The sequence below is a fragment of the Phasianus colchicus genome, chromosome Z (genome assembly GCF_987193195.1).
Source record: "Phasianus colchicus chromosome Z, bPhaCol1.hap1.1, whole genome shotgun sequence".
Lineage (NCBI taxonomy): Eukaryota > Metazoa > Chordata > Aves > Galliformes > Phasianidae > Phasianus > Phasianus colchicus.
Window position 1 is genome coordinate 16,765,755 of NC_143476.1, and position 72,089 is coordinate 16,837,843.

General features: G+C 39.6%; 2 protein-coding genes and 1 long non-coding RNA gene across 4 annotated transcripts; 2 read left to right on the forward strand and 1 right to left on the reverse strand.

Annotated features, from left to right (window-relative positions):
* Positions 1-16,863: 16,863 nt before the first annotated feature.
* Positions 16,864-19,088, forward strand: LOC116237691 (uncharacterized). 2 transcript variants are annotated; one of them, XM_090132077.1, is made up of 4 exons: positions 16,864-17,480; positions 17,581-18,408; positions 18,504-18,569; positions 18,668-19,088. In XM_090132077.1, exons 1-4 carry the CDS (start codon positions 17,474-17,476, stop codon positions 18,844-18,846), a joined length of 1,080 nt encoding a protein of 359 aa, XP_089988203.1. In that variant the 5' UTR covers positions 16,864-17,473; the 3' UTR covers positions 18,847-19,088. The 2 variants fall into 2 exon arrangements, with proteins under 2 accessions (XP_089988203.1, XP_089988202.1); XM_090132076.1 differs by having other exon boundaries at positions 18,501-18,569; positions 18,668-19,086.
* A 2,858-nt stretch (positions 19,089-21,946) lies between these two features.
* LOC149912667 (uncharacterized) lies at positions 21,947-24,687 on the forward strand. The gene is made up of 3 exons (XR_016462098.1): positions 21,947-22,823; positions 23,031-23,153; positions 23,962-24,687. It is a non-coding gene; the product is annotated as an uncharacterized LOC149912667 (long non-coding RNA).
* Positions 24,688-36,128: 11,441 nt separating this feature from the next.
* On the reverse strand, positions 36,129-50,217 carry SLC25A46 (solute carrier family 25 member 46). The gene is made up of 8 exons (XM_031607032.2): positions 49,848-50,217; positions 48,236-48,278; positions 45,131-45,188; positions 44,549-44,626; positions 43,799-43,899; positions 42,078-42,134; positions 41,568-41,625; positions 36,129-38,178 (listed from the first exon to the last, which is right to left on the reverse strand). The coding sequence occupies exons 1-8, from the start codon at positions 50,098-50,100 to the stop codon at positions 37,600-37,602; spliced, it is 1,227 nt and encodes a 408-aa protein (XP_031462892.1). The 5' UTR covers positions 50,101-50,217; the 3' UTR covers positions 36,129-37,599.
* Positions 50,218-72,089: the final 21,872 nt, after the last annotated feature.

Genomic DNA, 72,089 nt, shown 5'->3' on the forward strand with positions numbered 1-72,089 from the left:
CCTTGAACCAAAGAGCAACATTCCAACCCAAGCAAAACTCAGTGCAAACAAATGCAATGGAAGAGCTGCACACTCTAAATTATATTCGGAGAAAACCATAGACATGTATTTTGCTCAAAACCTGTCTGACTGTATGAAAACATTTTAATACACTGTGAAAACTTTTTGCTGTTTGTCACACTGATGAGCTACTGTTTCATAGTATAAACGTGAGATGTAGCTGTGTGATTTATTTTTTTTTCTCTTAGATCATGGGTCAGTCAGAGGGAGAGATAGACAAACCATGAAGACCAAAGGGAAAAACATACTGTGTGCAAATCTCTGAAATGCAGACACCAGCAAACATCATTAATGTGCACTAATCTTCAAACAGGAAATCCCCAGACATGAGAGTAGAGCATTTGCCACAACACAGATGTGTAGTTTGTTTGACTTGTGATCTCTTGAATGAGAACACTTAAGCTGCTTTTTCTAGAAAACAACCAAGGTTTTTGTTTGTTTGTTTGTTTGTTTTGTTGCAGAACAAGCATTCTCCACTCTTGACTGTTTTATCTTAGAATGTTAAGAAGGAAGGACTTCACGGTTTTTCCCTTCCTGAAGGAACTGCTGCAACAAATTATGCCCAGCATTACCCCTGTAAATCCCTCTGAGAAACAGTAGCAGAAGAGTCTACTAAAAATTTAATTATCCATGTTGCTGAAGATGTGAGTGCTAGAAGACTCTGTAAGAAAAAACGCTGGGGCTGGCTGTATTAGATAGACTAGAGAACAAAATCTTGTCTGATTAAATCAGCCAACAAGAAAATAAAATATAAGTGTGGTAGCGTTTGCATAATATTGCTGTAATGAAGAGTCACTAAGCAAATTGAAGCTATTGTTCCTGTGTTAACAGCTCTGTAAGAAAGTATTAATGGCTAATAGGGACAAAAATTATCTATCTAAAAGTTGGTAATAATGAACAAGGAAATAAGGTTTTACAGATGTTTCTAGATGATGTTTCAATCACCTTACTTACTCAAAATTACTCTAAGCAATAGAAATTTGTATAGGGCACTGGATACATTTCAACTGTGGCAGAATATTAAACTCCTGTGGATCATTTTCCATGAATACACATGCATATCCTGCAGGTCTTCTGTAGACTGTTTCCGTCATAAAAAAAACTACTAACCAGTTCAGTATCTCCAAATGGCACCACATCACAACCAGTTAGGCTGAAGGCCACTTCTTAAAGTGTATGTAAGAGAGAATTGGCATTATGGAATACAGATTGGCTGCTGGCAAAGAAAACCATAGCATAGCCATTGTACTAAGTGTCATATAAAACACCACCGATGTCTCCAACTGTGAGAAACAGGTATTGTGGAGAACTTCAGTAGGTAATGTGAGTGAATTTAAGGTGATGGTTGGTCATCCACAAGAAGCCACTGAAGAAACACTACAAAAATTTAGATGGATCAGGAGGGAACAGGGAGAAGAAAGTCAATTTGTGATTTGTTGGTACAGAGGTAGGAACTGAGTTGAAAGGGAGAGTGCAATCAGATAAAATTCTTTAAGGAGAAAAGATGTCATCTTCCAAGGGAAAATTTCATGTTACTTACTGCGGCCAAGCTGATATCCTTTGATACCAGCTCCACAGCATAAAGGGAAGTATCCTTGTGTCTCACTGTGTTTTCTAAGGAGATACTACTGCCTGGAAATGCAAATACGAGTAAAAAACAGAGGCATATACGCACCATTTACAGGAAAACAATCTTTGCAATTCTGTACATGCGTCATATTTGCGCACGTAGTTTTGAATGTTCTGACTCATATTTGGCTAGAATAAAATATCTTTAGTGCTCAGAAAAGTTGTCTCTTTTCCATAATTTAGACTCCTAAGGGAATATCTTTCTGAATAATCTAGTTAATCTGATTTGATGATATTTTCTTGCACACCAAGTATCTTGGATGTGATTCTCCTGTCAGAATGATAGAAGTGAATATCTTTTTTTTTTCCTTCTTAGATTGTTTTCTCTTGAATTCTCCTGAGATTAAGACTTTTTAATACTATCTAGGTGTTTTCAGGAAGCCAGACACTTCTGAGTGGTGTCCACTCAAAGGACAAAGGTAATGGACCCAAACAACAACATAACTCACCTCCCCACACACACCAAAAAAAAACCAAAACAAAAAACAAAACCAAAAACACTTTTTTTTTTTTTTTTCAAAGTTTTAAGGAAAATTGGGTTCCATGAAAAACTAGAAGCACCGAACAACTGTCAGTGTTTGTTTTGTCACAGAAGAAGACAGCTATGACTGGTAGCTCCTGCCAGGTTCCCGTTGCTTAGCCCACATACAAAGGGAAGCCTTCTAGCACTTACATGCAGTCATCTTTTGCTTGAAGCACATCTTTATGGGAGCTCCTCGAGCGCTCCTTTTACAGAGAATCATGCAGTGGGTTGGTATCTCGGGTTAGTGTGATTCAAGATTCCTTTCAGTGGAAACCCAGTTGAATTCTTGATGTTTTTTGTTAAGCGAGAAGCCCCAAGGCCCACATACAGCAAGTTGAATTACTAACTGTGAGTTTTAGGTATGATAGGATTGACACGAGGGGAGATCTCATCACAGAATAATAGAGATCTGCAATTCAGTTGAAGAGAAAGAAAATGGAAATTCCCACCAAGCATGTTCAGAAAGATCTCTGCCTCTCACAGACCTCCTGGTTTGAAGGACTTTCACCAAGGACTGCAGATCTTAGCACTGCTGCTCAGCTCTTGCCTCTCCTGGGGATACTCACTCTCTGTCAAACATCCACAAATATGTCTTTCTCATAATATTTGTATGAGAACTGTTAGGTCACAGCCTGAATCAGTGATTCAGAACCTTCGAAGGGAGGTTGCCAACACTGGGATTTGAAGTGTAAGCAATTCATTTTTGCAACCTTATTTAAGGGTTGGCTGCTGCAAGGGAAGAAACTCTACTTAGAGACATCCTTTAGAATGTTTGATGAGCCTTGATTCCCAGAATGTGGTAAGAGATTCCTTTTTTATTTCTGGATTGTGCCCTGCCCTGTACCTTTCTTGGATAATCCAAAACTGGTTTAAAGCAACTGTAAATGCTGTGAAATATCTTTACACTTGGTGAGCCAGGCAGGAGGAACTACCATAGGCAATAAAAATTCTGAGATGGCTTTGTTTAAGGGTGTAGCAAATTGGTTTGTGTTGGGGAAATCCATTTCACTGGAAAAGTGGCATCCTGGGGCATCCTGAGTTTCCTAGGCTATCTATGGCATGGGCTGACTTCTACAGTAAAAATATGGGACTCATTAAGGGATGGAGGGGAACATTGCCAGCTCCCCAAACCAAATGATAGCATAACTTGAGGGCCCTAGGAACTGATATATTTCTAAACACAGAAAGGCTACTTGAAGCTTCCACTACAGCCTGGCCACTGTTAATGGTCTTAAATAATTTAAATCTCTTGGAATAACATCTTGAGGTTGAAAATCAACTATTACACAATTGAATTAAACAGCTAGAATGTAAGATTACTGTATCAATGGGTAAAATTACTGAAATTAATACAATACAACTAGTCAGGGCCTTGTCTCTCATGAATGAAGGGGACCCTAAGCAATTGGACCCCTATGGCCCTGACAGTATTTGAAAAGAAAATGCTAAAAAATCTGAACTAGAGCCTCTGGTGGAACTGGATTCTCTAGAAATCCAGCCAGTAGTCACTAAAAAAAACCAAGAAAATTTAAGAGAGACATTAGAGAATACCACCTGAAGACTGGCTTCCTTCCCAAGCTATGATACATGTTACTGCACACCTGTATATGGACACTGAATTGATGGACTTAGTCCAACAATTCCAGCAAGGGCTGAGAGAAAGTATCCAGTCTGCATGTTGAGGCTATGGGATGCGGCAGAGGAAAGTGTTGTGGTAAATGGCTCAGAAATTTTCAAACTGGCCTCTATCATGATAAAGTCAGCACTGAGGCAAAGGGTATATGCTAATGTCACACACAGTAAGGAAAATCATTCCTTAACTCAATGGATTATGGCAGCCAGTCAACTGACATGGCTTAATAAACCAGTTATATCCATCCATAGCGGTTTATGGAATACTACAGAAGAGCTCCAGAATTATATCTGGGAGCTAGGTATGAGAGAAGCCATCTATGAGAACACTTTGGAGAGTCCTGTCTTGGTCAAATTTACTGTGGGAATGACAGACTTAATTCCACAGGAAGCTCCTTCCCACCACTGTGGGACACTTACAGTGATCTTTTATCATTTGGTGGCTTCTGAGGCCATAATTCAACAGAATTATCAGTTAGTGGCTAACCTTGGAGAAACCAAGTTCCTAAGTGCACAATATTCAAGCGCTACAGAAAAAGTAATACTGATCTCAGGAAATCAAAGCCTGAAGACACCCTCCTAAGGATTCCACAGTCAAGGCCTGTGAGAGTTTCTCGCAGGTAAATATGGAATCACCTTATATGGACTGGGGTACAACTTAATAAGATTGAAAAACAACCTATATCCTCCTAAACCTGTGAAGGTAATTAAAAGAAGAACAAAGCTTTACAACTTCCACTAGAACAGAAGGTATCAGGACTACAGATAAGATCCCTTCACAGGTTTGGAGGCTAGATGTCTTAATACCACCTAAGAAATGTTAGCCACCTCAGGGAGCTCAGGCAACCACAGCCTCCAGAAGAACAAGACCTAGGGACCTTCTCATGGCTTCAAGTTGGGGAGCAAGGTCCCTCGAAGATTAGGGCCCACAAAGGGGCCTGGAGGTCCTATGTCGAGTTGACAGTACACTAGTCCTGGAAAAAATATACCAAGAGTAATGTAACTGGTAGATACAGGAGCTGAGACACCTATATGTTGCGGTGACCCCCAAAGTTTCCTGGTACTTGAGCCATTATATAGGGGAAAAATTATCCCAGTAATGCAGACCTCGTTAAAATTGGTTGTTGGACACCTGCCTCCTCAGGAGCACAGAGTATCTACTGCACTACTACAGGAATATATATTGGGCAAAGATACACTGTGGGGATTGACTTTCCATACTAATATTGAAAAGACTGTATTATAATTTAAAGTTTGTTCTATGGGGCTATGCAAACAAAAGCCCATTCAGGTGCCCCACCTGTGCTGGATTACTAATATGAGATAGTATAAATTCTCAGGAGGTCAGGAAGAAATCATGCGAACAGTAGAAGGAAAAGGTATGGATCGTAAGTCCAGCACATTTCCCCTGTAATTCTATCCTATATGGCTGGTCCAGGAAACAGATGAGACTTGACAGATGGCAGTTGATTATAGAGGATTAAACAAGGTCATTCCACCAATTCATGTGGCTGTACCTACTATCATCACCTTCCTGGACAAACTGAGTAGGGAATTAGAAACATACCATTGTGTCCTAGACTTGCATTCTTTAGCATTCCCGTTGCTGAAGAATCATAACATATTTACATTCATATGGAAGTGAGAGATTTTTCGCAAGGGTACATACATTCACCAACTTATTGCCATAATTTGGTAGCCCGTGAATTCGTGGGGTGGGATAAACCAGATAATGTCAAATTGTATCATGATACTGATGACTTAATGCTGATTTCTGCCTCTTTGGAAACTCTTAAAAAAACAGTAGGTTCCTTATTGAAATATCTACAAGAAAAGGGATGGGCTATTAACCCATAAAAGGTTCAAGGACCTGGATTGTTGGTGAAATTTTCAGGAGTCATCTGGTCAGGGAAGACTAATGTCTTACCCGATGCCATTACTGATAAAATTCAGGCATTTTCAATACCAACTACAGCAAAAGAGCTACAAGAATTTTGGACATCTGGACTGTTGGACAACTTTTATACTCCAGCTTGCACAGGTCCTTAGGCCTCTGTGTACACTAAGAAAGGCCAGTCACAGGAATGTGGATGGTTGGAACAAGATGCTTTCCAGCAAGTCAAATTAGCTGTCAAACAAGCACAGGAACTTAGAATATTTGATCCCACCCTACCTGCTGAATTAGATGTACATGTAAACCAAGAAAGGTTTATGTGGGTTTTGGGGCAGCATCAGATTCTGTCTGCACACCAGTTGGTTTCTGATCTCAGCTCTGATGTGAAGTAGAAGGAAGGTATAGCTTGATTGAAAAACATTTTCTGGCCACCTACTCTGCCTTGCAGGCAGTGGAACCAGTAACACAAATGGCAGAGGTGGGAGTAAAAACAACACTACCTATTCAAAGATGGGCAAAAGATCTATGACATATTCCCAAGACATGGGTGGCCCAAACACAAAGAGCCACCCTCCTGGGATATTGAAGTCACTTGTATTCCTCACCATTAAAAGAAGAGATATAAAAGATACTAGGCCCAGTGATAGTGATGATGACCACCATAGTGACACTCCTGAAAAGACCACTATTGCTCCACCAGAGAGGAGTGCTGTACAAGAGGGAAAATATCCTATCCCAGAAGATTCAAGGTACACAAATCTGTCCAGCAAAGGAAATCCTACAAAATGGTAAGCAATTGTGTACCATCCCTCAACTCAGACCATTTGGCTCAAAAAAGGGAACGGACAGAATAGCCAGTGGATGAACTAAGAGCAGTATGGATGGTTGCAACTCAGAAACTGGGTGATGGTGCACTGTACATCTGCATGGATACCTGGGTGATCTACTAAGGACTTATGCTTTGGACTGCTCAAGATTGGAATATCCATGCCTGCCCAACCTGGAGCAGAGAGATGTGGCTGGATATATGGAACGTGATTAGGCATGGAACAGGATAGGCTTACCATGTATCCAGACACCAGCGCACGTAGTCACTGATGAAGCCAACACACTAGCATGGATAAGATGGCTAGAAGATTTGCCAGCAGATAACATTGCCCAATGACTACGTAAGAAGTTATGACAACAGAAGTCAAGGTGGATAGCAGTAAAAGCAAGGGGGATGGGTAGCCATGTTGTCTGCCCAGTCCTGTGGCCCAGACTCCTATCCCAACCTACAAGAGGCTAAAGCGCAACTTGCTGTCCAAAGGCAGCTGCTCTGTGCCAGTTCACAGGATGTGGAAACTGAGAGGAAGCACACAGTGATCCCAGTGGATTTGAGCCTGTTTGTGGTAGGTTTTTCCCAGTGGGGAAAATCATTCTTAGGGAAGACAAGTTCAAAAGGGCTGCTGCTGTGCAGTGCCTTTGTACTTGTGCAAATGTATCTCCAGTTGTGCTGTTAGCAGCTAGGCCCAACTCATCTGGCTGAAAGTTGCAACTACTTGTTGCTTTTTTAATGTGACTGAATCAACGGACAAAGGTCTACCCACTAATGTCATGTTTATCAACTTCAGGAAGGTGTTTAATTTAGTCCCCTTCAACATTCTTGACTCCAAATTTGAAATATATGGATTTGATGGATGAACTGTTTGAGGGTCAAGAAACCCAGACAGAACGTACTCAGAGAATGGTGATCAATGGCTCAGTGTCTGGACGGAGATCAGTGACAAGTGAATAGTCTTGCACTTAGGTTGTGGCAATCCCCACTGTTAATACAAGTTGGGTTATGAAAACATAGTCCTGCTGAAAAGGGCATAGTGATATTGGTGGATGGCAAGCCAGACATGAGTCAGTAATGTGCCCTTGCAGCCTAGAAAGTCAAGCAAATCCTGGGCTGCATCAATAGAATAGGGCTAGCAGGTCAAGGGAAGTGATCTTGCCCATCTACTCTGAGCTGGTGATACCTCACCTGGAAGACTGTGTCCAGATGTGGGGTCCTCGGTGCGGCAGAGACATGGACCTGTTGGAGTGCCTGCAGGGGTGAGCCACAAAAATGATCCAAGGGAAGGAGCACCACCCTACAAAGACAGGCTGAGAGTGCTGGGGCTGTTCAGCCTTGGGAAGAGAAGGCTCTGAGGACAGCTGATAGCAGCCTTTCAGTATCTAAAGGGGGCTATAAGAAAGAAGGGGACAGACTCTTTTAGCAGGCTGTTTTGATAGGACACAGAGAAATGGTTTCAAACTAAAAGAGGGGAAATCTAGGTTGGATACATGGAAGAAGTTTTTTACAGTAGGTTTAATGAAGCACTGGAACAGGATGTCCAGAGAGGTGGTAGATGACCCATCCCTGGGTATGTTCAAGGTCAGACTGGATGTATTTCTATGCGATCTGATCTAGCTGTAGATGTCCCTGTTTATTACAGGTGAACTGGACCAGATGACTTTAAAAGGATCCTTCCAGCTCTAAGGATTCTATGATTCCGTGATTCTATAACACCTAAACTGTTCTACAGTACAAGCACTGAGCAACAACCCCTTTTTCCCATGTGAGAAACACTATATAGAAAAACAGATGGTCATTTGTGGTAAACCTAAGATGTCTGGAAGAATGAAAAGTGAGAATTAGAAAGATCTGTTTCTTTCAGAGCTGTAGTAGCTTGAGACACTCTGTGAGCCACTGTCAGTCAGCTCTGCTGACTCTCTGTCAGCAAAACTGATAAGGGAGGTTTAAAATTCAGCAGCATTTGTATATCTGAATTCATCAGATAAAAAAATGTTAGCATTGTATGCTCCCTCACTATCCTAATCTCTTTGTGAAATTTAATTCTGTGGTAATCCAGTATCAGTATGAATATAGTCATGTACTGACTCACTTCTATTCATCACCAGAATTATAAAAACACAGTGTGTCATTCGTGTTTTAGGATAAACAAAAATAAATCACAGGATTTAGTGTTAGCATTAAGTTTAATAGTAGACTTGTTTGTTATTTTCAGTTTCATAAAAGCATGGCTTTTCCTCTCAGCTTTGCATCTGAGCTTTGTTCAGAGACCTCAAAAGTGAAAGTCTTTCAACAGATGTTTGTACACACGTACTTTCAACTTTGATTCTCAGTTCTTTAACATTACCATTTTGCTTAAACTACCAAATTTATCTTTTTGTTTTGATATTTATGAAAAGGTTAATGAACCACTAAACAGGTAAAGGGATTTTATGATCTTTTGAAGAGAACTGGATAATGAGGCAATTTCCTCAGAAAAGACCTATGACACATTTATATTTATTTTCAGTGAATCATGTTGTAGAGCAAAAATCACTGTCCGCAGTACTGGATAGGAGTGCTCCAGTAAATGTCTAAATATGAAAAAAAGTTCAATATACTCAGTCATGACAACATGGCTGGCTGATGACATTTGTGGGAAGGGTTCAGGCAGATAGTTTGCCGGAATAGCAGCTGGCCAGCTAAGTACACATCTGGACACTGTAAGCCACCAGTTAAATCCAAGCAGATTTTAGCAGATAAGAAAAGGGCGTTACTAGACACAGGCAGGCCAGGGCCTGACGTGAAGGATTTGTTGTGTTTCACAATAGTCTACTGTGGAGACTAGGTAAAAAATCAAACAACTACAATATGTTCAAATTAACTCATAATGAATGAAGGAAAGGAAATGCACTTGCCAGGGAGAGGATATTTCTACAACCAAAGCACAGTATTTCTGAAGAGAAAACTGCAAGAAATATTCATAAAAGGAAACTGAAAACTAAAATTTGTAACCTTAACAAAATTAATATGCTTTACTTTCTTTTTTTTTTTTTTTTTGGTCACATGAAGTTTTTGATTCACTGGTATAAACATTCAAGGTGCAGATGTCCACTTAATCTAATTCCTGTTTTAGCCCCAGGTGCTGTATTCCTCCCACAGATTTATGCTTGTGTACTATAATTCCAAGTCCTGATGTATTTACTTAGAAAAGCAGAGTGCCAGTCTTGTAATAACTACAGCTTGATCATGTATTAAAGCATGACTTCAATAAAACAAAAAACTCAAAAGCTCAAAAAAAAAAAAAAAAAAAAGAGAGAGAGAGAGAGAGAGAGAGAAGGAAGGAGAAACACTTGAGATATTGAAAATTATGGAGAATATTGTTAGCAATGATAAAAAGTAGATCTATCATCATTTGGATAATGCTTCTGACAAAATAATCTAACACAGGGAGATATTCTAAAAGTACTCCACAATAGAGCTCTGTTCAAGGGTAAGAACTGCTGAAAGTTACCTTGACAGGTGTCTGCTGGACAAAAGCAAAGTTAAAATCAGAAATTTTCTAAATGAAATAAATACAGAAAACTGTCTTAGTACTGTACCGTAAGCAATTCATATTTTTAGTTCCCGCACATGCATAATACTTTTAACCTTGTATATAAGCTACAGAAGTAAGTACTGCTGTCATTTTGGTGTGGACAAAGTTACCCATTCCTCATCTTGGGCTACTGAGCATCTCAGGTGCAGATTTGACAGTGCAGTTTCTTCAGTACAGTTGCTAGCTAAACAGGATAGCTTTTGTGAGTCTTGAAAATCATTAAATTGGCTTGTACTTTGATCTCAAGTCTTTCAGATGTTCGCAGTTTAATAAGTTAGCAGACTTAGCAACGGTAAAGTATTTTGTTTTTTTTAACTGACACCACTTGAGCTTTTCCATGACCTTTGAATTCAGCACTGAAGATGGCCAGTATTCTGCTTTTAGTAGAACCAGTTTGATTGTAGTCTTGGGAAACTAGCCAGTCTTTTGAGCCTCGAGGAGGCCACAGCCTCAGAAGAACCACTGTAAACACTTCTGCTTGTTTGTAGGTGGATCTTTTCCTAGAGTATCAGTTCCAGAGTCTTAGAGGAGAAATAAAAAGTATTTAGAGACTTCTTTAAAGAAAAGCTCTGGAAATCTATAAAAAGCTCTTATAATTTGAAGCTTTTTCTTATGTACTAATAATCCAACTTTCCCCATTCCCACCACGATTTTAGGCGCTATAAGTAATAAATGCACTATTGAGAAGTCATGTAATGACCTGAGGCTATCAATGCAATTTTCTTTTCCTCAGGTACTTAGCAGGATGAATTGATTGGTTGTTGTTTGAGGGACAGACTCATTCTCACTCAAGACCAAAACTTCTTTTTTTTTTTAACGTTCTTTAACTGTCTTAAGAATATGTAGAATATAAAGCAATGTACCAAGTTTCTTTTACTTGTACTTCATTGTAACACTTTTATTTTCTATTATAGATGGAAATAAAGTACGAGTGTTGCTTTTCCCTGACATTTTGTGTCTCACAGTAAATTTGATTATGGATTTTTCTGTTCTGAGATGTACTCAGACAGAATACAATCTCATAAAATATATATATATATTGAGTTTGTGGTATTAATACCCCTAAGCTGATTCACTCTTCTTCCTATTGGTTAGCTTCACTTTGGTCTGGCATTGGTGGTAATTATTACCTGAAGTGCTTGGCAGATATGAGGGCCTGGGTTCTCTAAATTTTGATTAACTTTCTTTGACTGAGAGCCTGGAACTGATGTGTGTGTCAGTCTGCTAGCCCTAGCTATTGCAAGTACAAGAACCTTTGTCATTGCTGAAAAAAGCAGTAAATCGGCCTTATGCTTTTCCTCTGCTTTGTAAAAGTCTGTTTTCTCCTTAAACTTAACTTTAAAGGAATGAGAGAACAGCATTTAGCTGTGAGTTATAAGGAAAATCTTTTTTACCTAGGATGGATTCCAAAGGAAAACTCACATTTGTATTGATTTAGCAGTATATCTTAAAACTCCAGTTTATAGAGGCCACAGGCATTATTTTTTCTTTATTTCATTTTTTATGTGAGTTTTTAAATTTATGCCCCATTGATTAAGTATGGTAAGCTACTCTAGTTTTAATCAAAGAAAGATTTTCCTATATCTTACAGAGTTGATAATCGCAACTTCACTAAAATATCACATAAAATGATTTCCAGTGTATTTATCAATCAAAATTTAGTGTACTTTAGCTGCAGAATGAATATTGATGATTATGTGTGATGGCAATTGGATTTAAATATTGAACATTTTTTTAAAAATGCTTTTTAATCTCTGATTTTCCAGTTAGGCTAGTGAAATAAGACATATTTTCCAACACCTGTGTTCCCCTTATCTAGTCTACAGCTTAACCCAGTCAAATTGCAAATACTACTTAATGGAAAAAAAACCCATCACGGAACAGTGATACTCAAAGTTAACTTCAAACATATTAAAATTAATTTATAATCCTCTTTTTAAATGAGACTTACCTAGACATTACTAAGCAAAGACCATATCTGTTGTTCATAGAGACTTCTAGCAGGAGAAACAAAAAAAAATGTAATCCATTTTATCTACAGAATATCTTTAAATAGGCTCGATTTTAAGTTAACCTAAATCCTGAAAAAATATTCAATATTCAAATTCATTTAGGAGTTCTCAGTTTGGGAAACAATATCGTGTTTTGTGTTTTTCTTTCTTTCTTTTTTTTTTTTTTTTCAGATATTCTCCTCTTGTTTTGCAGTGACAACATTCTAATTTATAGATTCAGTTTAAATAATTGATTGTATTTGTAACTGATAACAGAATTTATCTGTGCCTGGTTTCTCCCTCTATTTCATGCCTTAGAAATAAGAAATCATTTTTACAGTTTGTGAGATAGTGGCCTTTCTAACTTCTTTTCTTTACATAACACAATAATCATGTTCTTTCGTAGGCTTTTGATTGTGGCAATATAGAACTAATAGTAAGCAAATTTTCTTTTTTTTTCTTTCTTTTTCTTTTTTTTTTTCTGTGCTAAGAGAAAAAGATTTTCGGTATAATCTTAATGAATATTCTCCTTAAGGCACTGTTTAAACTGAGTGTTTACTTTTTTATTTTTTCAAAAGGACTGAAAGGATCTAACATTTTCAGGTAATTACCTTGTTTATGATTATTTTAAAACTTTGGAGTTTGAATTTATACTTAATAAACATAATTTATCGTTTCTATAAAACGTTCTAAAAATACCAATAAGCAAAATTTTGCTTATAATAATTCATTTTAAATAGGCAAGAACAGATATGCAAATGTTACCTTGGTTGTAACAGGGTTTAATTGGTCCATCTTTAAAAGCTGCATTCGCTATTTCATTTATGTTGGGAAAAAGTTCTTTTGAATTTGCTGCACTTCTGAACACATGGAAAAGTGAACAATGAGTGTTAAGAGTCAGCATGGATTTAACAAGAGTTAGCATGCTTTGCTAAGCTGATAGCCTTCTAGAATGACAATACTGAATTTGTGGAAGAGAAGGCAGTAGGAAAAGGGCTCTTGATACTCTCTCCCATGGTATTGCTGTAGGATGTTGTTGTCTGCATGGGTGGACAGCTGGATAAGTTAAAAATTAGTGCATGGTCAGTCTTTGAGGTTGACAATGGTGGTTAAAGAGACACGATGCATCCAGAAGATGATAGCAATGCCCATACTATGGGAATGTGGGGAATGTGTCCTAGGATCTGGGCTGTTTAACACGAGCATCAATGACCTGGAGGCTCAAAAGGTTCATCTTTTCTAGCTTTAAAATACTTTCCCTTTTTCAGTCTTTTAAATGCAGTCTTTTAAATGTCCAAAAAGAGGTTTTTTTTGACAGACCAATAATATTCTTGAAAATACTCTTTGATACGTTTCAGTGACTGGAAGATAAGGCAGGACAGAACATATAGCTAGAATACACGTGTGAAAGCTAACTCTTCCTATTAGTGAAATCTCTTTTTACTTAGCTCTGTTGAGATACGGTGCTTTCGCATAAGTAGAGAAGTTAGTACTAATGGTGAAGGGAACTTTAAGTTTTGGGAAAAAGTAAAGCAGTACTGCCTGCATATATAGGATAACAATCCATACAAAGTTAGTAGTTATTTTGATTTCACTGAGGAAAATGCACTGCTGTGTCACAAAACAGAATAGTAATGTGATGCATCTGACATCTTATAGGCTTCTGTGAGGGGTTGACACTTGGTTAAGAAAATCCAGTACGAGCAATGTTTAGCAGTTTATATAAAGCAACTGCTCTAAGACTAGCAACAGATTGCTTCTAGAGTTTAAATACAAAATATATTCAGAGCATCTTAATTAGAAACAGCTAGTGACTTCCTGTCAATTTCTTCCAAGTTATTTTTCCTGTTTAGTCTTAATTGACTTCAGTGCTCTGAAGTGGTTTTTATAAATAAAACTAATGCCTACATACGTGACTTCGATTTTCTCTTGCTTCTGAAAAAAGTCTTCTCATCATTAAATGGGATTGGGCCGAGGTCAAGGAGTCTTTTTCTTCCATGTGTTCTTAAGGTAGCAGCTGTAGTCCCTTACTCCTCTGCAAAGGTGTCAGTCATCTTCATTATTTAAATACAAACTGTGACCAAGAGCTGCCTGAGCACCTGTCAGGTGACTCTAAGCTGAAGCTGATAGTGGATCTGTGTGCATTTTGGAATACCAGGATTGTAAAACAAGGTTTAAGTTGCTGATGTTATTTTTTTCCTGAAATCTCTCTTTTTTTTTTTGTCTTTTTTTTTTTTTTTAATTTTCTATCAGTCTAGTCTGTCTGACTGCAATCCTCAGGAACGAAGAGGACTTTATTTCAGTAGATGCTTACATTGCATTAGCTGTCTCTGAGGCTCTATGTGCTTCTTCTCATTTATGGAGCGGCAGCAGATTCATATCTCATGTTTCTGCTTCTTTAATATGGAATCAGTTAAGAACAGCTGTGATGAAAATCTTTCAGGGTTGGATTTTGATAGTATGTGTACAACCTACGTGACAAAGTCTGATCTAATGCAAAATAATTATTTCCCTGTCAAAAAAGTTTTATATTTACATTGCATTATTTTCACATCACTTTAAGACATTGTTATTCCTCTTTCTCACTCTTGGAAGAGTGATTTTCTTATTGATTTTTTAACAAAAAGCTAAAAAGTTGAATACCTTATTTGTGAGTGTTAGAATACAATTTTGATTCATTAATTTGGCTGAATGCAAACACAGGTCCCTTAAAAGCTGTGGTGTCTAACATGGCTGAATTGACTGTAATCATACGGGAACAATGTCATCATTCTAATAACGACTGATATAAAAGACTTTTTTTTTAATACCAGTGTATTGATGATGCATTGACAGTCTAATGCTGAAGTAGTAGTGCAGACTCAGGCAGAAATGGTCATGCATCTGGAGAACTTAAGGGTTCAAATCCCAGCAGAGAAGGTCCAACTCCCAACTTTAGAAATAAATTTTGGGGCATTTGGTCAAGGGGAGGAAGTGTGCATATTCCCACTGAAACTTTAACCTCTCTGGAATGAGTAAAGATGCCTGAAAATAAGGAGTTAAAACACGACTTAGGCTTTTTGGTATTTTGGAGTAAACAGATTCCAGATTCTTCCATTATAGCTTGTCCTTAGTACGATTTGACACATAAAACTGAGCTGAACATGGATTCCCATTCATGAGGAAGTCTTAAAGTTACAAGTCAGGGTATACCAGACTTAAGGATCCCTGAACCTGACAGATCCACTCTACACTGAATGAGGCTTTGCAATCAATGGGTTGTCAACACATACACGCCATTCAACTTGCCCCATTGGAATTTTTTCACATAATTTTAAAGACACAGAGAAATGATATTCAGTTTGGGAGACAGGTCTCTTTGTGAGTAACAGAGGAAGCTAACAAATACAGAAGGGAATCATCTGTCATTTTTAGAGGACCTTTTAATGTCCTAAAGACAGTGCTAGCAGGGAAACCCTCTTCTTCAATGGAAGTGATGCAACACAAGACTATGGAAGTGATATGCACAACTAAATCACTATTGTCACACCTGCAAAGTAGAGGAGAGAATGCCTAAGATCTTGGACATACAGGAACCATCCAGTGAACAGTCATTACAGGAGTCTCTTCCTTCTTCTGTTATTAAGCCAGCCCCTCCTTTTGAACCCCGTATGAAGAATGTATGGTTCACCAATGCATCTTCCAGGAGGGAAGGAAAGGTATGGAAGTACACAGTGGTGGCCCTATATGTTGATACAAGAAACTGAATTGTAACAGACAGAGAGGGCAGTGCTCAAGTAGAAGATCCGGTAGTTGCATGCAGTGTAATGACTTGAGAATCTGAAACTAAAGAGCTGATGTTTATCTACACAGATTAATATGCAGTATTTGAAGGATGCACTGAGTAGCTCCTGTTTTGGGAACAAAACCACTGGAAGGTGAATCAAATAGTGCTGCGGCAGTGAGAAAACTAGCAGGAAATATTTAGCATCATAAAACAGAAATTCTTTATGGCGGATAGGTTGCTGCACACCAACCAGGCCATCTTCTGAATGATCAAGTAAATTTATTTATCTGTCAAGCAAGTTTAGCTGCAGAGGGTAAGGAAGAAAAAAGAGAACATCTGTTAGAGTGGCTGTGCCCAAAACAAGGACACTCAGGAAGCAAAGACCTCTTTAAGGAAACAGTCATCTGAGGGTAGCCTGTAAAAGAGATAGGTGCAGCTTCATTGTTTTGGTGTGTGATGCAGTGTATTCATTTAGGAGAATACAAAACTTACAGATAGCATTTTTTGGAGCGATCTCTGTCTATTTCAGAAGATCATTTATCTCATTCATCATTCGTTTCACAACCTGCTATTATTTTTAACTCTGCTCTCTAGATACATTCCTATAAAATGTTGTGGATTGACACTTTCCGGTGAGTTGTGTGGTTATCTGCACTCAAATGTCAGGAATTTAAATCTATTTCACAGTGTTGAGTGATGTTTCATGTTAAAGCAGTTCATAAAAATTATTTGGATCTACTTCATTTCTCTGTAAACTGCTTGTTGAGTAGTGGTACCACTCAGGCAATATAACCAGTGAAAATACACACTGTATTTTATTCCTTTCTCTCTGCATTCCTGTTCCTGCAGCTTTCTATAAAGGTCTATATTTTACTAGGCTGTCATAAACCTTCTTGATCATAGAATGGTCTGGGTTGAAAAGGACCACAATAATCATCTCGTTCCAACCCCCTGCTATGTGCAGGGTCGCCAGCCACCAGACCAGGCTGCCCAGAGCCACATCCAGCCTGGCCTTGAATGCCTCCAGGGATGGGGCATCCACAACCTCCTTGGGCAACCTGTTCCAGTGCATCACCACCCTCTGGGTAAAAAAATTCCTCCTAATATCTAACCTAAACCTCCCCTATCTCAGTTCAGTTCATATCTTCATCAGATATGATGGAGAGCGGCTTGGCAACCACATCAGCCATCTCTCTCAGAACCCCAGGATGGATATCATCTGGCCCTGTGTACTTATATACATTCAATTTCATGCGGAGGACTCGGACATGTTCCATTGTTACAGTGGGACGGAATCCCATCCCACATCTAATTCAGATCTCTCCTCCTTTACATTAGAACTATTCCCCTTTGTCCAATCACTGCCGCCATACAAAAAGTTCATTTCCCTGCTCTTTATAATCTCCTTTGAAACAATGGAAGGCTGCACTGAGCAGCCACAGCAAGTGTTGGTGGGGCAGGCACAGAGCAATGCCTGTGACACCACAGGGCCGTACGGGTCACTGAGGGGCACTGTGAGCTCAAGGGAGAGGGGCTGACCCCAGCAGTCACGGAACCTTCCACTGCCACTCTCGAGCTACCATGGCAGGTAAGGCAGCAGATTCCTCTTGCTCCTGGCACTGCGGCCCTCCAGGGGATCCCAGTGCCCCAGATCTCACCCCAGCGCCCATTTGGGCATTTCCCCACAGAGAGAATTTCTCCACGGATGCTGACGGTGCTTCCGACACCCGACGCGCATTTTCCCGGATCCTTTGTGCCTCCACCGGCCACTGCTGCAGTGCAGCCCACCATCGGCGGAGCAGTGCCTGTGATGATTCAACCCCTCCCTGTCTCCAGTGTCACCAACACGGTGCCTCAGGCCTCTGTCTGCCCTGGGGTACCAGGTGTCCCGGGACAGGGAGTGCAGCTCCCACCTGGGGGGCTTCCCCTAATGGTGGTTCAGCTCCCACCTGGGGGGAAGCCCCCAGCGGCGGGTCAGCTGCCACCTGGGGGAATGCCTCCAAATGTGGGTCAGCTGCCACCTGCGGGGGTGCCCCCCATTGTGATCCAGCTCACACCTGAGGGGCTGCCCACTGTTGTGGGTCAGCTCCCACCTGGAGGGCAGCAGTTACCCCTGCTCATGCTCCTACCTGGCGGGATGAAGCCAGGTATGCCTCCCCCCAATGCCCCTGCTCACTGCTACCAGGGGATAGCAGGGACGCTGCAGCCCCAGCAGCAGATGGGGCTGAGGTCTGGGGCTGTATTGCGTGGGAAGCCCCCACAGCCCGCAGGCAGCTGCCTGCTGCAGGCCCCCAGCCACCCCGGCCCCTCAACAGTCTTCCAAGGACAACCAGTGCAGCAGCAGGTGCTCCCCGTGCCCTGCACCCTGCTCGCTAGCAGGGAGCAGGTGGCGGTGCAGCCCTTTGGAGATGCCATGGTGCTCACAGAGGACCAGGGGCACCCAGCAGCCACCAACGTGTGCCCCCATCCCACCGTGGCTCCGCTCACCTGCAGCACCACAGCGCTGGACTCAGGTGGTGAGTTTGGGGGCTGCAGAGAGGGTGGCAGGCTGTCCGCATTGGGTGGGAAAGGTGGCATTGCCTCACGGGGGATGTTCTTGCTTTTCCAGCAGTGATGAGCTCAGACATCCCAGCGGACATCGGTGACATCAATGACCTCCTGAGTTGGATGAACAATGGTGAGTTTGGGGGCAGCAGAGCTGGCAGGGGGGTGTTTGCACCGAGTGGGTGTGGGAAAGCTGGCATTACCCCTGTGGGGGTTTTCTTCCTCCTCCAGAAGTGGCACCCAAAACAGAGGTCCCGCACATGGATGATCTGTTTATGGATCACCCCGCCGAGTGCCCAGCGCCCACCTACACCAACAGCAGGCACCAGCAGCGCACTGGCAGCATCCAAGGCACTAAGAGGAAGCTGCCGCAGGGCCAGGATGCTTCACAACCGAAACGCCGGTGCTAGGCGAAGCTGGGTAGGCTCAGCACAAATGGGAGCATCTGCAGAAACCAGCCGGCGTGGTGCAGCAGGAGACATGGCCGTGGCCAACAAAAAAGGCTACCTGTAGTTCTGGGCTCCTCGCCGGCCTCCGCAGCGCACACAGAGCAGCGGCAATGCTCCAGGGGCAGTAGCACCGGCCACAGCCTTTCCCCTCCAAACCTGGGCTGTCCACCAACAACGCCTTAGATGGGGACAATGTGGGACTCCATTAGATTAAGTTATGTTATGTTATTTTATGTTCAATTATGTTAAATTACATTAAATTATTTCAAATTATTAAATGTTTTGTATTCTCTTTGCTACACCTCTGCCTGCAGACGTTCATGCAGCCCCAAAGCCCTCCCAGCCCCCCGTGCCCACCTGCAGGGCAGGACGGGGCAGCACAAAGGGCCGTGTTCCAGGGCTGCCCCACCGGCCCCATCCCGCCCCTCAAAAATCCCCTCCCCTCCTCAGTCAGCTCCTCCTCACTGATGGCGTACATCACCATAACTGCTGCCAGTGCCCCTCTGGATTGTCTGGATGTGGGACGGTAACTCCCTGCCATTGCCATCTCCTGAAGAAGAGTGCAGAGGAAACAGCTGAGGTGCCCAGGAGCAGCCAGGCCTGTTGAGCACTGACTGGGAGGCAGAGGTCGTGCTCGTTGTCCAGGGGCAGCTCAAGCCCCTAAAGGTGGGGGGAGTGCTGGTGGTACCTGGGGGCAGCAATGGGGCTGCAGGTCATCACGCAGTGCCCAGGTGAGGGGCAGTCAGGGAGGATGTCCAGGCACACACACAGGCTGCTGGTGACAGGTCCAGCTCAGAATCAATAGAATGGCCTGGGTTGAAAAGGACCACAATGATCATCTCGTTCCAACCCCCTGCTATGTGCAGGGTCTCCAACCACCAGACCAGGCTGCCCAGAGCCACATCCAGCCTGGCCTTGAATGCCTCCAGGGATGGGGCATCCACAGCCTCCTTGGGCAACCTGTTCCAGTGCCTCACCACCCTCTGGGTGAAAAACTTCCTCCTAATATCCAACCTAAACCTCCCCTGCCTCAGTTTAAAACCATTCCCCCTTGTCCTATCACTACCCACCTTGTAAACAGCCATTCCCCCTCCTGTTTATACGCTCCCTTCAAGTACTGGAAGGCCACAATGAGGTCTCCTAGAGCCTTCTCTTCTCCAAGCTAAACAAGCCCAGTTCCCTCAACCTTTCCTCACAGGAGAGGTGCTCCAGCCCTCTGATCATCTTAGTGCCCTCCACTGGACCTGTTCCAACAGCTCCACATCCTTCTGGTACTGGGGGCCCCAGGCCAGGACGCAGTGCTGCAGATGTGGCCTCACAAGAGCTGAGTAGAGGGGAACAATCATCTCCCTCTGACTGCTGGTCACAGCTTTTTTTCTGGATCATTCAGTTTAGGCCTGGACCAGGCACCTGTATTATCCCTCCTACATTTTCTTGCCTTCGGCCCGGCAAACTATTTTTCACAATCTATTTTGCTTCTCATTTTTCTTTCCCTTCTGCCATCTTCCTGCCGTGATAAAACCAAACCCATCTGCTGGGTGGAGGCCAGTTTATGTGAGTATGAAAAGCCTGAAAGGTTGAGCAGATCAAAGGATACATTTTGGTGACTGAGGCTGAGGAAAAACCAACCCCTCTTCTAGACAGAAGTAATGGTGAATGCATTTCAGGTTTTGGGGCACCAGCATTGGGTAGAGGGAGGCTTTGCTGGGCAGCAGCTCCCCACACTCCTCTGAGCTTCATGTGCTCTGCTTGGGGGTGTCTGTGCTGGTGGGGACTCCAAGGTGGCCTGCAAAGTTGTGGATGAGAATAGTTAAAATGTAATTTCTACGTTCTCTGTTAAGTGCTGAGATGCCTTGTTTTTCGAGACGAAGCTGAGGTCAACCAGGTGCCTTCTTTCCTGAAGGGACCTTAGTGGTTAATCACTTGGTGATGGTACTGGAGAAGTTAAGCTGCTGTTCATTACATCTGCATTTTTGCAGATGAAATCTGAATATCTAATGAAATTGCAAGGTCTTATGGCTTTTAGAGTAGAAATTAAACTAAGCTATGAGCAAAAGACAATGTCTTCTAATTTATTAATCAACTTGTTCAGTAGCTCACCTTCTTTATACAAATATCTTAAATCTGTAGCGAGTGTTCAGAGTGCTGTGCAATTCATTCCTTCATGCTACTGTTGTTCGCACTCTACTCCTCTAGGAGGCAAGTAGAAAGCTGCTGAAGAATTTGTGATACAGAGATACCTGAATACTTCTGCTAATTTCATATGAACTTAGGCATAGTGGTGAGGCTGACAGGTGAAACTGTACCGTCCTTGATTAAAAGGCAATAGGATAAATAGGATGATAAATAGGAATGAAGACTGCGCCAAGAGCTGCCTCTTTTCAGAAAGCACTGTGGAGATCCCACTGATTAAAAATCCACCTGGTTAATCACAGATTTAGAGTAACTTTTAAAATATGTAGTGGACTCCAGGTAGGTGTTGAAGTTACCTTTGTATAGTTGCACCTCTTAATAGTTTTCAAAAGCACTGCCTTATCTTCATTCCATTGCTCTCTTCACCCATCAGTCCTTCTGTGTTGTTCTTGGAATGACAGCAAAGAATCATGTTTGAATTTTTAGAAATTGGAGGGACACCTGTAGGGCTTTTGACATCAGTTATCTGTGAGGTTCTAGTCTTATTTTCAACTGTGACTTAAAGACCTAACTTTTTCCTGCAGTATACATTTTCTTACAGGCATGGTGTAGGCTGTTGTGAAGTTAGCTGATGATGTTAAGAAGTATAGCTATTCATCTCACTTATAACAGAATGCTATTTTGGAACTGTAAAACTTACAGGAGCTTAAGTATACGTCCCATATGCAAGCAGAATATGAGGCAGGTAGACAAATAGAGGTTAGTACCTGCAACCAACAGATTTGTAAAAGCGCATGGTGCGTATGCACTGGAAACCACAGCTGATGTAAATTCTGCTTTGGAGTTCATTTTTGCCATTGTCTAAGTAGAGCTTAGAGTCTTGCAAAGCCGTTTATTTTTTTCCATGTGGTCTCATGCTTGAGAGAGAATGAAGATTCAGAGGATGAATGCTTTTGTCAGTTAAAGTAAATCATCACTTCAGTTGCTCTGAAACAGCTGCAGTGTTCTAAATAGTTCTACACTGTTTTTGTTTTTAATATCAAATTGAAGGATGTCTGTTCAAAAGTCTAATTTCTGTTGTAATGAGAGGGGGGGAAATAATATTAATTTGACTTAATTATTTCAAAGGTGTGTCTTTTGAACTATCTTGGTTCAATCTTAGTTTGTATTCTAATGCAAGTGACAAATTTGACTAATTTCTTTTTAATTTGTGCCACGTTTTCTGAAACTGCAAGATGTTTGTACTTCAAACTGAATCTGGAACCTTAATAACATTAACAGGCCTTGGAGTATGATATTTTGCTGTTACAATACGTGAGTGTTAAGTCTTTAATGCCCACAGCAGAGAGTAAAATTGAATGGATCTTTTGCAGATTGGCTGGCTTAAGTCGGCAATATATGAATCCACTATATGCTTGGATTTAAAAGTAATAAATGCCTTAAAAGCTGTAATTATATTCATTGTTCTCCTTCCATCAGATGAGTAAGTTTACCCTTATAACCCTTATAATCAAATTAAGTATTTCTGACTAATGATCTTTGTTGTTTTCTTTTAGATATTGTGGAAACTGGCCTGATGACTAATAGTATCTCAATACTTGAAAAGTGCAGTGAGTTGAACAGCTCTCTCACTGGCTTGGTATCTGCAAACTATGATATTACACAAAAAGCAGTGTCACTGTTTGTATCTTTCTTTGGAGAAAGAGGGCACAAACTGTTTTGAATGGCTTTCTCAGCATTTACGCAAGGGTTGTGCTCACCTTTATTTTCCTTACTGCACTTCAGTAGTGGAGCTAAACTTGAAGGTAAGCTTATTCTTATGCTCTGAAATTGAGTGGTTTTTTGTTTTTATTATCTACAGCAACTTGGTGCCACTCTTAATCTGATATAAGCTAGTTAATCTTTGTTGAAGTTGTAAACATGGAGTAGTATTTCTGACACTGAAGGAAAAATTTTTCTGTGAAATCCATGAGTTCAAGAGTTTTTTCTCTACACTGAGCTTTGTATTTCAGAGCAGGTCTGACACTCAGTGTTATGCTGAATGAAATGCTTTTCTGGTTTGGATTGATGAATGCAGTCAAAATGAACTCAGAGCAAAGAAATTATCTAGCATTTCTCTGCAAGAAATAATCCAGGTAAGGCCAGTGATGTAGAATAAATGTTACAGTAAAGCTGTCAGACTGTCTTCCTGCTGAAAGGCAGTTCTGCTGGATTTTGAACTATTAACTACTGTGACAGTATGTTGACTAGTTCAGTAAGAAGCTTCACTAAGTTTATCTAAAATGATGATCCAAACATCTTTTTTTCTTTTTTTTTTTTAAAAAAAAATAAGCAGGCAACACGCAGTACTGAACACTGTGGAACAAAAAAAGCACTGAAACTTTGGCTAGCTCTGAGGCCTTACAGAGCTTTCCTTTTGAAAAGAGTGCTGTGTATTTAATGCCATCTAGTTGTATTTCTGTGTAGTGGCACACCTGTAACCAACAGAGAAATATTCAGATATTTTTAAAGTAGGGTGGCTTAATCTTTCATGATTATCTCAATTGTTATCACAACACATAAGTAGATCTCTTTAATGAATAAGCATATTAACATGCTAACTAAAAAAAAAAAAATAAATCAGTAGTTATTAAGCAAACTGTTCTCAGTCTTGCAGCTGTTGGTCCTTAGATCAGTTTTTTTCAAGTGTGAATCATACGATGCCATGTGCTTCAATGAGCTGTCCAGAAATATACAATTAATTAAATAACTTAGGGAAGCTATTGTAGACCCAATCTATGAGGATCTGAGGCAGAACTTAATGGAACTTTTAAATGACTAAATCCAAATGAAAATATCCAATATTTGGAGGATATAAACTGTTAATTTGATTCTAACTTTAGTAGGGCAACAAGAAGTTTACTTGCTTCCATGTACTACAGACTCATTTCTTCACAATTCCAGCTTGAGTATTACCCTCCCTCCTCACAACCATGTATAGGATGGAGAACCTAATCTGAAGTTCTGACCTGCTTGGAGCTTTGATTTCTACTGAAATGAGACATTGACCTGCCAGTAAAGATGCTGCAGGATTTGATAGCTTACTGGGATTCGTGTGCTACGGAGTTTTGAAATCCAGAAGCCGCATGGAAAATTTTAAGAGCCTCTGCTTTTTTCTTCATGCCCCTGTAAAGCTAACTGAATTATGCTTGTTTTTTTTTTTATTTTTGTAATGCAGATACTTGTGCTGTGACTGTGATGAGAAGATTTAAGGGTCTACTCTTACTTAAGCCAAACACTATCAAAAATAAATGGCTTCTGCAGCATTCTGCATGCAGGAAATGTGTACTATGTGCAGACTCAATGCAAGTCCACGGGTGCCATACAACAGCATCCTTTAACAGTGAAATTAACCACAGAGTAATTAGCACCACACACCCCAAAACCTCTCCTGTCACTTATCTGTTTGGATAAGTATTTTATAGGCTTAAAATCTTTAGGGAGTTAACTCTGTTTAGAAGTGCAATTTAGGAATTTTGCAGTCTATTTTTAATTAAGATCTACTTGATACTTTGTACTAAAATATACAACCTTGTCTGATGTTGAATTCTGTCAAGTTTTTTACTTTGTTATCTCTGCTCATCTATTGCTTGTAAATACATTGAGTTTCATCTGAAGTATAACTTTATAGTTCAGTTTAGGTTTATTTCACGCCTGCCAAGTAAATTAATCTGGAAAAAAAAAACAAAACAAAACAAAACAAAAAACACAAAAAAACCCAACCCTAAATCTAGCCTCTGCTGTAAGTCATACAAGTTCTTCCTGGAAGTTACTGTTCTACATAGGTTGCTCCACCTAGTTGTCTGTATGGAAACTACAACAGATACAAAGAGCAGAATAGCAGTATTTGATGGAGCAAAGTCTCAGCTTTAAAGCACTGTTTTTCAGCATAGTCACCACCGCTAGCTTTGCATTTTTGCTCGTGATGAACAAGAGCCTGTATGCCATGCTTTTAAAAATCTGCACCAGCAGAGGTGACCAACTGTTTCACAGCTGCTATGACGGTGTTATTACTAGGAAAAATTGTCCTTGCAGTCATTATTTCATCAGCCTGAACAGACGGAAATCAAAAGGTGCCAATCTAGACTACACTGTGAGTGTGATAAGATAGTCCAGCCAAGGTTGGCAGCAGGTGGTCTTCAAACTAGCACTGGTGTTTCTGAGTTGCCTACAGTTTGTCTTCCGTGGCTTGACTCTGGAAGTTCAAGCCTTCAGCTTATTCAGCACCATAATATGGCAGTCAAAGTTGACTGCTTGTCCATGTTCCAAGAAATCCAGAAGAATCAACCCTTTCCTATCCCAAAAGACAGTGCATATCACTTTACCCACTGAGGGCTGCTTTTGAACTTCTTCATCAATGGGGAGTTCACATTACCACTCCACTGACTACCATTTCAACTGTGGCTCATAGTGGTGACACAACGTCTTGTTACAGGTAATGGTATGAAGTCATCTTCTGTCTCATATTGATCAGTAGGTGCTGACAAACTTGCATATGGTGTTCTTTCTGTTCCTATGTGAGCATTTGTGGGACCCACCCAGCACAAACTTTGTGATATTGCAGCATTGCAACTATTGTTTCCAATCCATTGAAGCTGATATTCAGATCTGTACACAGTACCCTGCTTGTCATCTTGTAATCTGCCAATTTGTGCAGAAGAGTTGATGGAGACACTCTTCATTTTGTGATGAGACAGCTGTGCATGGCTGTCCAGAAATGGCTGCTCTTTCCTGTCACTGTTATCACTGCTGAAACTCAGCACTCACTGCCTCACTGTGCTCACATTCATGGTTTGGTCTCTGTAAATGTTCAGCGAGTGTCTATGAATGTCAGTGGGTGCCTTCTCTTTTTTTTTTTTTTGGGTAGAGGAATTAAATGACACACCCATGTCAGACACCATTTTGTCAGGCTGCCCCTCTGCTGCCATTTGTCACACGGCAACAAATGAAATGTTGGTGGGAAGGTTCAGCATCTACTACCATACCACCAACATCCACCTCTGGTGTTGTAGGCCAACATAATAAAATAGGAGGCATTAGTTTCGGAGCAGCCCACACGCCTTGAAATATTCAGGTATTTTTATTCTCTTTTTGTAAACATGCTATCCTACAAAACTGTTCAATTGGAAGTACTGTAATATGACTCTGTAAAAATGTTTTTTTTTTTTTTCTTGTTGAATGAGTTGCCAACAACAACAAAAAAAAACAAATGCTTCTATCTTGTCTGATCTCCAGAAATTCTCCAGACTCAAAAAACTGTAATGTAGGTCTCATCTGTTTTGTTATGATGACTTATTTACTATCTTCATAGGGTTTTTATGTTCTGAGGTCAGCAATTCCAACAAATCAGTTCTTCTGTTATGAAACAATTCTTTGATTACAGCATAGAAAGTTGTAGAAACCACAGTAGGAATTATAAGCATTGTACCTTTTAAAATTCTCCCCCCGTTTTTATTGAAATAATTAAATCTGTATTAGAAGACTTTCATAGCAAATGGGAAATTTGCTTTATAGAGGGAAGATAACCTTGTGAGGATGTTCAAGCATTGGAACAAGTTACCCAGAATGACTGCTCAGTCTCTGTCCTTGGTGCTTTTCAAGACTCAGCTGAGCTGAGTTCTGAGCAATTTGATTTGGTGTGTCAGTGTTGACACTGGTTGGATTTGATTAAAAAATCTGCAGATGCCTGTAGGAAGCTGAGTTATTCCATGAATCTTTTCAATATTATGTACCGTTAGAAACTGAAGTGTTCTCATTAAGAACAAGCCTGTACCATTTTGAACTGAAAAGCATGTGGTGTGATTTAAGATGAGTAAGAATGACTTAAGCATCTTTCTTGAATTCTGTACATCTGCTGGAAACTCTGGTGGTGAATTAGGATCTGAGAATCTGAGTAGGATCTGAGAATTAGTAATTATTAGAAAAGCAACAATTGATTTTTTTTTTCCCCCTGGAACACGTTGAGTACAAATTAAAGAATGAAGACTATGGCATTTGTCTGCATGGAGGAAAAGGATCTGACGGTGCTGTTTGGCACCAGCCTGAACACGAGCCAACAATATGCCCAAGTGTCCAGAGGGAGGCAGTGGCATCCTGGCATCCTTGTATCAGAAATTGTGCAGCCAGCTGGACTATGGAGATGAAAGACCATCTCTATTCAGCAACGGTGAGGCTGCACCTTAAATACTGTGCTTAGTTTTGGGCCTTCACTACAAAAAAAAAGGCAGTGAGGCCCTGGAGCATGTCCAGAGACGAGCATTTCTGCTGTTGAATAGTTTAGAACACGAGTCTTATGAGGAGTGGCTGAGGGAACTGGGATTGTTTAGTCTGGAGGAGGCTCAGGGGAGACCTTGTTGCTCTCTGCTGTTTCCTGAAAGGATGTTGTAGCAAGGTGGGGGTTCATTTCTCTGAGGTAACAGTGATAGGACAAGAGACATAATGGCCTCAAGTTGTGCCAGGGGAGGTTCAGATTGGATATTAGGAAAAATCTCTAATTAGAAAGTGTGGTAATACATTGAGACAGGCTGCCCAGGGAGGTGGTGGAGGTCTTCAGACAGAGGTCCCTGGAAGTCTTCAAAAAACATGTGGGACATGGTTAGTTGGCATGCTGATGATGAGTTGATGGTTGGACTAGAAATCCTCAAGGTCTTTTCCCACCTTAATGACTCTATGCAGTTTGAGACTTGCCTAATACACAAGAAATTTTCCCAACTGCTTTAGCAGGCTGTTACTTTCACGTGTGTGTGAGCTGTACATGTCTGGGGAAGGAACAGCAGTCTGTGATAAAAATGCAATTATCACATCTTCTAGCAGTCATGATAGTTAACAGTGCATAAACTGAATAGCTAGTATCTAATGTTCACACTGAAAAAAAAAAAATCAAGAATCATGTCAGGTTTCAGGATCCTTGGACATATTTCTGTTGTAGAATGTGATCCCACAGTTGGACAAACACCACTTCGTACCTGTGATGGATAAGTTGAATAACCTTTTGAGGTAGCTGAGGGATAATCCTTGTACACAGTTAGTTTTGGTTTTCAGCAAACAGAATACTGACACAATGAAGAGTAGTTGTGAAGCATTTCAGGCTAGAATGAGGCAAAGAAATATAGAAATGAAGTAATAGCTGTTGCAGGCAAGAACCAACAACCACATAGGGGTCTAAAGTCAGTTTGAAGACTTGACTTTACCTTTGCAGTTCATCTAAAACACATTAAAATGCATAATATCTATTAAAAATCCATTAAAATTATTGATGTGTTTCACTGTGTGAAACTTTATAAATGATTGAAATATTTGTCTCATTGTTGGAGGTGACTGCAACCAGGACTCTTATTCTTTGTACTGCTGCTAGCAGTTAACATGGTCATCTTCATGAACATGGCTAATTTTCCTGTAAGCCACCAGCCACCCCTCAAAAGGAATTGGAAACGATATACATACATTAATAAATTGTGAGCAAATCAGGGACTTTCAACAGAAGCCAGTAAGAGAAAGTACTGTTACTTGCACCACAGTTCTTGTAAATTACCTACGTATGAAAGATCATACTTAATCTTGAACTTAAAATATCTGTGAATAATTTATTAAACAAATTTGTTAAATTTGTTAAAAAAATATTCCATTGTGTATATTAAAAAAAGACATATATATATACCCTTAAATGTCTAGTCTGTTTTTAAGTGCTGAACCTTATTTCATTCAAGTTATAATATTCCAATTAAAATAAATCTTCCCCACCTTTCAATCCCTCCTTCCCCCCCCCCCCCCCCAAAAAAAAAAAAAAACAACCACACCAGTAGTGAGCTGAACAGGACTGACTAAGCCATATTTTCCCCACTTATTCAGTATTACAAAAGTGAGTCAATATGGGGACAAAATTTAGAATTTGATATATTAAAGGGAACTGTTGTTGTTTAAATTGGGGATCATGTAATGTGCACATTATCTGGACTAGTACTTTTTGATGTGAATTTTGACTGTAGATGAACTGAGCCTGGGAATGTACAAGTATGGACACATTTTAAGTATTTTACATGTTTTCTTAATGGCAAAAACTCACATTTTAGTATTTGTAGAAAGCTGTAAGAAGTTACAGGTAGCTGCATTTAAGACAGCAAAATGTTTAAGTGCCTTAGTTTCTATTTGTAATATATTCAGAAAAACATTGTCAAGCTTCTTTCTTTAGGAATTCTTAGCATTTTTCTATTATATTTTGAAAATAAAATCTATTTTCTTCTAACATATGTGTGCTGTGTTATTTCTATGTGACTGAGTTTTAGACTTCTCAACTTAAAGAAAAAGAACACTGAAAAATAGCAGAGAATAGGTAGGCAAGCACCACAGGTATGAAAACATAGCTTTAGTTATTCCTTTTGGCTTGTACACTGCATATTATTAAAATTGGTTTTGATCAGTGCAAGAGATGCAACTTAGCCACTATTACCAAATACTAAACTGCATTGCTCAATACTGAAACCATTCAGTACTGACTGGATTGTTTTAATGAGCAGGATACTCTGTGCTTATTTTAGTTGATGTAATACAACTTTCTCCTGCTTTGACAATGCATGCCTGTTATACATAGTTATATATACTCATTTTCTCTGGTTACATGGACTTACTGATTCATTCACAAACAATTACTACAGCAAAGGTTTGTAGTAAACGTGTCATACTTAATCTGAGTTCCTAAATGAAGCTCTTGAAGGGAGCTCTTGAAGTAGGCAGATACAAGCACACAACTCAAGAAGAGGAGCCTATGGAGTTATTTAGATAGAACTGATCAGGAGAATAAAAAACACAATAGACTGCACAATCAAAGTACAAGCCTTTGTGAGCTGTGCATTCAAAAAATATTAAGATTCAGAAACTGAACACTGAAATATAGAAAATGGCAGGAGTTAAAGCTGTCTTTCCCTCCTGTTAACATGAATTCCAGAACTGCAACAATCTTCTGCCTCATTCAGTGCCCATGTTCACATAACTGACAGCTTTTCAGCATTTTTCTCATCCATTGTTCTTAGCAAAACTGCTGCTTTTGAGGGGTGCAACTCTCCACCAGTCTTCAAGTCACAGAATCACAGAATTGCCAGGATTGGAAGGGACCTCAAGGATCATGAATCTCCAACCCCCCTGCCACATGCAGGGCCATCAACCTCCTCATCTAATGCTAGATCAGGCTGCCCAGGGCCCCATCCAATCTGGTCTTGAACACTTCCAGGGCATCCTCATCCTCTCTGGGCAGTCTGTTCCAGCACCTCATCACTTATATAGCAAAGAACTTCTCTAACATCAAACCTAAATCTTCCCTCCCTCAAGTTCAAACCATTTCCCCTTGTCCTGCTGTTATCTCCCCTTTCAAAGAGTTGACTCCCCTCTTGTTTTAGGCTCTGTTTAGGTACTGAAAGGCTGCAATGAGGTCACCCCGCAGCCTTCTTTTCTCCAGGCTGAACAAGCCCAGCTCCCTCAGCCTGTCTTCACAGGGGAGGTACTCAGCCTCCTGATCATCTTTGTGGCTCTCCTCTGGACCCTCTTCAACAGCTCTGTCTTTCTTGTATTGAGGGCTCCAGACGTGGACGCAGTACTTCAGATGGGGCCTCACAAGAACACTGGATGTGCAGAATTGAACCAAAGTTGCCTAAGTAAAGTTACTGCCTAGCATCAAACAAGCTCTCTTTGGAGGCAAAGTCATTTTCCGCCCATCATATTAAACTAATTAATCTTCCTAGCCTATGCCTTATTTTGTTCCCTTCAGAGACAGGAAAGAGACAGGAACCTTTTCTCCCGTGTGTCCTGCTCTACAAACAGAGAGACAGCTTTCAGTTAAACATATTATGCTCACAACAATGCTTGGTTTTGAGGATGTCAAAAATCCTGTGATCTTTGCTGCAACAAAAACCTAGTGATTGGAAGAACTTATCAGTGGACACAAATAATCATCAGAAGAGCCACCAAGGGAAGCTGAGAATGTGTTGGTATTGACACACACTCATCAGTTTTCTGAAAGTTACTGTTTTCCCTAAGTCTAAAAGAGTGTTGAGAGATATTCATCTGAGAGTTTAAATATTTTGTGATAAAACATAAAGGCTTGTAGGATTAGAAAATAAAAATATTATTTCAAGATTTTCATGACAGATACTTACCCACGGTTCTTCCTCAGAAACCTTCACATTAATGCAACAATGAAGAGCTTGGAGGTAATTGAACAACACGACATTCTTTTTCACAATGAAGAATTGTCCTGTTACATTGTCAGATTTTTGTGAGAACTACATATTTCATATTGCTCAATTTTAGCATTGGTAATCTGCTACTAGCTATGTGACAAGTCTGCCACGAGGGTTGAATCACTTTCAAACCTTATTACAACCACTCATTTAAGGATTAGACAGAAATAGAACTGCCAAAAAAATAGCAGTATAGCAGCATTACAACATTGCTCTGCTTAGCCTAATAACCTAATGCGATTACATTACTGTAAACATCCTTGTAATTCTCCAGCAGTGGCTTAGCCTGGACAAAGTGCTCTGTTAATCATCAGATAGTACTTCCGGTACTTGAAGAGTATCCAGCTGTTAAGGTGCTCTGCCAGAACTCCAGCAGGAAAAAGAGAAAAAAAATACACAGAAGACAGAAAACACTGTCCAGCAAAGCCAAGAACACCTACGACCACCCAGCAAGCTGCAGTAAGCCAAGAGGCTCTCAACTAAGTACAAAGTCAAAGGATGTACTCACATGCAAGTCATAAAGACCTGAAAAAGAAACTAGAGAAAAAAAAAAATTATAGCATTCTAATCCCTTTCTACCACATGCTTGTTGTTGGAAGTTGCAGTCACACAAAAAGTAACTTCTCATTCTCACTTTTCTGTTGATTTTAAGAATAAAATACAAGTGTAGCCACTTCTGGCAGATGAGAACATTTATCTTTCCCACTAAAGGCATAGGAAGTATTCCCATACCAACATCAAATCTTTATAGTCCTAGACACAAACCCATACCAGCTACAGCCCAGTACTAATTCCTTTATTAATGAATGCTTCTTTAGCTTCAGCTGTGAAACTAAGAACCGTCACTTAGAAACACTGTACATATAAAGCTGGGCATCGTTCAGATAGCTGCTTCATGAACTACAAAGAATGGGAAACGAAGTCTAACCACTTGCACACCTACCCCTACACAGTTACTGTATTTGTATATAATTTGTTATAATCCCTATATATTTACACCTCTAGAAAATATAACAAGAGCTACCAACAGAGCATATTTCAGACTTGCTCAACTGCGTGACTTTCAAGCTCGTCCATCTGATGTGTTTTGAGAAGATTCCTCACCCCATGAATTCACCAGTGTCAAATATAAATTACTTTCTCACTGCAAAGTGCAGTTTGCATATTCTGTTGGTAGTTTTTGGCACCTACTCTATGACATGCAATGGACAATGTGATAAATGTGTTTGAGTACCTGGAGTGGCCTTCAGGTATTTGCTTGTGCAATACAGGCAAGGCATTTTAGAACAAAGAAAGCACAAAGAAGAGGTAATATTTGGAGGAGAGATATCACTGACTAGACATAAACAGTACAGATAGACAATGCAGATACAAAACCAAAGAGAAAGAAAAGACAAGATGGAGACAGAGGTAGGCATGAACTGAGATAGACAGAAGATGAGCTGTTAAGTAGAGAGGCACAGAAATGGTATATAGAAAACAGACAGAAAATGATAAGAGCAACCTTAGAAAAGAACATAAACTCTTTTTTAAGAGAATTGTTCCTATGAAGTAAATACTTCTTTCCTCTAATATAGCATTAAACTGACACATACATCCTTGCCAAGGTGCTCACATTGGTAAGCACATACTCAGCTCTAGAATCCTCTCTCAATGCCATTTTTTTTCTCCACTTCATTTTGCATACATGAAGATACACCATGGGTAAGGCTCTTCAAAAGTCCTGCCTGTGTTTGTATTTTTTCATAGGTTTAGACTGAATTACCTTGCCTGTATGGACCATAAAATACATCTGCAGTCTGAATGGACATTGAAGGTATCACACAAACTTTGAATAGCACTGAACTGAGCTAGTATGAGCGAAGAGCCAACAACCAAAGCAACTGTGCATATGGGTTCTTCTGGAACGTATCCCTGAGGCATGTAGTTGAATATAGGACACTACCTGCTTGAAACCTCATATACTGCATATGTAAATTCAAGATCCAGATATCTTCAGTGAATTATACTCTACTGCTTTTCTTTTCTGGATGGACCCTAGAATCAAGAACACTCAGGAACATAAATTTTAAGAACCACTGTCTACAAGAATTGTTTGAGCGAAGATGAGAGAAAATTGTAAATACCTCCCCAACATGTCCTTTTGACCAGGACTTACTATAGTGAGAAATTTAAGACTGAAATAGGAGCAAGACTTTGAACTTGAGATAACAGCTGAACAACCCTTTTTAATGTTATTACGTTAGCAGGCCAGGTCATACTCTCTATGCTTCTCTTCCAAGGAGAAGAAATCAATACAACATTTCACCCAGATCAAATTGCCAGAGGCAGTAAGTATAACACAGCCAATTAAGAATCTGAATTAAAAAAAAAAAAACATAACTGCCGTATTAAACATGCATATTGTTGTATTTTTTTTACATTCTCTTAAAGGTTGTCTTGGTTAGAAAAGAAGATGCAGATATGTTTTGTATTGAAGAAGTTGAAGCAGCTGCTTTTCACCAGGGAAAATAAGGCACGTTAGACCTAAATGCTTTGTGATTCTAACTTAACACTTAAGAGATGTATAGACAATGGACAGTTGTACTTTGGTTTCACTAATTTGGTGAAACTGCAACCATTTTTCTACTGCCTTAAATCAGCACTTCTGGACAATTTCTACATATAATTTTCAGCATTTCTTCTCCACCCTACAATTTTGCCAAACTGCGGAGACCAGTATAAAAAGTCAACTGGTTTTTGATGATGTAAAGACTGTCTGAAAATACAGAGCTCTACCCACCTCTTTAAAACTAGATTTGCTTTTAAAACAGATGACATCAGTTTTTTATTAAACAGATATCTTACATTCTTCTGCCCCTGCTACAGGTTTGCATTTTATCTTTTAAAATAATCCAGAGAAATGGTTTACTCAGTTTGTAATCACCACCTTTTCCCATGCAGGAGAGGGAATGCTGCCATTATATGCTGCTCTCCAGACTTCCATCAAAAACCATTTAGCTCACAAAATTGTTATGTGAGCTCTCCTCCTTAGATCTCTTCAAAAGGTAAATATTTGGACCACTGCTAGCTCCTTATTATACCAACAAAAATCAACCAAGAAATATAAATATAGCAACCAAGAAATTGCATATTAACGTAAAGACAAGCCTGATTTATGTCATCATGTAGTAGCTGAAAGACTGTGAATAAGACTGTGACAGCCTAAGAACCAGCTCAGATGGAACAAGCAGCAGTAAGTGCAATAGCTCAAATGCTTGTCTTGTTCTTATATTAAGTTGATGCTAGATCCACAAGAGCTGAAAGAAGTATATAATTCGATAGTCTTAAGTTCTGCATACATCAGTAAAATACACCCCACATCTCAAGTATAATAAATTGGACCCAGAGCTGAATCAACTTGTGCAACGAAGTAGATCTGATAAAAGGAAGGAATCTTGCTGAAGACTACAGCACTTCACCATGACTTGCAACACTTGTATCAATATTGCACGCCTAGCAGGGGGTTTGGAACTAGATTATCTTAAAGGTCCACTCCAACCCAAACCATTCTACAGTAAGACCTGAAATCTCTAACAGAGCAAAAAGATACGTCTGATTTGAAACGCAGTCTTATGAAACAACAGGCAGATAATTGTGATAGTTTCCAGGTGGTGTAACCTCTGAAAGTTTCCTGCCTTATCTATCATCAGCTACTTCACATCAAAGCTTGCTCTTTACAATGTATATGTTGGTAAGAAGCCAAATAATTCTCCTCTGAGTGAGAACACTACATTGAGTCATACTTCAGAAATATTTACTGTCTTGAAATCAACACTTAAAAAAATGAAAAAAACAACATATAAGAAAGTAGTTGAGTTTGTATCAGTAGGAAGAGAATGCACTGTCTTTTCATATTCCAAAAACCTGAACTCACTTGCTATAACAATATTTTATAGTTTTCAGTAACACCCTATGCTAAAGCTACTTACTGCTTACACATTTGGGATAAACAATTATGTACCTGTTCTCTTAAACCTGGATTTAAGATAAAATGAAAATGGAAATATTTACAACATATAATAAAAAGGTTAAAAAGATCATTCACATTTTTGCATAGGTAAGAATTTGACTTCAGATAAAGCAAATAATTAGTTTTTGTGGAAGGTAAAGCACATGCACATTAAGAATCAAAATATATTAATTGTAATTGATGGGAAGAGGACCAAAATTAACAGCCTAAAGCAAACTGCTCTGCCACTACAGAACAGTCGCAGAAAGTTGACAGCACCTTCACATCCTCCTTAATACTACACCCTTTTCTGGCAAGTGAAGTAGAACTGTAAACTCTTGGCAATGAGAGCATGTTTGATACTTTGATATAAGTTAATGTTCTAGCATAATATACCATGAGTTCTCAGTCCTATCTTTCCTCTGCAAGAACACACAAAATGGAGGGCATGTCTTTATACGACAAAATGCCTTTCTGTTCCTAGAAAAACATTCTTGTCCAATGCCATAGACTGATCTGCAGTGTTGGTCTCCAACTTGCTCTTGCTCTTAGTTGCAGGGCAGGAACCTGGACCAGATGACCTGCCTTTCCAAACTAAATGATTCTCTGATATGGTTCACTCTTCATATTCACAGAAACTTAAAAAACAACAACAACAACAACAACAACAACAACAACAAAAAAGATTAGAGTGTTTTACCTATGCTCTAGCATGTAGTTTTAATTCAACATATAATTGCACTTCGGAAATTTGAGCAATCTGAAACAGCCACTAGACAGTATATACGACAAAATATAACATACAAACCAGTATTTCTTTGTCTGCCTCTCCAGTGAATTACTTCAAAATATTTAGTGAATTCTCATTTTATTTGATTGCTTCCATTCTATACACTAGATTTCCAATTAACAATATTTCAAAATGAAACCAGTTCCCAACTTCACTACACTTTCCACTTCAGCACTTATGTATTTAAAAGACATGAAAGTTCCTTTAATAATGCAGACTTGCAACTGATTTCAAGTCAGAGCTTATGAATAGCAACACTTCAATATTTCCATAACAATAAACACTACACAATGCTTAAAGATTAAATGAACATCAATTTACAGCATTCAAAGACTTGCCACAATAAAGTGTGAAGAAGGTTAATAACCTTTAACCTTTCATGTAATTTAGAAGTGACTCTCCATATGCTTGCTGTATTTGCCAAAACCATCCCGCCATTACCCTGCCCTCACCAGATCTTCATCATATTTATTGATGAAACAAAGGAGTAATTTATTTTGGATGATAAAAACTAATTTCCAGACCAACAGCCTTGATTTACTGGGGGAAGAGGGAAAAATGTTACATTTCAGTAGTTACTTGCATATGAACAGACTTTGTCCTCCTTCACAAAAATATCTAATCCAGCAGATATCTTAAGCAAAGGACATCAGTGCTAAACTTTAAGCAGGTAATTTTGTATATATTCCTCCAATCTAACAAAAGGAACTCTAAAAATATAGCCAGTTAATCTCTTATGCTTTCAGTGTATTTTGAACATTGACACTTAATACATTTGCAAGCTTATTCAATTGTTAGATGAAGTAGCAGAATGAAACTTAACTGAAGTTACGAGTGGAAAGTTGACTAAGAATGGCTCTTACACATGCACACACTGGTTTCTAATTTGCTTTATTCACACGCTTAGTTACTGTAAGCTTTGTGAACAAACTATAAGACAGCTACATATTACATTCTGTGAAATTTTATCCCCAAAGAAGTTTTTGTTATTTTTGTATGAAGCAAAAGATTCCTCTTCTGCTACACTGCAGCAAAATAAAATGTCTACATACCTGTAATTTCAGTGATTTGTGTCTATTTAAGTTACTTTTACAGTTCTATTTTATTCAATCAGGGTCCATTAAAAGTGAAGCTGAAAACACTTTAAAAAGACCAGTAAAGTCATCTCTCACTTCAAAGTTCTTACAACTTACGAAAAAAAATTCTTTAAGCTGCCTAGCAGTCCAAATTATCAGGTGTGATGTTTCTACAGCGGAGATTATAAACTCATATCTGTTTCTTAGTTCAGCTAACTGGTAAGTAAATCATTCCAGCCATATCTGAATTCTGATCCCCTTGTGCATGACTGCATATTATATTTAATTTGTTTATCATTTTCAATTTAAATTGTACTTTTGAATTATATTTAGAAGTTTGCATTTTTTTTTAAATTCTCAGAGAATCCACAGAGTAGATTCTTTCAATTTCATTTTTGACTTAATTTTTAACAATATGGTACAACTGTATCAGTGCTAAATCCACACCTGAACAGATTAAGAAACATTTTGAAGCAGTGTTGAGTAAATGATTTTGGTGAGCTGTAAAACAGCCACATGCAAGGTATACTGTACTACAACAGCTCCAAATCCCTTGTAAAAACCTAGCATTCCTTCTTCACGTTTTATAGTATTAATGCAGTCTCTCACTCCCTCATATTGAGTATTGATCGGAAGCACTTCATAGCCAAGGTCTGTATTGTCAATTATCGTGCGCGTCCCTTGAATATGAAGGCGGTGTAAAACTGTTTCCAGTGGGTAAAGCATGACATCAGCACAAAGGCTAGCAGCAAAGCTAGCAATAAGTTCTGGAAAATATGCATCCAGCATGCTCTGCACAGAAGTGGAGCTCTCTGTTGGAAGGCTGTGGGAATTCTCTCTTTTCAGAAAAAGCAAAACAAGCTTCTGGACGACGGAACTGATGACGTAGTGAAGAACTCCATGTAGAGCAGTTGGAAAAATCAAGACCATTAGAGGAAGGAGGCGCTTGCTGTGGGGTACTCCCATGCCTACAACTCTGCCGATTCCTTCTTTCACACAGTCCAGAATGCCAGGATTATCTCGAATGATTTCACTCTACAAGCACAATGGATTAGTTAAGACTTGTGCCATTTCAGTACCACATTGACACCTACCTCTGCTGAATTTTATCTTAAGATAAATACATATTTGCATGCCATTATGTCTAAGCAGCTATCCTGATATTTCAAATTCTTTATACTTAATAGATTCAAGTAATTTTTTTTTTTTTTTAAGTGATTTGATTTACATTACAGTTATGTGTGTTATTAGCAAAGAAATACAACTTTTAGCCTATCACAGGAAATATTAGTTTGGGTCTGCCAAAAAGAGAAACTAATTTGAATACTTCAAAATATTTTTTTGATCCAGTCTTTAAGAATAAGTAATACATTATAAACTCCGAAGATCTCTTCTCCTTCATGTTGCTATTATCACTTCCAACTGTGCTTAAATTTGTCAAAACATGCCACCTACTGGCTTGAAATGTAAGAGACAAAAGCTCTAGCAACTACAGCCTAACTCTTAAAGCTATTTCAATGAAGTGTTTCTAACTGTTAACGGTAGGATTCAAAGTTAACATAAAACTTTAGGTAAAAGAAATCCAACAGTCTTTAATCTTCATATCTTGTAATTTGTAATTGTCCTCTTTCACCACATGAATAATGTAAAATCGCTACAAGTTGTCCCCTGTAGTAACGGATACTGCATAAGTAAGTGACAAATGCCACAAATGCCTCACTAACTCTTTTGCATTTCTAATTAGAAAATTAATTATTATGTTTCCAAGAACTGGATAATACATTTAATACAACACAGATACATCTATTCAGGAAAATACTTAATCACAGTTGAACTGAGCCTAAAATTCTGTCAGATCTCAGTAGGATTACTTTCACATACAAAGTTTTACATAGATGATCACTTGTTTAAAAGATTGTAGGAAATACTGTTTGGGCCTTTTGCTTGTTTTTGCCCACTTAATAAGCATAGAATCATCACAGAATGGCTTGGTCTGGAAGGAACCTTAAAGACCACTGAGTTCGAACATCATGATCATGAGCAGGGCTGCCACCTGCTAGATCAGGCCACTAAGTGTTGCAAACAACCTGGCTTTGAACATCTCAGAGGACAGAGCTTCACCTCTCCCCAAGTAAAGAATTCCCCCTTACCACATAATCTAAACCTCCCTTATCTGTTTAAAACCAATGTCCTTTCCCCAATTCCTGTCAGACCAGGCAGTTCTTCTATCCAGAGCCATGCTGGCTACCTCAAATCACCTCCTTGTCTCATGTCTTAACACAGCTTCCAGGAGGAGCTGTTCTATGATCTTTCCAGCCACAGATGTGAGGCTACTCATCCTAGAGCTTCCTGAGACTTCCTTTCTCCCTTATAAATGGGAGCGAGTTTCCCTTTTTCCAGACACTGGGGAATTTGACAGCCATGATTTTTCAGATAGGATAGAAAGTGGCTCAGCAACTACACCAGGCAGATCCTTCAGAAACCTGTGATGAATGTTATTGGGCCTCATAGATCTGTACTCACTCAATCTCATCAGATCATCTTTTGTTTCCTCTTCTTCCCAGGGAGGTGTTTGAGTCACCATCCCTGGATGTGTTTAAAAACCATTTGGATGTGTTGCTCAGCGACATGCTCAGCGGAGGGTTGTTAGAGTTAGGGTAGTATGGTTAGGTTGTGGTTGGAGTTGATGATCTTTAAGGTCTTTTCCAACTTGAGCAATTCTATGATTCTCTTAAAGTGGGAGGAATTTTGCTCTCCCTGCCTACACATTCAAGGATGTGAGAGGCATGCGAAGCCTGTCTGTCTGTGGAGACTGATGCAAAGAATTGTGGAGTACCTCCGCTTTGTCCATATCAGTTCTTGCTAGTGCTCTTTTCCCATTTATCAGAGAAGCTACTATGTCTTCTACTTCTTCTGACCCATAGAACCCCTTTCTTGTTTTTAACATCCTTTGCCAAATTCAGTTCTGCCTGTGCCTTGTCTTTTCTCATCCCATCTCCACAAGTTCAGAGCAATGCTTCCTAGTAACAAAATCTCTGTATCTATCAAGTGCCTGGATGACACTGTTACTCACTTTTTGTCTACTAAGTGCAACATCTTGTTCGTGGTTCACAACGATCCTCACTGGAAGGAGTGAGCACAGCCCTGCCAAAAAAGACTTTGGGGGACTTCTTTGTGGCAAGCTGAACGTGAGCTAGCCAAGTGCCCTCGCAACCCAGAAAGCCAGGATACCTGGGCTGCAAGGAAAGAAAGTGTGGCCAGGAGGTCAAGGGACATGGATCCTTCCACTTTAGTTTGCACTGGTGAGACCTCACCTGGAGTACTGCACCCAAATGTGCAGCCCTCAAAACAAGAGATGTGGACCAGTTGAAGTGTGTCCAGAGAAGGGCCACAAAAATGATCTAAGAGATGGAACACCTCACTACAAGGACAAGCTGAGAGAGCTGGAGCTGTTCAGCCTGGAGAAGGCTTCAGGGAAACCTAAGAGTAGCCTTTCAGTATGTAAATACATTCTCAAACTAAGTAGATAGAAAAATCAACCTTTTTTTTTGCCTTTTCTCCACAGAAAACATCCTATTTCAGTGACACCCAGCAAGAGCTGAACTATAGGTTTAAACAGTTGGGTCTAAATCTATCTTAATAGTATTTACGAACTTGCCTGAAAGAAAGAGATAACTTTGATGATTGAGTGACATGAATGACTAATCTGCATCACTTTCACAAGAGCTCACGTTACTGTTAAGAGTGCCATCAGCAGCAAAAAGATACTTTCATGGTAAAAGCAACTAATTCCATGGAAATATCCAAAAGAATTATCCTGTAGTTGTTAAGCTTTGACTGTTTCTGAAGAAAGGAATGCAACAACTCACTGAAATATAAGTGTTATGGTTTACTCTGTACTCTTACAGAACAAGTATCCTAAGCAACATATTCAGACTTTCCTGAAATTTGTTTTGATGACTGAAGAAGAACTAGATAAAAATTTTAAAGGAAAAGCACTCCTTGGTATTTTGACCAAACAAAGCTGAATTCCTAGAAAAGCTTTGTAATCATTATAGTGAAGGGGTCAGGGGTCATACCAGTAACATGCCTAGCAGGCCTTTTAAAAACCTTTATACGGAAAAGACTTGTTTAGAATATGTCTTCTAGATTGCATAGATGTAATTTGCTCTTTCATAATACAGACTGTTAGAACATTGTGTCTAAGTGTGCTTTATCACACTAGATTTCCACTTAAGACAGCACAGCCAAAATAACCATCATAATAAATACTTTTTTCCTGCATTAATAAAACATACAGCCTCAAGCAAAACCAATATAACTACTGCAACAAATCTGAATGCAAATCCAAAGATTCACTTCTCTAAGTAATCTAATTTATAAAGAAAATAATAGTACCTTCCAAAATGATTTATGTAAATTACCTGTACGGTTTCAATCAGGCTTGCAGAATAAAAAGGCATTGCTATCACATGTGTTAACCTGTAGAAATCAACCAAATGACAATTGTAGTCATGATAACATTACAATTTTAGTCACATATGCACATGAAAGCAGATACAGTTATCTACCAAATCATGCATAAGGCAAAACAGTAACTCAAACATTGAAACACACATTAAAAAGTCAAGATATTCAGAACTTCTCTGAAATTCTACTCCCCCCTGATAGACCAATTCAAGTCTCAGATATTAAAGTCTAATGAAAGAAGAAACCAATATTTTAAATTATTCTGTCTCCATAAAGAGACGGGGACCTAGAAAGAGAAAATTTCTGAAACTGACATACACAATCAACATTGTTAAAAAAATAAATCAGAATTTGAGAATTACCATAAGCATCCTATCAAGAAACAATACTTGCAGATTATACTGCTATACAATTACTAGCTTTATTATTGATGCCTAAATAATAACAACAAATGCCATATTTACCCTTTGAGTAGAAGGTGTCCACCTATCTGTTTGAGGTTCCATTTATGTGAAAGCTCTCTAAAAAGTAAAGCAGGATTTACTGTACTATATATAAAAACAGTTACTCTCAAGCATTTATTTCATTGGTATCAACTTCCTGTTTTCATACTGGCATTCTGCTTTTAGTCTAGAGATGCATCTCTCCTCTATAGGAAATCCTTCTGTCACATGTGTAGTTAATACATTGTAGTTAACCTTTTAAAAGTTATTCGGGCCTAGTAGTAGCTTAGAAAAACTTTTACTTATAAATAAGTCTCTGAAAGTCATTTTCAGAAAGTCATAGAAATTTTAGCATATCAGCCTTTCTTTACCAAAATACATTCTTTATTGTACTTTGAACAAGTTACATTCTTTCCATTTCTTGACGTTATTTTTGTCCATCTGTTTCTTTCCTAAAAACTGACCTGGTGTTCTACAGTCTGACAAGACTGGTCTCTAACATAGCTCATTAAAATAAAACTCATGTGCTGTATATTAAGGGATATATACATTTTTTAAGTCAGCTTAAGTTAGAACTTTCTAGTTACACATTTCAAGATATGAATAGTAAGTTCAAGACAATAGTAAGTACAGTCTGCTTGACTAAAATCTCACACTAGCTCAATATGACATTCAACAGACATAATTTGGTAAATACCTACAATGTAATGAAGTTTCTACCTGAAATGTCAGAAATAGTCAAATTTTAAAAACTAAGCTGTAATGTTCAGCTTCAGTTCTCATCCAGTTGGACCTGATGACCTCAGAGGTCTTTTCCAACTTCAATGATTCTGTGAAACACAGAATGAGTTTGTCTCATACAGAACAACATAAAACTTGCCACATAAATGTTAACATGCATTTCCAAGCCCTTTCCTATAATGGGGGAATGCTGCAATACAGAATTGAAGACATTTCACTGCATCCTTTATTCTTTAAAAAAATTATTTAACTCCACTTATGGTGGCACTGTTGCTAAAAGCAGTAACCTCAATGTCACTGCAATGGCTCAACGATGCACACTACTACCGAAGTGTCCAGTAAAAAACTGCATGGGGTAACACACATACGCGACAATCATTCTTGCCAGATCTTTTTTCCAAACTAAAACTATGTCCTTTAAATACTAGGTTTCTGTATGTACGTAAAAAATGGAACATTCAGCTTTCTCAATGCAATGACAATTCTCAAGCCCTTAGGTCAATTCAGACTTAAACAGTATTAAATACAGAACATGCTTCTACTTCCTTAACATATTATCCAAGAAACATCTTTATCACTTCACCAGCTTTAGTGTGTGCTCTGTGACTATTAAGTATCTTTTACTAACTTTTGATTATAGAATCTTAGAATCGTCAAGGTTGGAAAAGTCCTATAAGATCATCCAGTCCAACTGTCTGCCTATCACCAGCAGTTCTCACTAAACAATGTTCCTCAACACAATCTCTAAATGTTTCTTGAATACCTCCAGGGTTGGTGACTCCAAACCAATTTGCTATGTTATTTATGTAGTTGACCAATAGGCAAAAATACATGCATGGCTTCTTACTATTTAATTACATGGTGATCTTTGCCAAGATAACCTCACTGTGCTGAAGTCATATACTCAACGTCTGACTGAACTCAAATTTCTCAAAAAATTTTAAATTTCTAACACTTGAAAGTCAACATTTTGTTAGAAGAAATAAAAATTCACGCAATACCTTGGTAAAGGTGTGAATTCACTGACGATGCCTTCTGTTCCCAGGGTTATGCCCTGAACAATGAAAGTGCTGCCCATTCCTTTCCAAAGAGCTCTTGGACCCTATGTTTTGAAATATGCAGTTATATTGAAGCAACATGAAATATTTTCACTGTTTTACTCTTTGCATAAAATCTAAGCAAACCCAAGCTGCATAGGGCCACAATTCTACCATTAAACTTCAAGATCATCAAACCAGACGACTTTTCAACTCAAAAGAACCTTGCATCATACAACCTTAGAGGCCTCTGTGTCATACATGTAATGCCATTTTCATTGGACAAAATACGCTCAGGATGTTAAGATATATCCATTTTAACTGCTCTCTGATTTGAGTATGAGGATTTCCATTCTCCTCCTCCTCCTCCCATAAGACTATGCAGAACTGGCAATTCATACAATACAGTCTTCAGATGTAGTTACTTAACACTCAATCTCATTATACACATAAAGCTTTTTTTTTTTTTTAACTATCCTAATTGAAAAAAAAATAGTTTCGAGGGCTTCTTACTTTCTAAAATACACAAGCCTTCCCCACTAAATAATCACTTCATCAGAAAAATCATTACTTTTTGAAACGTTTCTGTGACCATAAACACCGCCTAACGATGGCCATATGTTTTACCATCAGCTGCATAAATGAAGATGCCAGTATACAAATGTGCTGTAGTAACATTCATTACTCTGATGCAACCTGACTCCAAATACTGACCTGTGTCTTATTGATGCTGTACATAATATTGACGATAGTAAACGGAGTGAGATGATAATTCCGAGCATGATAATTAACCTGTTAAAAATATAAATGACTGCAGTTTTATAAACACATAGAAGTTACAACTCTGAAGAAAAAAGCACTTCCAAAATAGGTATCATCTCTGTAATGGTCATCTAAAGTGACCAATATATTAATATATTCTCAGTGAAATTCAAAGAAACAAGCAAAACTTTTAAGTGTGTGTATGGTGCAAATGTAAACAAAAAAGAAGTACAAATGTAAACAACAAAGAAAAAAAATGCTTGAAACAAAACATCCTGTTAGTAATCTGGGTTTGAAAGTTTCAGAAATGTTGAGGATCTCAATTGCCGTAAATTACTTTCCATTATCCAAACAAAAAAGAATGCTCAAGTTAAATTTTAGAACAGGAAAAATGCACACAAGAAATAGAACATGTAGTATAACAACGTATACTACTTAAGAATTGTGAAATTTCCTTATACGCTACAGAATATGACAAGAACAATATCACAGCACAGAAAAGATCTGACTGAAGAGATAATAGAAAAGATATACCTGACATTGACGACGCAGAACAATGCAAGGATGAGCCAATACATTTTCTGTAAATAGACTTTAAAAAAAGAGAAGTATATTTAAAGCACTGGAAGCAGCTGTAAATTTATGAGAAAAGGCTTAGTTAACAGTATTAGATCAGTATTTGAAAAAAATACTTGTTACCTTGCAAATGAATAAGGCATTTTGAAGGGCTACCTTCTAGCATCCCAGTACTAGAAACGAACCAGTATAAAACCACCCAACACATACATTCAGAATGAAAATGTACATAGTTTATACGTACGTAAGTTGGTCCAAAAGTAACCTATTTACTTCCACGAAAACTACAGATGCATAAAGCCCAGTAACATTATTTGACAGAGCAGATACCCAGCTACAAAGTTCTATTTTTCAGTATAGTCACCATCATTAGCAGATGAGCAAACTGATATGCTCTTCATTTTATGGTGTGAAAGCTGTGTATTGTGGTCCAGAACATGCCTTGTCTTTCACATAATTGTTACCACTGCTAAAATAAACCACTCACTGTACTCATATCTATAGTCTGGACTAAACATTCAGCAAGTGTCCATGAATGTCAATGAGTGCAATTTTTTTCCACGCAGTGGAATTCAAATGTGTGAACGAAGCAAAAGTGTGTTACTATGTCAGTTACCATCATCTCAGATCTCTGCTGCAATCTGACACACAAGAACAAAACATAATGGCATACTGGTAGGAAGGTTCATCTTCCACTGCCATACCACCAACATCTGCCTCTGGTGTTCCAGGCCAAGATAACAAAATAGGAGGCATTATTTTTGGAGCAGCCCTTGTATATAAATATTTCTTTATAAAGGCAAAGCAATGCACCAAAATTCTTAAACCCCTCCCTTTCCATAAGGAAACAAGTCAGAGGTAGGATATTGGAGGGGTTACTTTCCAGTTTTATATTCATTCCGCTTATCACAGGATTAATCATGACCTTATTTAGAAAGGGTAGAGGACTGTCATCAACAGCTACTTTTGAATTTCAGTCACACGTTTTTTCATTAGAAAAACACACTCCCCCAAAACAGCATTCCTCTTCCTCGCCTGAGAAACAGTACTGAAATCAAACTATGATAGGAAAAATCTCTGAATTCTAACATAAAATTTCTGGCCAAAGTCACATAGGAAACTTGTCATCTGAAAATATCCAAGTGATAAGAACAGTTGCCTGCACGTGGTTCAAATCCAGTATAAGGATGAGAAAATCAAGACCTCCAGACTCTGCCTGAGCATTTTAGGTAACATCTGTGACCACCAACTTACTTGACCATTTGGAGCTGATTTTTAACAGGAGGGATATTACTCTGGATAAGCAAGTATTAATTGGCAAAAAACAAGCAAACAAACAAACAAAACAAACAAACAAAAAACCCTAAAAAACTAAGTCTGAAGTTTCATAAGATATTGAGCTAATTCATATTTTGCTTCTACCAGTAAGGCAAAGCTTTCCTCACACTCCAGTTGCTACCTATTCAGCCTTTCTCATAGCCAACTCAGCTAACTTGACAGAAAGTAACCCTTTTTTTGTGGGTGTTTTTTACAGGATTTCTGATATGAATCACATCACAGGGTGTCTGACAAGCACTTGATGTAGTGCAAATGCAGAAGCTGGAAGAACTGGTCTCAGCAATGGTACAACATTCATCAGCTCTTCCTCGAAACCACAAGCCCACCTTAAAGTTCTAGAAGCCCTGGTACTGAATATGTAAAAAACTTCATCACGCTTAACTTGAAATACATGGTTCCAAAGGACTACTGAAACATGCTAACACCTCTACTCCGCTGAAGGAAATGAATATCATCCTGACATATGGCCCCACACTTTGCTGTTCTCATCTGAATTCATTAGCTTCATCAGGTTGAAAAGAAATTAAACAACTCTTAACATGTTTGGCAGTTTCCTCCCACCTCAACATTAATAACAAGGCTGAGCAGTGAGCAAGCTGAATCATTGCAAGGGAAACAGTGGAAAAAGGGAGACAGGTAATTTCATGAGATGAGATGACCTAATTTAAGCAACTCATTACTCGCCAGAAATGGTCACTCCTATTTCCTCTTCTTTATCCCTCCCCTCTCTGGTCCATTGCTGGTACTACTTCTAGGTGACTAACTGGCTCCTGCAGAGTCACCTCCAAGGTGAAATCAACCTGCCTCACCAAAACAGCAAAAAGTCATCCAGCTCTTTCCCTGATTTGCTTTCACTTTAACCACCTCAAATCAGTTAAAAGTAGTTCTGAAAGGCATCAAAAGTGACAATAGTAGGGGAAGAAACAGATCAAGTTGCAAGTGTTTGTTTCACTTTTAGCAGAAGTCAAAAGAACCTCAGCTGCCCAAAAAACTTAAGATGCAGTTTCCTATGCTGAGCTAACTGGGCAACTAACATACGTACTCCAATTTTCTGAAGAGAGAAGCACTTTTAGAAGTTTCACAGGCAGGTAAAGCAAATCTCACATTCCACAAGGAATAAGTCTTTTTTTTATTCATTACTTTTTTTTGAGACAAGAAAACCACCTCCCACCCTTTCACAAGATCCATTGGTACAGTGACCAAGAAAAAACTCATCAGCTGAGTGTGACTGAGCAGGAATTCTAAAAAAAAAAACACCCAGTTTATCACAATACCTAGACTAGACAATTTTGGGTTCTGAAAACAGTATTAAACACTTTAAATCCACTACTTTCACAAATATTATCAGTAGTTAGTATTACCAAAATCATAAAATTAGACCAACTAGTCAGGTTAACGTTACTGATTCAAAAACACCGATGGTGAATGTATTTGCATATTCTTAGGAAACATTCATGTTACATAAATACGTTAATAGAAGGATGAAAATAAATGTCTGTGCTATTCTCAGATTTGAAGAAGTTTCAAATTCACTGCTCCTGGAGTAATTCTAAGAAAAACTAAGTAACAGAAACCTAAATGGATTTTAAATAGCAGGTTCATAAAAGCACTTCAACTATATAAGTCTATAGGCATAAAAATAACACAGGTAATATACGTGAGGATCATAAAACAAATATAGCTTTACTATATCACAACTGCTTGAAAGCAATACAGAATTCTCACCTTGCAAGGCCAATACCAAAGCCTGCAAACCTGTTCAACTGCTCTGAAAGAAATAAAAATAGATTATATAGAGAGGAGATTATATACAGAGGGAAGAAATGCCAATGCCATTTGAAAACAAACAAACAAACAAGAAAACCACAACCAAAAAGGAACAAACAGCTCCATATTATTTTATGCTGTACAAAAAGATACAGCCACTAAACCACAACATTTTTGGCAATTCAGCAAGGGAAGATATAAAAAATGATTCACCCAAGAATATATGTACTTTGGACTGCATTTGAATTTGTGCACACTTTCAGAAACAAGATTTAAAACAACTACCGGAGATAAAGTGAACAAGAAGTTCATAAAATTGAACCTTTTAATATATAAAAAGGCTAACTTCATTCATGACAAGTCTACAACAATTCTGAAGTATAAAATTAGCTGTTTATGGCAGAATTAACTTTAAAACCAAGAACAGTAAAAAGGGAAACTTTGGAAAAGGTAATAAAAAAATATCAAGAGTTTCCAAATCAGTTTTCTAACTCAACTTCTCTGCTAAAAAAGTAGTTACTAAAAAACATTAAAGCTGCAAATAGAATAGTGGGTTCAATTACCTGTTGTTTGTTACCACATATTTACACTTGGGAACTACTATTTTTAAGAAGAGATTTAAGAACTACAAACGCAACTGAAAATTAATGTCCAAACTACTGGGTGAATGCAGACTGCAACCACAGATAGTCCCAGTGAAGCTTCACAGAGACACAGCAGCTCTCCTACGAGGAACAATAAGCCACTTTCTACTTGCAGAGACTGGACTCAATGATACAGCAAATCCTTATCAGTTCTTTAACACATAGAATCAACATAATGACTGGGAGTAGATAGGACAGGAAAAGGTACATTCAGAATATCTATGAAGAAGCAGTGCGGTACACTGCACTTTCATCAGTGGGGTTGTTCACAGACAACCCTAAAAATCCAGAGTACTGCAGGTTGAAAAAAAAAGATTCACCCATTAACAAACGAAGCTTTAACTAAACCAGCTGTTCACAAAGCTTTGATGCTTAAGTGCATATAAACTACTACAGATCATCTTTTAATTAAAGCAGCTTAGGTTTAGAAAGTTTCTTTCGGTTCACCTCAACCTGGTATAAAACGATACTGTGCTCATAAAGGTCTCTACTCTCGCATACCAGTAGATGGAAAAGGCCGTCAGTTCTCCCGCTCCTTCACCACCATGCATGACAGCCGCTGTCCCCCCCACAGTCGGTGCAACCACCCTCGTGCACTCAGCAAAACAACACAACGACCGGAAGACGGTCTGCAACGCTACCACTAAGCAACAAAACACTCCAAGCCACCTCCTACCCTCACAGGAGGCGGAGCACGCCCGCAAGGTATCATTTACACGGGCACAGGGGGGCCGACCGCGCGCCGCTTAGCCATGACTCGCACGTAGCGCTCGGGCACCCTCAGTCCTACACGGAGCCGCGGCCACGAGCTCGGCAGCCCCGGACCCCGGAGGTCAGCGCAGCGCACCCGCGCACCGCCCGCCCTCGCCCGCCAACGACGGGCGGCAGGGGAGCGGGCCGCGCTGCCGAGCCGGGCCCATCCTTACCGGCGCCGGGCCCGCCCGCCCCGAGGCCGGGCTCCTCGTTGAGACCGGCTGCCCCGAGCGGCGTCCCGGCCCCGTACGGCGGAGTCTTCTCCCCCCAGTGCAGGTTGCGGCTGCCGGGGATGTCGGGCGGGGTGGTCACCCAGTGACCCATCTCCGCGGCGCCGCCGAAGGGCCTGACGGCCGGGCCCGGCTCCTCCCGGCCGCCCCCGCGGTAGCCCAGGCCGTCGAAGCCCTCGGGGCGCCGCGGGTGCATGGCGGGCCGTCACGGGCAGCGGGCCGACCCGCTCCCAGCCGCCACTTCCGACAGCTAACGGCCAGCCCCACCCCACCGGAGCCGAGCGAGGGCCGTGCGATCCGGGAAGAGGCGGTCCCGATGGCACCCCTCTTCCGGCGGGGCCGCGCTTTCCTGGGAGAGCAGAGCAGCGCTGGCGCCCCCTGTCGCACTGGAGGAGCAACGTTGAGGCGGCGGGGTCGCAAGGCGGCGTGACGGCGTCGCTGTTGTGCGATCCGCGTGGTACGCGGCCGGCCCCCTTTCTGCCTGAGGGCCGCGGGGCCTGGAGCTGAGTGACCTGGCACCGTTTAGCCGGGTGAAGACTGAGAGGGGATCAGCGGTGCTTACAGATATCTAAAGGGCAGGAGTCAAGTGGATGGGACGCTTCGGCAGTGCCCAGTGGCAGAACGAGGGATGGTGTGAACAAACTGGAACATAGCGTGTTGTTTCTGCATCAGAACAAAATAAGAATTTTGTTGATTTCATGGCATCTGCTACCATTTGGGTCCTTTATTAGAACTAGTAGTTCTTTTCAGGGTGCCTTTCTACTTCATTGGGGTTCTCTGATAAGTTTTCATTGCTGATCCCCCAGATAAATCTTCCCCAACAACACATACACAGTATATAATTAAAGTAATATCTATGTGTATATATATATATCCGTAGAGATTAGGTAGATGGAGTAATTTATAAGAATAGAGAATTAAAGGATATGTATATATAAGCTAGTAACAATTTGAGTATAGCCAGCATTGAAAATATCTGCCGCACACATTGCAAGAGTATCCTGCGCAAATTAAAAGGACAACTCGTTGAGTGCCTCGGGGAGTGCCTGAAGAAGGTATTGAGGAAGATCGGGCACCTCCCCTCCGTGCCCTTTGTTTAGCAAAGACTCTGAAGAAAATCACCATATCAATATGAACAAGAAGAGTGTTGAGACATCTTGGAGACGGCAGGACTGACACCAGATAACAAATAAATTAACAGATGTAAACCTTCTGATAAGATTGCGAACCTGGAGTACCCAGCCAGTGGGGAAACAGGACGGGGGGAGGCAAAGGGGGGAAAACAGGGTATAAAAACTGTCATGTTGTGTCCATAGGTGTGCTCCTGCTTGCAGGATGCCCGCCATTGCAATCGTGAATAAAATCTGCTTTTATCAGAGATACCGTCCTGACAAAAATTATTTGGATATTTCCAACAATAGGGAGTTCCATCTGAACAGGAGGGAAACCTTCTTTCCTTTGAGGGTGACAGAACTCTGGAACAGGCTGCCTAGAGAGGCAATGGGGTCTCCTTCTCTGGAGATACTCAAAACCTGTATGGACGCTTTCCCGTAAAACCTGCTGTAGCACGGTTTGGAATTACATGATGTCCAGAGGCCCCTTTCTGTAAGAGCACCAACAGCTGGGCTGACCTGTGCTGTTGGTTCTTTGTACACCAGATTAAGCTGCATTAATCCTTTCAGATCTAAGTACAGGACTTGCAGCAGGAATGCTCACTCTGATTTACTGCCATGCGATGCTAAATCTTTTCAGCTTTGCCTGGTTTCTTCTCCTCCTGCCGTTAAACATTAGCTCTGCTTAACCAGGAAGCCTCAGGTGTTCCTCATGACTGGGTGAAGGGTCAGTGTCCTTGTTTGGGTAGGGAGAACCTGTCTTAGACACACAAAAAATCCACTTTGTTGTTAAGACAGAAATTACCTCTAACACTGACATGAACTGCAGTGTTTTGGCTGAACAGAAGGGCTGGGGAGCTGCAGCCCTTCTGTCCTGCAGCGAGAGAAGGCCTATGCAGATTTGCCTCCCTCCTTTGGGCAATGACTCTTTCCTACTAAGTCCAGGTCTGCTGTAAACATTATGCTTTGATCTTTTGAATAGGCAGAAGACCCAACCTCCCCAAGAGGCAAGAGCCAAAACATTGCAGTTCTTGTTAGTGTTAGAGGTAATTTCTGTCTTAAAACAAAGTGGATCTTTTTTGTGTGTCTATGACAAGTCCAGCCTAGATCTGGCCAGTACATATTGGGATGAGCAGGAAGGGTAAGTGATGATCTGATAGGAGGTGGCTCTGGGAATTACAGGAATAGTGAATATCCAAGAAAATGCTGCCCTCTGCACAACAAGGTAGTGTCTTAACAGTCTACAGTAGGAAAGTTGAATGAAGCATGAACAATGAAAGTATCTTCCATTTGGAAAAAAAGACCTTAAAATGGCTTTACAGATTTTTGTTTGTTACATGCTTGTAGTTCCCTGCAAATTGCAGGAGTGGGGGTGCAGGGGTAGAATCTGTGTTTTCTGAAAAAGTCCAGCCTCTGGTGTTTCTCTGATCATACTTCCACAGCATAGGGCTGGTTTTCAAATGATTCAGCAAAAGTTTGGGCTGATCTCTTTTGTTTGAAAGAAAACACTAAGAGTACAATTTTAAGATTTGGTTTTGCAATTATAACAAATTGGAAGCAAGCTAAGTTCTTCAAGCATTACAGTAAGACATAGAGCTCCTGTATACTAATAATCCCTTGAAATAAATTCCCATGTGACATACTATAGGGCCAGGTGTGCCATCTCTGGACTTTGTTGCTGCTCTTTCTTGTAAGCAGTGACCAACCTACAGGAAAGGAGTGCAGAAAAAAATGTTGTTGAGTAGGTCTTGCAGCAAAACTTATTCACTTAGAGATTATGGAAGAAAAAGTCTTATACCAAAGAAAAATGAAGTATTTTGTATCCTTTTAAACTGAAAAAGTAGCAAACTGCATCTATGAAGTCAGACTTGTTTTTTTGTAAGGCGAGATTAATTGAGTCTGTATGTGTGTAAGGGAATGAAAATGTCATGGATAAACACCATCCTTTAAAATAGATTTTTATGTGCACCTGCCAGCTACGGTATCTTTCCTTCCTCAAAAAAAAAAAAAAAAAAAATTCTGGAACAGTGGTGGATTTTTTTCAGACTCTACTAGAATATTTGAGGAAACTTCCAAGGCATTGCCTCACTTTCCTTTTGCAAGTATTTCTATCTGTAATGTCATACAGCTTGAAAGAAAATGGCATCCTGTGACTAGACCTTTGTGGGAAATATGACCTCCCTACTTCAAGTCTCCTTCCAGCTTTTGCTTCAAGGAGGGAGAATCTGTATCACTCAGAATCCCATATGCTAAATAAACAGATGCATCCCACACAGGGTTTATCATCAACTCTGTGTACACTTAAGTAGCTTATTAGCAGCCAATGCATTCCCAGGCCATGCATACAGGGTATCCATGCTTTTGGAGGCTACATGCTAGGTAATTACTCAGTGAGAATCCACTCTGTTTCACATGCAAGTGTTCTGTGTATGTCTTGTTCAATATGCATAAGAAAACATAAATTAATTTTTCTATCTACACATATCTAATACCCAGTTTCTGCTGCTTATTTGTTCCAAAGTAAATGTGTTTTTTTTTTTTTTTAATGGTATTCAGGCCTTTTGGCCTTCATTCCTCCCTACCTTCCTTCACAAAAGTCTTTGAATCAAAGAATCATAGAATGGTTTGGGATGGTAGAAACCTTAAAGATTATCTAGTCTGAACCCCTTTGCTATGGGCAGACACCTTTGATAAGATCAAATTGTTCAAAATTCCATCCAACATGGCCTTTTTCATGTCCTACCTATGAAGGGAGAGAGAGGTGACCAGTTTGCAAATCTCCTCAGTTAAAATAAGGTGAACCAACACTCAAGGTCCAAATACAATTGTCAATTTTAATGAGAATCTCTGTACTAAAATTATCTTAAAAATATTGGCACTATTAAATTATACCTGTCTAAGCCTTGTGGCTAAACTGTGTGACTTTATAAGAAATCAAAATAAGTCTTACATTACTTAACAACTTTAAGAGGGAAAAGATAGAAAAGGGAGGTGGGGGGTGGGGGCAGGAGAGAGGGAGAGAAAGAAGGGAGTGGAGGAGAGAGAGAGAAATTATGATAGGGATTATCTGGGTTCCAGTGTTGTTCCAGCCGAAGTGTGTGTGGGGTTCCTGGTCTGTGAGAGTGTTGGTTCAGAAGTTCCAAAGTTTCAAAGTATCAAAGTCTTGAAGTCTTCCCCCAAACTTTCCTCAGACATCCTTTTTGCCTGCTAGATTTGTGATGTTTATCATTAGCAAGTTTGGTGTCAGTAAGTTCACTGATAACAAGTGTGCTGTCAACAACTCTGCTGGAACAGAGGAATTTTGTACAGAGCATGTCTCCACGGGGATTCCTCCTCTGACCATATCTTCAGCCATTAACCTGTTGTCATGGTGATGGTCTCATCTTGCAAGTGTTTGAGACAATTACAGACATACCACAGATAGTGTTTTTCTTTGGTCTGTTACAGCCTTAGGTCATTTCCAGGGATGGGGCATCCACAGCTTCTCCGGGCATTCTATAACAGTGTTTCACCACCTTCTGAGTAAATAATTCCTCCTTATATCTAATCTAAATCTTCCCTCTTTTAGTTTAAAACCATTACCTGCCATTGCATGCCTTGATAAAAGGTTTCTCCCCATCTTTCCTCCAGGCTCTCTTTAAATACTGAAAGACCACTGTAATCACCTTCCTCAGCCTGCTAGTCACGCTTCTTCTGATGCAGCCTAAGATGCAGTTGACTTTCTGGGCTGCAAGCACACCTCAACATTGAACTGTTGACCACAAGTCAGAATGTGACCATCCAGCCAATTGCTTATACAAGAAGTGATGTTTCTGTCAAATTCATGTCTCTTCAGTTTAGAGACAAATATGCAGCCCAGCCGCGCAGGGATAGAATCAGAGAAACAAGGTGCCAATGGAGCTGAAATTGAGCAGAGTGAAAAATAACAAGAAGGGGTTCTGTAAGTATACTGATCAGAAGAGACAGGCAAAGGACATTGTGCCCCTTCCAATAAATGAGAAGGGACAATTGGCATCAACAGATACAAATGGTGTTTTTTTTGCCTCTTTCTTCACTGACACTCAGGCTTCCCACACCTCATATCCCTGAACATCCAGGTGGGGATCAGAGGAGCAAAACATCTCCCAGTAAGAGCAGAGCAAGTCAGTCTGCCTCATCAGAGTGAATGTGTACGTTTTGTTGGCCCAGATAACACAGATTACAGGGTTCTGATGAAGCTGACTTCAGTGCTTGCCAAGGTACTCTCCATCACATCTGAGAAGTGACAACTATCAGACAAAGTCCTGGTGAATAGAAAAGGGAAACCTCAGTCGCATTTCTAAGATAGGCAGAAGAGAAGACCTTGGAAGCTACAGCCTTACATCTCTGCATGGGAAGATATTGGAGCAGATCCTAATGGAAGCTATGTTAAGGTACATGTGAGCTGAGGAGCTGATCCAAAGAGCCAGCATAGCTTCACCAAAGGCAGATCATGCCTGACTAATCTGGTGGCATTATATAATGGATGGCATTGGTGGATAAAGGAAGGATATCTTATGTCATCTACTTGGAGTTATGCAAGGCCTTTGGCATGGTCCCACACCTCATCACTATCTCTGAATTGGAAAGGTAAAGGTATGAAGGCTGAATTTTTTGGTGGATAAATTATTGGTTGATGGCTGTAGACAGAGTATTCTGGTCAACAAATCTGTGTCCAGTTGGAGGCCAGTCATGAGAGATGTCCCCAGGAATCAGTCTTGGGACTGGTGCTCTTCAGCATCTTTATCAGTGACATAGATGATGGGATCAACTGCACCCTCAGCAAGTTTTTCTGATGACACTAAGCTGAGTGGTGCAATTGACACAATAGGAGAAAGGGATGCCATCAAGAGAGATCTGGACAGGCTTGAGAAGTGGGTGCACAAGAACCTAATGAGGTTCAACAAGGCCAACTGCAAGATACTGCACTTGAGTAGGGGCAATCCCAGATGTGCACAGACTGGGAGAAGAATTCACTGAGAGCAGCCCTGGGGAAATGGGCCTGGGAGTCCTGGTGGACAAAAAGCCATACATGAGCTAGCAGTATGTTCTTGCAGCCTGGAAGGCCAATCCCGAGCTGCATCAAGAGAGGGGTGGCCAGCAGGGAATGGGAGGTGATTGTCCATGCTCTTGTCCCTGTTCTTGTGAGGCTCCATTTGGAGTACTGCATCCAGGCCTGGGGCCCTCAGCATAAGATAGATAAGTAGTGGACACACTTGGAGTGTGACCAGAGTGCCACAACTATGATCCAAAGGCTAGAGCACCTCTCCTATGAGGAAAGTTTGAGGGAGCTGAGCTTGTTTTGCTTGAAGAAAGATCTGGAGAGACCTTGTTGCAGCCATCCAGTATCTGAGAGCTTATAAAGAGGAGAGGGACTTCCATCTGAAAGAGGGGAGATTTAGTTAAATATTACGTGGAAATTCTTTATTTAGAGTGGTGAGGCACTGGAATGGGATGCCCAGAGAAGCTGTGGATGCCCCTCCCTTGGCGTCCTGTTGTAGGCCAGCTTGGATTGGGGCAGCTTGATCTAGTGGGTGGCAACCCTGTCCATAGCAGAGGTGAAATCCATGGGATCTTCAACCTAACCAATTCTATAATTCTATGAATCTGTGATATGTTTTGTGGGACAGTGTCAGAAGTTTAGCACAAATACACATAGACGACATCAGTTGCTTTTCCCCTATCCACTAATGCTGTAACAATGTCATGGAAGGCCACCAAATCAGGTACAGTTTGGCCTTAGTGAAGCCATGTTGGCTGTCACCAGTCACCTCTTTGTTCTCCATGTGCATAATTTCTGGGAGGATCTTATCCATTACTTTTTTGAGCATAAAAGTGAGACTGTCTGGCCTGTATTTCCCTGGATCTTCTTTTTTTCTCTTTTTAAAAATGGAGTTTATATTCTTTTTTCAGTCACTAAGAACTCATCTGGATCATTATGACTTTTCAAAGATGATGGATAGTAGCTTAGCAACTTGATCCTTCAGGGCCTCTGAATGCCTTGTCAGGTCCCATGGACTTGTGCACATTATGGTTCCCTTGATGATCTTGAACTTGATCATCTCCTACATTAGGCAGTTCTTCTTTCTCCCAGTCTCTGCCTTCTGCAACTCCAGCAGTGTGGCTAACACTGTTGCAGATGAAGACTGAGGCAAAAAATTCATTGGGTACATAAGCCTTCTCCATATCCAGAGTAACCACTTACTTCTGGAGAGGGCTCACATTTTCCCAAGTCTTCCTTTTATCACTGACATATTTATAGAAGCCTTTGTTTTTGCCTTTGACATCATTGGCCAGATTTAATTCTATCAGAGCTTTCCTAACTCAATCCCTGTCTACTCAGTCAGAGTCTCTGTGTTCTCCCTGGTTACTTGTGCTTGCTTTCATCCTCTGTAGGCTTTCTATTTTTGTGTTTGTCCAGGAGCAACTTGTTCATCCATGCAGGCCTCCTGGCATTTTTGCCTGTTTTCCTCTTTGTTAGGATGCATTGTTCTAAAGGTGATTCTTGAATATTAAGCAGCTTTTTGGGACTGTTCTTCCATCAAGTGCTTTATCCCATGGCACTCTACAAAGCAGGTCCTCGAAGAGGCCAAAGCCTGCCATTCTGAAGTCTAGAGCTGTGAGTTTGCTGTGCACCTTCCTCACTATTCTAAGAATTTTGAACTTCACTATTCCACGGTCACTTCTGCTCTTTACCTTCACATTCCTTTTTGGTGAGAATGAGCACCAGCATAACACCTGTATTCATACTCTTATATCACTTGGAGAAGGAAATCATCATCAACACACTCCAGGAACCTCCTGATTTCCTATGCCCTGCTGTTTTGTCTCTCAAACACAAGCACAGACCGCAGTGGACAACCCCTCCACTTGCCCAATGGCAGTGCTGGGCCTGGTGCACCCCCTTTAGGCTGCTCTGATTCAACTTGCCATCAGCTAGAACCCCCAGATCCCTTTCTGTGGGGCTGCTCTCTAGCCTCTTATACCCCAGTCTGCAGGTGCATGCAGAGTTGTTCCGGGTGCAGACTATGGTTTGTACAGTGCCATGTGTCTGCTGTTTCCTGTGAAATCTGGAACAGATTCCACTCCCACAGCACAGCAGCAGCACACAGTCAGAGTCTGCAAACTCCCTCTGCATTCATTATGGCAATTGCATGGCTGCTGAATTTTGCTCTGATCACACAATCTGCTGATTCCCTTTCAAAACATGCTGCTCTTATCTACTTCAGTTTTACCCCACTCCTTCTGAATTAGGAGTTAATGTGTCTTCCTTCCTTCCTAATTTCTTCCTGGCTGAGAAGAAATACAGAGGAAAACAAACCCCTAAGTGTCCTCCATGAGACTTGCCAGAGGCTTTTTGAAGTTTGTGAAATTGTGGCAGGCTCCAAGCAACATGTGGAAAGTCTGTACATGGAAAGAGTTTTGGACTTCCTGACTATGAGTGCATGCATCCTGTATATCTGTCCTCCCTGAAGTGTGCTTACAGATCTCCACAAATACCAACTAGTAATTGTAACAGTAGTTACACAAGCAAGTTAGTACCACAAGAAAATAGTATTTGATCAGAAAGGAGGCTGTGGAAGATGACAGAACAAAGGGCAGAGATCTGTGAGTTAAACTTACCCATGAGAGGGTAATCAATTAGTCTAGCTTCAGGGTAAAATGCATGTTGGTAATGTGTGTTTGTAATCTCCTGTGATTTGCACTCCATGCAAAATGAAGCTAGTCCTTATGCTTGATGGGCACTTGAGGCCAATATCACAGCTAAGCAGATGAAATTGAAGAGGACTGCTGACATACTGCCTGGCACCAAAACTCTGCAGATTATGTTTTCTGTCACCACTTCTAGGATGGGCTGTGGGATATGGGTAGTGCTAAACTCTGTCATGAAGAGCTGCTGTGGCTGCTGCAGGGTATTGTCTTCATCCCATCAGTTCAGAGGGACACAGGTCCCACTGTAGGTTTTGTGTCACCCTGCAGCTGGCTTGTGCCATGTCCTGTGTGCAGGTGTCTGAGGTGTGCCACCTGGGGGCAGTCCTGGCTTTGGGATTTCTGAGACTGCTTCAGTGCTGCAGTTCCTGATGTGTCATTATTTTATGTTCTCACCTGAAGAGTGCTTCCTTATCTCACGGAGGTCCTCGGAGCAGGAATCACATACATGCTCACAGAGAGGCTTGGATATAAAGTTGACATGTTTCTGATGTCCCTAACATAGATATTCACAGATTTCCTACAGTGTTAAAATAAATGTCTTCATTACCTTTTGTCCTGCCTTCAGGCTCCACATAAGCACAACTTGCCATGTTAGTCATCTCTAGTTAGCATTTGCTTTTATTTTAACATGTACAGGACTGAAACATATACTTAACATTGAACTATTTGACATTAAACTGCTACCATGTGTGTCTTTTCCATAGCATTCACAAAAATCAGATTCTAATCTTGCCCAGCTACTGGTACCTGGGATCTCTGCATTTTCCTGTGAAATTTTTGTCATCAATTGTGTGTGCCTATGATGTCTCCAAAATCCTGTGCTGGCCAGCTTCTCCCAAGGCAGGATGCTGGCAGTTCCTCAAGGCAAGCTGTTGTTAGTGGAGACATGCATTGTTATGTGTTGCTTGTCATTGGTCTGTACTCATGGCTTCCTCTTCTCAGCCCTCCACCTCCCTAATGCAGCCCTCTTCCAGATCTGTAGCCTTACTGCTTTGGTCACTTTTTCAGGCAACTTTTAACATTTTCAGAGACACCCAGAAAGAAGGACACACACAAAGTATAAAGCAATTATTTATTAACTAATATTTAGAAAATATATTTTTCTATCAAGCTATTAACAAGTTATTTTAGCAAGCTTTTGTAACGAGCTGGTAGATGTAGTCTTGTAAGTTCACCACCTCCAGCAGAACTGAAAGGCTCTGTTGAAAATCCTCCTGGGTGTAGGTGTTGGCTTATCATCAAAAGGATGGTGGATGGGTTGACTGATGAGAAGAATTGAATTAAAATGGATAAAGCAAGTATGTGTGGGATAAGTTACATCCCTCAGAATCTCAAAATTTGGTCCCGCACAGAAATAATTGGTGATGACATTATTTACCAGCTTCATTTAGGGCTTTTTTTTGTAGGGAATTTTTTTTAATGAATATTATGGGGAAAATAATCATTTCCAAGCAGAGTCTACAGACAGTATGGACAGATTACTGGAAACAGTGAAGGGAATCATCTTCAGTGAACTGCATGCCATTAAAGGTTTGCTTTTATTGCCATGATATCTGATTTAGATGGGTCAGCTGTGATAGTCTGAAAGAAACATATTATTCAAAGTATTTATCCTTTCTATGCCATATAGACTGATAACATTAAGAAACTGAAATTCAGGATGTGGATTTGTATTACATTATTTGTGTTTGCTGGCTGCACTGACGTAAGCTCTGGCCTGCTTCCCCAGTCCCCAGCCACTCATTTCTATCTCCAGACTCAGGCACAGTTTATGGTACATCTCAGCTGCACTGGTATAACTGCTTGTGTGATTGTATTTGAGCTTAATTTGAAATCAAAGAGTCATGAATTTTGGTGATAACACTGAAGGCACAAATACAGTTTTTTAGAGTAGCTGAATACAAGCATGCTCTATAGATCAGTAATAGAACTGCCACTAAAGAATTTAGGCACTGTCTTTGAACCTGTATGCACTCCAATTTCCAAAAATATTATTTTAGGAAACTTCAAGCATAGTGACAAAAACACTGTTTTCCCCAAATTCAATGTTTTAAGAAAAAGAAATCTGGATAACTTGTGTGACAAAGGTGTTTGCACAGTACTAGTTTCTCCATTTTCCAGCATCTTGGTAATGAGAAACATTCTGAAGCTGTACAGTATTTCATGTTTATTTACAGTGAGGCCTGGACTGATTAGAATAGACTTTTGAATTCAATCAACAGAAGTACTAAAAATGTGCACAAGAAGAATGCCTTTTGCTTCAGTTTAATAGCATTTCTGGTAGAGAAAAATCAATGCCAAACAAAGAAACCGTCTGTGTCAGCCTTATCTAAATTTGTTTCATCATACTGTAACATATATTTGAAAAGTACTTTCAAGTTGTAGAAGGAGAGTAAAGGTTAAGTATCAACAACAATGGGCAAACACAGTTGGTAACATTATACATAGTTAACGATATTATATGGATTTCATGCTCTTCCAAAGTTATTACTGCAGTTTTGTCTTCAAAACACCGTGGTGAATTTGTGATAGGCTTGACACCGAATGTCACTGAAAATGAAAAAGAGAAATTACAATTCGGAATTGATGATGGAAATGCTTGGATCTTATTACTGTCTGTCCAAATGAATAAAAGAAAGCAAATGATACATTTTTGATGCTTTCTTTCTTTCTGAATTAGTCACAGGCAAGCTTGCAGCAAAACCCACAAATACACAAATACACAAAAAATAGCACACTGGAATAAAAGTAAATGTGCAAAGAACAGTCTTAGACTGGAGACATGGGAAACTGTGATATATCGGCCTTCTGCTGTTGTGGTTACAATGCTGAGATTATAGACTCAGACAAGCTTTTTCTGGTCCACATGAAGACACTGAAGACAAAGTGAAGCTAACTGCTTAATATACCAGGTGCTGTTGTCGTTACCTCGTCACAACATAAAAAATAATAATAATAATAAAAAAATTGCTGTAAGAATCTTTGATTCATACATGATTTGAGATTCATTTTTACTTTACGTACCTTTCAGATTTCCAGAGTCTGCAATGAAACTATCATGAGTAATGAGAGGTGGAATGCAGGTCTCCATGGAGAGAGACCTCCATATTTCTTCTCTCCTTGACAATGGCTTCAATGTGGGAGGTGAAAGAGAAAAGCAGAAATCCCTCCAAATTTCTACCCATTTTCTTTCTCAGTTTTCATACTGTCCTGCAGGTCCCAGAAAAGTTTCCAACTACTGCTATGGGCACACTATGGAAGGTAGTCACCCCTGGTGCCTTGCAGGGGGAAAACCCACAAGAAGCAGAATATTCAGACATGAAGGAGCACCCAAAATACCTCCAGGCTGTCTCATCTTTCCAGCCTTTTCCTCAATGCTTAAATGCCTCTTACCTCTGCTGCAGCCTTCTTTTTTGCCAAACTTAGAATTTCCATGTTTTCTCACATCCATGCTATGTTCACCTCCAGCCTGGCAGTATTGCTGGGCACCCCACAACCGTGGCTTTGATTGCCTAAGAGCCTCAGTCATGGTGATGAGCCCAATAGCTTGTGCTCAGGAGTGGTGGGGACACATAGGCTGTGGGTCTCCTCCAGGTGCATGCTTCCTCACTTTGGCAAGGTTTAGTGGAATATAACACAGAGTAGCACAGAGACACATAGTACAACAGAACAGTGATAGCTGTGCCATCAGCTTCACCACTACTGGCTGCTTTTGTGATTATCTGTGTCCCCAAAACATGCAGCTAGGACAGTGAACTCCATGCAGCATGTCAAGGACAAAATCCAGACCATGATTCTCTTTCTCCCATCTTTATGCAGAGGCTGGGGAGGGTGAGCTGTTTCATCACACCTGGGTTTGGCATTCAGGTTTTCTCACCTTACTCCTCCTGACTTTACTCCCCAACAGGTACTTTAGTCCCCATTGTTCTTCATCTGGTTCTCTTTCCATGCCTGAACAGAAGTAGGCATCCTCTGACCTCCTGCATTCTCATGCTGTCTCCTTTGGGCTGCAGTTGAGTAGCAAAAGCCCATCCATTTGCTTTCTTCACTAACCTGCTAAGCCCACCTGAAACTTGAGCTGCACATTATGCGTCTGAGCCCTGTGTGGTGGTTAAGAATGATTGCCTCTAATTTTCCCACTTTAACTGTCTGATTTTCCTAATCAGTTTGGAACTGAATGTTATTTGCTTTTTGTGTTAAATAGGTTTGAAATGCTATTATCATAGTAAGAAACTTACATCTAAGGCAAATAAAGTCCACTGGCTTCGTGTATTACTCGCTATTGCTAATTCCAGTTATTGTTATCTCAGTATTACTTTAAATATATATCACAGCTATCATGAGAAGATATTTGCTAGCTAATATAGAATGACTTCAGAAAGAAACTCCAGACTTCACTAATGCTCCAATCTGACGATTCTCCAATCTTGTCACATCACTTACAATGCTCTATAAATTCAACTTGTCATCGTTCCCTGCCTCTGCTTAACACCAGAAACCTTTGCTCTTGCAGTTGTTTCTTCAGAGTCATTGTGGAATAAACTTGTGCTCTTCCTCTTTCATAGACATCTGATTATCTGTACATAAGTATTTGCATAGCTTTACATGGGCTTGTAGTCTTACTGAAGCTTGAGTAATTACATGTTCATAAATATTTATATATTATAATATATATAAATTAATATATATATATAAATAAATTATATAATATTATAAATATATAATATTTAAATGTGTGAATGTTTTTGGACAGAAGGAATTGAAATCTAGTCTGAAAAAGGTGAGTTATCCTGTTCACTCTAACTTCATGAAGTCCTTCAGGATAACAGATTGATCCATCTGTATGCCTGCACTCTATTCTAATTACCTAAGGAAATAATTATTCTCAGTTTTGTGAGAGAACCTCTTGGAATTAATGGAATTGTTCAGAGTCATAAAATAAATATATTCCCATAGAGTCCCATAGGCAAATTTAAAATACTTTTATGAGTTTACAGTGAAAGATTGCTCTCTCGCACTTTAAATTATTTTGGTTTCTGATATAATAGATTTTTACAGTAAAGTGATTGAAATCAGAGAGAGAAACATAGTACAATATTATGTGAAATTATCATTAATCTTTTTGCAATGCAGAAATTATACTTATAGAGTGCCTTTAGTGTATCAGCTTGCAAATACTGATTTGCCACAGGAATATACTTATTAGCAAATGTATGTGATACACAACTGTAATTGACTGTAGGATCAAAAATTGTTATTTTTTTCCTTTTTTTTTTTTTTCCCTCTAAAATAGAATCTACATTTTGGAGTTATTTCTCCTAGTATCAAAGGGTCTCATTGCATTTAAGGATAAGCTATCCAATAGGTTTTCTGAAAACTTCATTAGTAGACCCAGATTTAATGGTAAACAACTCTTATTTCAGTAACACTGCCTAGTATGAATTTTGGGCTATTTAGACTATTTGTGTCTTCACATTACTCCAGCATTATTTGGTGTGCATCAGCAGTTATCATAATTTCTTTAATGTAGTCTATTATAACATTATATTAATTCTCATTATTATTGTTCTTTGGGTTGTTCTTTATATTTGGACCTAAATTTCTGCTGGAGCTGCTTAGCCAGGAATGAGTTTGTAATCAAAGATTTACTTTTAAAGAACTGGAGGTATGCATGGCATTCTGGGGGAATTTTTAGAGATCAATACTTCACAGGGAGCAGAGTTGCTCTTCATTTTTATATTGGGAGAATTTTCTATCTCCTTCTTCTCCCTACAAAAGTGAAAGACATAGAGACAAGTTTTATGTGCTTGCTTTATGTAACTTTCCCTTGTTGTTTTTTGTTGTTGTTGTTTTGGTTTCTGCTTTTTGTTTTTTTTTCTTTCTTTTTTTGAAAACTTGAAACATATGATCACTAGGAATCTTATAAAAATGCAAAGTAGTATCCCCAGGAAGCTTTAAAAGGAGTGTACAACACTGGAATATATGCAGTGTGGGAAAGTCCTAAGATGACTGAGAAATTGAACACCTTATGTAATAGTTATCTCCTAAGACATATTATGGTTTTCTTTTCCCTTGTGTTTGCTTGCTTGCTTATTTGCTTGCTTTTACCTCACTGTGACAATAAAACTCTTAATTGTATTCATCCACCTATGTATACACTTAATTAAATCCTATAGACTAAAGACAATTTTTTGAATAAGAAAAAAGAGCAATGTATTTATTTTGGTCATTTCAGATTGATGGTTCCTGCACTGAAACAAAATTATGTTAACACTCATCTTATATTTTGCAAGAGAAAAATATGTTTACGTATCTTTTCCTTTTAGCAGAGGATAATTTATTTATTTATTAATTTTCTTTTTGTTTAAGCTGACTTTGATTTCTCATCAGGGCAATGAGAAGATCCAGACTAAATATATTTCCTGTGGTAATATTTTTCCTTCTTGCAGCTAAATAAGTTGGTCTTTTGTATCAAAAATCTCTACATTTCAGTGTCTTTAAATCAGATCTAATAGCAGTAACTCCTGTGAACTGGTACTGCAGTTCTGCATGCTGCAGTATTCATGCAGTGCATCTGCCAGCACTGTCTCAATTTGCCCCAGTTATTTATGTTTTGATTTGCTTTCTGATGCAAAATCAAGTAGGAAATAAAATGTTGCTATAAGATAGATGTATTTGACCAAAAGATGTTAATTTGAAAAATATATGACTGAATCATTTTCTTCTCCCCTGACATATAACATTTTCACTGTGATGCTTGTTAGCTCCATTATTCCTTTTAGACATTCACTTTCTAACTTTCAACCTTCTGATGACAGCTGTCTATTTCTCTATTTCCCATACTGCATATTTATAAACATTCTAATTGCTCTTACACCCTCTTGTAGTTTCTTTAGTCCTTTTCAGCTCTTGCCTTCATCTTTTTGAAGTAATGTAGCCAGTTAATTCTCTTTCCTTTCACGATTGCCAGATTAAGTTTTACTTTCCTGCCTTAATTCTTTCAGTCATTTCCACTCACTGTTTACATCAGTGATCAAGTTATTTTTGTAAGCTAGATAAATAACCATCACTAGTTGAATGTATCCTTCCTCATTCCTATTGAATATCATGAAGTCCTAATTGTTGAGCCTACCAGAGGAGGTGTCACCCTAGACCTGCTGTTCAGATAGACTTGTGGGGGATGTGGAGATGGGAGGCTGTCTTGTGCAGAATAACCATGAAATGGTAGAGTTCTCAATTCTTGGTGAAGTCAGAAGGGAGGTCAGCAAAATGGCTATTTTGCATATCCAGAGGGCAGACTTTGAACAGTTCAAGACAGTGGTAGGGAGGATCTTTTGGGATTCAGTCCTGAAGGGCAAAGGTGTCCAGGAAGGCTGGTTGCTCAGAGAATCATGGATTTGTTCGTGTTGGAAAAGACCTTAAAGACCATCAAGTCCAACCACAATATAACCATACTACCCTAATTCTAACAACCCTCCGCTAAATCATGTCCCTGAGCATCACATCCAAACAGTTCTTAAACACATTCAGGGATGGTGATTCAACCACATCCCTGGGGAGCCTATTCCAGTGCTTTACAACCCTTTCTGTAAAGAAGTTTTTCCTGATATCCAAGCTACACCTCCCCTCACACAACTTGAGGTCATTTCCCCTTGTCCTGTCACCTATTAGCAGTGAGAAGAGGCCAATACCGCTCTAGCTGCAATCACCTTTCAAGTACTGGAAGAGAGCAATAAAGTCTCCCCTCAACCTCCTTCTCCCCAGACTAAACAGCACCAGTTCCTTCAGTCTCTCCTCAAAGGTACACTCTGGGTACACTCTGTACACCCTGCAATGTTACTGTAACATTCAGAAATCTACCTTGGGAAAAAAAAAACTATAGTTAGTTGATCTGCTTATAGTTCTGAATGAAAGGTGATAATAAAGAACAGTTTTTAAGAGAAGCAGGTACAAACTCGTTCTGAATGGCCATGCAACAAATGCAATGTATACTTAAACTCTGGACATATAAAAGCTGTTTTGGATTGAAACAAGCACATATATCTAAAAATGTATAAGTATGCAGGAACTGCTCACAAAAGTCCCAGGGCAGAGCCCCCAGCAGCCTTGGCTCTGTGCAAGGTCCTGCAATGGGCCCACAGGATCCTCAGCCTCAGCTCTGCGGGTTTCTGGAACTGCAGTGAAGCTGTGCTGCCAGTGCCTGACGACAACAATCACAGTTTTCAGGGCTGGGAATTCAGTGGGAGAACAGTGTGTTCCACTCAACCCTGCTCAGAGGGGAACAGCTGCATGCTCAGTGGTGCAGTGCTTTCATGCCATACCGTCCTCCATTCTTTGAGGGCATCTTCTGCTTCATCAGTGACTTCTGTGAAGCGATAGCAAGTCTGCTGATGATACAAAGCTGGGAGTGGTGGCTGACACATCAGAAGGCTGTTTTGCCATTCAGTGAGACCTGACAGGCTGGAGAGTGGAGCAGAGAGGAGCCTTATGAGATTCAGCAAGGGCGAATGCAGAGTTCTACAACTGAAGAGGGATAACCATGTGCATCGGTACAGGTTAGGTATGCTGAAGCTGATCTGCTGAAAAGAAGCTTTGCATTGAAGGATGTGAATATCCTGGTGGGCAACAGGTTTTCCATGGGATGGCAGTGTGCCCTTGTGGCCAAGAAGCATCCTGGGGTGCATTACAAAGAGTGTGGCCAGCAGGTCAAAGAAGGGGATCCTTCCCCTCTACACTGCCTTGGTGAGGCCACATCTGGAGTGCTGTGTCCAGTTCTAGGCACCTCAGTTCAAGAAAGACAGAGATCTCCTAGAGAGTCTAACAGAGGGCAACAAAGATGATAAAGGAGCATCTGCTGTGCGAGGAAAGGCTGAGAGACCTGGGACTGTTCATTCTGGAGAAGAGAAGGCTGAGAGGGGATCTTATCAATGCTTGTAAGTATCTGAAAGACATGAGTCAAGTGGATGAGTCCAGGCTCTTTTCATTGGTGCCCAGCAACAGCACAAGGATCAGTGGGCAGGAACAGGACGTTCCATACCAACGTAAAGAAAGGCTTCTTTATAGTCAGAGTGACAGAGCACGGACGCAAGGCTGCCTAGAGAAGCTGTGGATTCCTCTTCTCTGGAGATATCGAAAACCCACATAGATGCTTTCCCGTGCAACCTACTGTAGGGAACATGCTTTAGCAGGTTGATTGCTGAGCTTGGCTGCCAAAATTTAGCTTATATACAGAAAGTTTAGAATTTTTACAATTTGTGATAGCCTAATATTCTTGCTTGAATTAAATCCCTAAATCTCTAAATCTCCCTTTTTTTTTTTTTTTTTTTTGGAAGTGTCTCTCTTGAAATATGGTACAATATTCTTTATAATTCCAAAATTTACAAAATAAGCATTTGAATCAGCCTTTTTATTTTACTATATTGTTTATTTTACTATATTGTATATTGTTGTGCAAAAGGTTATTTTATCAAAACATTTTCTGTATCAAAGACTAAATGTTTTGTGCTTTTTAATAGTAATGAACACAGTACACTAACACAGATCAAATATAATTACTTTTCTTTATGCTGATACTTTAGATCATACCTAAAATTAGCTGTTCCTTAGGAAAGCTTGTTAGGAAATCAGCTTAAATTAGAACCACATCAGCATTACGGTGAATAATTCCCAAACTTTGAAATGTGAGTGTTGATATTTGTCTTTGATTGGACGAAACCACGGGCACCTTTAATCTAGTCTCACAGTATCTTAATACCTCAATGCTGTCTGTGCAATATGTGTTATCCCAGCTATTGGCTGACTTCATCTGCTATTTTGATAGCTTATCATTGTCAGTTACATTTTCTTCCTTCAGGCTACTCCCTGTAGAATTATCTGTACATGATTGATTATGACCAAGCACTGGAATGTATTGTGAAAAGTTTCTGAGTTGATATACAGGATTTTCTCTTTCATATGTCAAATTTACTTTTAATTCTTTGTATTAGTCTTGAATATCATACTGTAAATTGCAGGTTGTCATAATACTCTTCTCAGTAACTACAGTTTTAACATTTTATGGCTGTATGCAAAAAACCACAAACTATTTAAGCTTCATCAGATCACCTCAGTAAATAGATATTTAATTAGTAGGTCTAGTGGTTGCAATCGAAACTTCAAAGATTTTGTTTCCAGAAGGACAGATAGAAATATGAAGATACAGATAGACATTAATTTGATGTGTGTGTGTGTGTATTACATATATATATATATATATATATATATAAATTTAAAATAAAATAACTTATAAAATGAGTTAAATCAATGCTGATTTTAATACGGGATAATTCAACAAAACTTTTGCTTCTGAATTTCTGCTTTTTGTTTTCTATTTCACTGAATTTTCTATCCTATTGATTCAGGTCAGATCCATGTATGTACAAAGCAAGCATAATATAACCATGTTAAAAACTGCAGCACTAACTCTATGGGATGGCTGATATCTTTATAATATCTACATTAATGGATACATGGCATATTTTAGGATTACACTTTCAGTTGCATACGCACAGTAATTTACAATTACAGTGGATCAAATATATTTATGTGAATGCAGTCTATCAGACATATGTTCATCTTTGGCCATAAAAAATACTATGGAGTTAAGTATAGAAGCCAGAAAGAAATTCTTTGTAGTGATTATCTTTCAACTTCTAGCAATCGAGAGTACCTTTTTTACTCTGGAATTTCCTAAGTAAATAATTTTGATTACATACATTGCAATGGTTATAATGAATTCAATTGCCACTTATTTTTAATGTATTGAACTGTACTTTGTGTACATAACAGACAGGATTCTTAGTACTCTTAATTATTTAAAACCTAATTAAGGAATACTTACTTTTCTGGATCCTCTATCCCAACGCCATTAAAAATAACTTTTTTTTTTTTTTCATAAAAATGAATTAGAAAGAGTGAAGAGAAGTAACTCACTCAAAGTCATGTATGTGTATTCATTATAAAATTAATAGGAATAGAACAGCATACAGGCATTTTAAGATGCTAGCTGTGAATGGAAATTTCACATGATATGAATATGAGGTTTTATTGCCCAGATGCAAGGTACCAGTGTAGGCTGGGGACTGATCTCTTGGAGAGCAGAACAAGGGAAAGGAACCTGGGGATCCTGGTGAATGGCAAAATGATCAAGAGCCAGTACTGTGCCCTTGTGGCCAAGAAGGCCAATGGCATCCTGGAGTGTATTAGAGGGGATGTAGTTAATAGGGCAAGAGAAGTTCTCCACTCTGTCTGCTCTGCCCGGATGAGACCATATCTGGAATACTGTGTCCAGTTCTGGGCCCCTCAGTTCAAGAAAGACAAGAAACTCCTCGAGAGAGTCAAGAGCAGAGCCACAAATATGATTAAGGGGGTGGAGCATCTCCCTTACAAGGAAAGGCTGAGGGAGATGCATCTCTCTACCTTGGAGAAGAGGAGACTGAGGGGTGACCTCATTAATATTTATAAAGATGTAAAGGTGAGTGTCAGGAGGATGGAGCCAGGCTCTTCTCAGTGACATCCAATGACAAGACAAGGAGAAAGGAGGGTGCAAGCTGAAACATAGAAGGTTCCACATAAATACTAGAAAAAACTTCTTCACTGTGAGGGTAACATAACACTGGAACAGGCTGCCCAGAGAGGTTGTGGGTCTCCTTCTCTGGAGACATTCATAATCCACCTGGATGCGTTCCTCTGTGACCTGATCTAGGTGTTCCTGCTCCAGCAGGGGGACTGGACTAGGTGATCTTTCAAGGTCCTTTCCAATCCCTGACATTCTGTGATTCTGTATCAGGATACATTTCAAATAAAAAATTAACAGGTCTGTCATTTAATCTGTATTTGTATTTATTTTTTATTTTTATTAACTGGGGTGTCAAAACATGCATAAATTTCTAGTAGATAACAGATATGCAGTACTGCTTATTAAGCAGTATGAGGGAATCCAGAAAATACTGGAAGAATATACTTGAAATTCAAGTATAAATTCAAGGAGGCCTATGTATGTGAAATATAAGTAAGTCATGTAAAATCATTTTAAGAAATATGGAGAACAGCATGTTATTTACATTTCTGTTCATATACATTACCTCCCTAAAAGAGTTTCTGATTTAACTAGCACATTATCTACTAAATGACTGTACTATGTGGTTAAGTCTTGAAGAAAGTACATTCTTGCTTAAAGCAAAATTCAGCTATCTGCAAAGTACAAAATGGAAGGATTACCAAGATGTCTGCTCCCAGGAACTCTTTTCTCCTCTACTGTATTTCTGGAAAGTTTAGAGAAATGGTTATAAAACCTGGTACTCTACCAGAAATGGTATATTGAATATAATGATAAAAGATTGCAATCTTACATCAATTTTGAAGAGCATTTTATTATGAACATTTTATTAGTTCATGAAATACATACTGTCTAGTATTCATAAGTATTATGTAGGAATGCATGTATGACTTTTCAGGAAGGACATTTGTTTCTCTGAATCCTAAAGCCATCAAACTACTGCAAAACTCCTGTTATTTAATCATCCTAAGTTCCAAATGGCTTCAGATGATTTATTGCTATCTTTCAAGATCTTTGGATTATAAGAGACTTCTACTTATGCCAGTAGATTATTCTTCTTTTTCCTGATTCTGCTATCTCAGAATCAGCACAACTTTTATTTTGATCTGAACTCTTTCACTCAAAAGTTCTCTTGCTCCAGCAAAGCTGATTTTTCAGCAGTGTAAAACCTTAGTTTATATATGCGAACATCCAAAATTATATAGGCTACTATCCCATTAGATATACAGTGAGAGTCAAATAACTATAGGGAGCTGATAATTCTGTACAGGAACTCCTCAAAATCTGCCAGATCACTGGTCTAAATTATTCCTCTTTCTGTTAACACATAATCAAACAGAGCAACTGTTTTAACATAGAATTGATAGTAATATGATGTACTTTTGTTTTTCCTTAAATCATGTGTATGGTCATAGGCAGAATCTTTATAGCAATTCTATCTCAAAAATGAACAAATTATCAGCATGACTACTTGGGAACATATGGACCAGACAGCAGGATTCCTCATGTAGTACATTTGCTGTTCATAGGACAACTGTCTCTGGCAGTTAACTCAGAAGTGGAATAGTACAGCAAATCTTCAGAAAAGGGCTGTACCTGGGATGACATCAATTACTTTCCTGAGCTGAATTTACGTTTGAAGCATTTTGTATAGAGTCATGCCATTATGACTCCAACTCTGTGGGAAAAATGGTCCGCAGATACATCAGAGAACTGCAGCTCTGCTTCTCTTAGTCTGCAACTAGT

What these genes read in the sequence shown, in the direction of transcription:
- SLC25A46 (XM_031607032.2), bottom strand. Translation starts at nt 50,100, where the DNA reads ATGCACCCGCGGCGCCCCGAGGGCTTCGACGGCCTGGGCTACCGCGGG. An exon ending in TTCTGCGTCGTCAATGTCAG is followed by an intron (nt 44,627 to 45,130) that starts GTATATCTTTTC and finishes TATTTTTAACAG; the next exon opens with GTTAATTATCATGCTCGGAA. An exon ending in ACAGCATCAATAAGACACAG is followed by an intron (nt 43,900 to 44,548) that starts GTCAGTATTTGG and finishes TTCAAAACATAG; the next exon opens with GGTCCAAGAGCTCTTTGGAA.
- LOC116237691 (XM_090132076.1), top strand. An exon ending in CACAGCGCTGGACTCAGGTG is followed by an intron (nt 18,409 to 18,500) that starts GTGAGTTTGGGG and finishes TTGCTTTTCCAG; the next exon opens with CAGTGATGAGCTCAGACATC. An exon ending in CCTGAGTTGGATGAACAATG is followed by an intron (nt 18,570 to 18,667) that starts GTGAGTTTGGGG and finishes TTCCTCCTCCAG; the next exon opens with AAGTGGCACCCAAAACAGAG.